Consider the following 72,089-nt stretch of genomic DNA (forward strand, 5'->3'; position numbering starts at 1 on the left):
GGGATGACCAGGGATGTTCTCTGTTTAGTGAGTCCTCCAGATCAGAGGCAGTAGGGATGACCAGGGATGTTCTCTGTTTAGTGAGTCCTCCAGATCAGAGGCAGTAGGGACGACCAGGGATGTTCTCTGTTTAGTGTGTGAATTTAACCATTTTCCTGTCAAAATGTAACGAGTATTTTTGGATGTCAGGGAAAATGTATAGAGTAAAAAGTACATTATTTTCTTTAGGAATGTAGTGAAGTAAAAGTTGTCAAAAATATAAATTGTGAAGTACAGATACCCCCACAAAACTACTTTAGTTGTATTTTTACACCACTGGATGTTGTACTTATGTAGCCAATGATTGTTTATGTTTTTGGTATTAAAGGTCCAATGCAGTTTTTTTTATCTCAATATAAAATAATTTCTAACAATTTAAGTACATTTAATGTGATTTGTTTTAAATTAAAATGGTCAGAAATAAATAAACAATACATTTTGCTATAGGACTGTCTGGGAATGGGGAGGGGGAAACTGAAAACTAGCTGTTATTGGAAGAGAGGTCTGGAACTCTCTTTCTTATTGGTCTAGTAACCAATTTACGGCATGGTGATGTCACCATGGAAAGGACAAAGCTCCATCCCACCAGAACAGGCTGAATTTTCAGGTAGCCTTTTCAAACCATTGGACCATCAGGACAGATATTATGTAAAGGTTGAAAAGGGACAGATGCTGAGTTCTGGTAAAGGGGCTTTCTCTCTCTGTTTCTCTGCCTGGTTTCTACAAACCTATAGAGTTCATCAGTCAGAAAATAAAACTTGGTCCCAAAACAACTCCTAGCCTTTTGGGGCCTGTTTCCCGGACACAGATTAGGTAAAACTAATCCTGACCTGGACTAAAACGCTCAATCAAAACATGCTGTTTAGTCCAGGTTCAGTTTTAATGTGTGTCCTGGAAACCAGCCCTTAGTATCTGCAGTTCTGAATGAACTAGGGGTGGTAACAACATAGTGGAAGCTCCATTAAAGCCTAGGGGTTGATTTCTGACAGGGTTGTAGTCTTAACTCTGTTCGCTAATGATCTGGACTAGGGGTTGATATAGTCTTAGCTCTGTTCGCTAATGATCTGGACTAGGGGTTGATTTCTGACAGGGTTGTAGTCTTAACTCTGTTCGCTAATGGTCTGGACTAGGGGTTGATTTCTGACAGGGTTGTAGTCTTAACTCTGTTCACTAATGGTCTGGACTAGGGGTTGATGTAGTCTTAACTCTGTTTGCTAATGGTCTGGACTAGGGGTTGATGTAGTCTTAACTCTGTTTGCTAATGGTCTGGACTAGGGGTTGATATAGTCTTAGCTCTGTTTGCTAATGGTCTGGACTAGGGGTTGATGTAGTCTTAACTCTGTTTGCTAATGGTCTGGACTAGGGGTTGATATAGTCTTAGCTCTGTTTGCTAATGGTCTGGACTAGGGGTTGATATAGTCTTAGCTCTGTTCGCTAATGATCTGGACTAGGGGTTGATTTCTGACAGGGTTGAAGTCTTAACTCTGTTCGCTAATGATCTGGACTAGGGATTGATTTCTGAACTGGTTGTTGTCTTAACTCTGTTCGCTAATGGTCTGGACTAGGGGTTGATGTAGTCTTAACTCTGTTCGCTAATGATCTGGACTAGGGGTTGATTTCTGACAGGGTTGTAGTCTTAACTCTGTTCACTAATGGTCTGGACTAGGGGTTGATGTAGTCTTAACTCTGTTTGCTAATGGTCTGGACTAGGGGTTGATGTTGTCTTAACTCTGTTTGCTAATGGTCTGGACTAGGGGTTGATGTAGTCTTAATTCTGTTTGCTAATGATTTGGACTAGGGGTTGATTTCTGACAGGGTTTAAGTCTTAACTCTGTTCACTAATGGTCTGGACTAGGGGTTGATTTCTGACAGGGTTTAAGTCTTAACTCTGTTCACTAATGGTCTGGACTAGGGGTTGATGTAGTCTTAACCCACCCGTTGTCCAGGCCGGGTCAGAGCGAGCCGCCGGCTCGGCCACGCGTTAGGAGCCGTTCCCCCGCGTCCAGGCCGGGTCAGAGCGACCCGCCGGCTCGGCCACGCGTTAGGAGCCGTTCCCCCGTTGTCCAGGCCGGGTCAGAGAGACCCCGGGGGAAGCGTCAGCAGCGCGTATGTTATATCCCCCTCTGCAGTTGTCCAGGCCCGGGTCAGAGAGACCCCCCGGCTCGGCCGTGCGTCAGCAACGCGTATGTTATATCCCCCTCTGCAGTTGTCTAGGCCCGGGTCAGAGAGACCCCCCCCGGCTCGGCCGCGCATCAGCAACGCGTATGTCGTAACCCCCCTCTGCAGTTGTCTAGGCCCGGGTCAGAGAGACCCCCCCCCGGCTCGGCCGCGCATCAGCAATGCGTCGGCGGCGCGTTAGGAGCCGTTCCACCCCCGAGTCCAGAGAGACCCCGGGGGAAGCGTCAACAACGCGTATGTTATATCCCCCTCTGCAGTAGTCCAGGCCGGGTCAGAGAGACCCCCCCGGCTCGGCTGTGCGTCAGCAACGCGTACGTCGTAACCCCCTCTGCAGTTGTCCAGGCCGGGTCAGAGAGACACCCCCCCCCCCCCCCCCCCCCCCCGGGCGCGTCAGCGTGCAGTCGGCCGGCCGTAGAGAGGCTACTAATATTGTCAGGAAGAAGAAGAAAAAGAAGAAGACGAGGACGACGATGGCGAGGTGTACGGCCCCGCCGAGCGCGAGGCCGCAGCCGGCGCCTCGGTCCCGATTTCAGTGCGGCTCAGGTCCTGGAACAGATAGCCTCCAGCGTCGACCGAGAAGACGAAGAAGACTTTTGCGATTCCGAAGAGGAGGACGTTTCGGAAGACGAAGACGGCGAGGAATACGACCCCGAACGTGATGCGGACGACTCGGCCTTGCGGTCGCGCTCCTCTTCTTCTTCTTGTTCTTCTTCGTCTTCGGAGGAAGAGGGAGAGGGAGACACGGCCGCCGCCCGAGAGCGAGACAGAGAGCCAGAGCGAGAGGACGCGGCGGCGGCCTCTGCCCAAAGGGCCCGAAGGGAGACGTTGCTGTCAAAAAATGGCAAAATCAAATGGTCCTCCGAGGCCTATCGCGGCCCGGACCCGCCCCGCGCCGTCCGCCACCCCGGCCCCGCGGTGACGCGCTCGACATCGAGTCCACCTTCCGGCTGTTTGTCACGCCGGCGATAGAAAGGATCGTCGTGGACATGACCAATCTGCAGGGGGTGAGAAAATACGGCGACGGCTGGCGACCCATGGACTCGGTCGACCTGCGCGCCTACCTAGGGCTGCTAATCCTAGCGGGCGTCTACAGGTCCCGGGGCGAGGCCGCGGCCAGCCTGTGGGACGCGGAGAGCGGCAGGACCGTGTTCCGAGCCACCATGCCGCTCAAGGTCTTTCACAAGTACTCGAGGCTGCTGCGATTTGACGACCGCCGGTCGAGACCCGCGAGACTCGCCGCCGACAGACTGGCGGCCATAAGAGAGGTCTGGGACCTGTGGGAGGAGCGGCTGCCGGCCCTCTACAACCCGGGGCCCGACTTGATGGTGGACGAACAACTGGTCCCGTTCAGAGGTACCGTGTGTGTGTCTGTGCGTCTGCTGTGAGTGTCTGTGCGTATCTGCTGTGAGTATCTGTGACTATCTGTGCGTGTACTATAGAGAGGTAGCGTCGGCGTGTAACATAAACGCCGTGCGCCCCCCCAATGATGAGCCAGCGGTAGTATAGAGGGGTAGCGGCACCGGCATCATCATCGGCATCATCGTCAGCAACAGCAGTATCGGCAGCGTCGGCGTGTAACATAAACGCCGTTCGCCCCCCAATGATGAGCCAGCGGTAGTATAGAGGGGTAGCGGCATCATCAGCAGTAGCATCATCATCGTCAGCAACATCAGCAGCAGCAGCAGTAGCATCAGCAGCACGACGCTGCTAATCTCCTTCCTCTCAACCCGGGGTCTGACTTGACGGTGGACCAACAACTGGTCCCGTTCAGAGGTACCGTCTGTGTATCTGTGTAGTATAGAGAGGTAGCGTCAGCGGTAGCATCGGCGGCGTGTAACAAACGCCCTTCGCCCCCCCAATGATGAGCCAGCGGTAGTATAGAGAGGTAGCATCAGTGACGCCGCCGCCGCCGCTAATCTCCTTCCTCTCCCGAAAGGGCGCTGTCCTTTCCGACAGTACATCCCCAGCAAGCCGGCCAAATACGGCATCAAGTCGTGGGTGGCCTGCGACGCAAAGTCCAGCTACGCTTGGAAGATGCAAGTCTACACCGGTAAGGCGGCCGGCGGAGCCCCCGAGAAGAACCAGGGCGCCCGCGTCGTCCTCGATCTCACGCAGGGGCTGCCCGCTGGTCACAACGTCACCTGCGACAATTTCTTCACCTCCTACGAACTCGGCCAGCGGCTCCTCAAGAGGAACCTCACCATGGTCGGCACGGTGCGAAAGAACAAGCCCGAGCCTCCCTCCCGCGCTGCTCAAGTGAAAGGGCAGACACGTCTCGTCCTCCAGGTTCGCCTTCACGCCCACCGCCACTCTGGTGTCCTACCTGGCAAAGAGAAATAAGAACGTGCTGCTCCTGAGCACGCTGCACACGGAGGCCGACGTCAGCGATCGCCGCGACCGGAAGCCGGCCCTCATCCTAGACTACAACCGCAACAAGGGCAGCATGGACAACCTAGACAAGGTGGTCGGCACCTACAGCTGCAGACGGATGACTGCCCGCTGGCCCCTGGTCATCTTCCACAACATCCTCGACGTGTCCTCCTACAACGCCTTTGTCATATGGCGAGAGATCAAGCCCGACTGGATGCCTCGGAAGCGGAACAAGAGGGTGTTCCTGGAGCAGCTGGGAAAGGCGCTTGTCAAGCCCTTGATACAAAGAAGGCAGCGTCTCCCCCGCACCGAAGCCGCGTCCGTGCTCGTCAAAGTCCTGCAGAGTGCCGACTGCGACGCCGCTCCTCCGCCGGCCCGGACGCCGCCCCGCTAGTGGCGAGTAAGAGGAAGAGGTGTCAGCTCTGCCCGCCCAAGAAGGACGCCAAGACACACACGGCGTGCTGCAGGTGTAAGAAATACATCTGCAAAGGCTGTTCGCACGCCTACTGTCACACTTGTGCCCTCTGGGCCTTTAGCCGAGACGGGACAGGGTGACCCGCCCGGGGACACGGGGAGTAGGCAGAATGGGAGGACAACGGGAGGGTTATCTGTTCACTAATGATCTGGACTAGGGGATGATTTCTTACAGGGTTGTAGTCTTAACTCTGTTCACTAATGGTCTGGACTAGGGGTTGATGTAGTCTTAACTCTGTTCACTAATGGTCTGGACTAGGGGTTGATTACTGACAGGGTTGTAGTCTTAACTCTGTTCACTAATGGTCTGGACTAGGGGTTGATGTAGTTGTTACGGATACAGGTATCCTGTGTATGTATCCGGTGTGTGTTTCTTGTCTCTCCTTCTCCCCTCACAGGTGACCATCATCACTCCCCAATCAGTCCCCAATCAGAAGACGCCTGTTCCTTTTCCCTCAACCTATCAAGAGGTGGCCAAGAGGTGGTGAGGGGAGGCTCAGTGTACCCATCACCGCTCAGGAAGCCACGGGCTGAAGTCGGTTTATTCGCAGCTGAACAATTTGTTTGTTTGTTAAACTCTGTCTGTAAACACGCTGGATGATTCAGAATCCATTGAAGAGCTTGAACGATTCATTGACGAGAGATACTTACGAACTCTTAGAAACATGTCGCTAGCTTCGGAGGACTCAAAGCATTGTTAAGGACAACCAACACAATCAACAAAACAAACCAAAATCAGGTTGGACAATTGGTATCAACGATGGAACCAAACCATCCCCTAGTAAGAGGGTGCGTGTGGCGAGTGGTTTACAGATATGGATGTTGACTTGTTAAAATCCATCAATGAAAGGCTTGCCAAACTTGATATCTTGGATATATTACGAGAGGACATCAATGCATTATGTGCTGGTCTAGAATTTAGCCAACGTCAGATTGATGATCTAAGGAAAGAGAACACGGAGCTGAAAGGTACTGTAGACTCTATTCATAGCAAGGTGGAGGTGGTACAAAGGGAGAACAAACAACTTAAAGAAACCTTGCTTGATGTACGGTGTCGATCAATGCGGGACAATCTAATATTTTCAGGGATACCGGAGAATGACAACAGCAGAGGCTGTGAGGACACAGTCCGAGATTTTATGTCAACTCAACTAAAACTGCCCACTGATTGTTGTGCGTGATGTCACTTTCTCCAGAGTCCATAGAGTAGGTAAGGCCTCTGGAAATAGGCCACGGGCTATTATTGCATGTTTTGACAAAATTTAAGCAAAAGGAAATGACGAAGAACATGGACAGAGAACTCAGAAACACTGATTTTAGAATGAATGATCACTTCCCCACTGAGATCAATGAAAGGAGAAAAAAACTATATCCCATCATGAAGGAAAAACGTTGCCTGAATCAACGAGTCTCCATGGTGATGGATAAACTTTATATCAACGGGCAATTGTATCGGGACTCTAGAGTAACTCCCTGGCTATTTTAATTTAATGTTCAAATTTGAGTTTGTATGTTGTAGTGTATCATGACAACTTCAACTATAACAGATACATGCTCTATTGATCTTCACTTGACAAGGAAAGGCTTGCATATAGCTCAGGTTAATGTATGTAGCCTTCCTAACAAAATACACGAGGTTATTAACTTGGTCAAGATAAATAATAATCATATTTTGGCTTTGACCGAAACGCATTTAAATGCATCTGTAAATGATGGGCAAATGAACATTCATGGATATAGTCTACTGAGAAGAGACTGGAATAGGAATGGTGGGGGTGTAGCACTGTACATTCAGAATCATATACCTTTTAAGAGGAGGGATGACCTTAATGTATGTCAAGTAGAAGCACTATGGGCTCAGGTACATCTGCCTCACCAGGCAGCCATATTGGTGGGATGTGTGTATAGACCTCCTAGCTCTAAGGTGTCCTATTTGGATGACTTATGTACTGGCTTTGACCAGGCCACAGATAGCAACAGAGATGTATTTATCTTGGGGGATTTTAATATAAATTGGAAGGATCACAATAATTTGAATAGAACAAAATTGATGAGATATGCGGAGAACTGTGGTTTGAAACAAATGGTTAATGATACTACTAGATCATCAATTAAGTTGGGTCATCGTTCAGACACATGCATTGATCTGATTTTCTGTAATATACCATCGCAATGCTTAAAAGCCAGATCAATGCCAGTGGGCTGGACAGACCATAATATTGTAACCATAACCATGAACACCAAGGTTCCAAAGAAACCCCCTAGGATTGTGGTCAAGAGAAATTTTAAAACATTTAATTATGAGCTATTTCTAAATGATTTGGCTGCTGTACCCTGGGAGCTGATTTATCTAGAGGATGATTTAAATCACGCTACAGAATGTTTTATGGCTTTGCTCATTGAGGTTATGGACCATCATGCCCCTATAAGAAAGAGTACAGTTGGTGCTCGTCCATCTCCATGGATTGATGATGAACTGGGTGAGGCTTTTTCTCAAAGAAATATGTTAAAAGTCTTAGCAGCCAAATCAAAATCAGAAATTGATGAACAGAATTATAGAACATTGCGTAATTATGCAGTTAAATTGAATCGAAGGGAAAAAAAGTTATTTTTCAACAATGCTTTTATTGATTGTAAAAATGATTCTAAAAAGGTATGGAATACAGTTAAGGGTTTACTTGGTACATCTATCTCATCATGCCCATCTAGTGTGGAGGTTGACGGGAGAATAATAACAAAACCAGTTGATATTGCCAATCATTTTGCAGATTTTTTCACAAAGAAAATTAATTTACTGAGCAACAATGTAAACATACATTCTTCCAAACAAGCTATTGTCCAATGGATTGATGATCATATTATGAGCAACAAGACCTGCTCTTGTAGTCTGCAAACGGTGTCAGTGGAGGAGGTGTTAAACCTTTTGAAGTCATTACCTGATGGGAAATCTACAGGTTATGATCTTATGGTAAATTTTTTGCTTCGCTGTGCTGCTCCCCAGATTGCAGTTCCACTGAGATACATATTTAATTGGTCACTGGAAAAGGGGATGTTTGCAAATGTATGGAAGCATGCTAAACTTTGTCCTATTCCAAAAGACTGCAAAGAACCCGCTACTCCTGCCAATAGTCGACCAATTAGTCTACTCCCTACACTCAGTAAGATATTGGAGGGTATTGTGAGTAGACAAATATGGGAGTACATGGAAAATAATGATTTGATTACAGCCAATCAGCATGCTTATCGCAAAAATCATTCCACTACCACTGCACTGGTTGACATGACTGACCAGTGGCTCAATGCTATGGATAATGGCAAGTTTGTGGGGGTACTATTTTTAGATTTCAGTGCAGCATTTGATTTAGTGGATCATGAGATAATTTTGACAAAATTAATGCATTATGGTTTTAAGGAGGTAGCATCGAATTGGGTACAGTCATATCTAACTGACAGGAAACAGTCCACCTATATCAATGGTTCATTTTCTTCCCCTCGTGCTTTAAACTGTGGAATACCGCAGGGCAGCTGCCTTGGGCCACTTCTTTATTTAATATATACCAACGACCTTTCCGATGCCTTAGCTGAAACTCAAGCTACTATATTTGCAGATGATACTACAATTTATGCAGCAGGACAATCGGTCCAACAGGTACAGCAAGCTTTACAAGGAGATTTGGAGAATATCAGGGAGTGGGTTTGCCAGAATAAACTTGTTTTAAACACCAAGAAAACCAAAGTTATGTTGGTCTGTTCCACTAGGAAAAGGCCAAAACAGCATGGGATTCAATTAAGTATGGGAGGAGTACAAATTGAAGAAGTGGCAGAAACCAAACTATTAGGAGTGCAGCTAGACAACTGCTTATCATGGTCATCTCAAATAACTAATCTATGTAAAAAAAATAATTAAAACAGCATGCATAATCAGAAGGATAGCTATATATTTACCAGGAAACATTCTTAAGCAAATAACACAAGCTTTAATTGAGAGTCAAGTGAACTACTGTTCAGTGGTCTGGGGAAATGCATCATCAAGTGAAGTTAGGAGGCTGCAGATTGAACAGAACAAAGCAGCAAGGATTGTTTTACGGTGGAGATATGGTTTTTTCTGTTGCAGTCATACGCAATGTTCTTGGTTGGTCATCAATCGACAAGATAATTGAAAAAAACATGCTTATTTTATTTCATAATATACATCATTTAAAACGGCCAAGTTCTATTCACAACGGTAATCAGTTGGTAAGAGACAGACGTTCCGTAAATACTAGGAATACATTGTCCACCATCTATGCGTTATCCAGACAGAAAAGAGAAATAGGCAAAAGAACATTTTGATTTAGCGCAATAAAGAAATGGAATAAATTAACTGAGCAAATCAGAAACCTTTCAATATATAAATTTAAACATTATTTTAAAACAATTTAAATATAATACACAGAAATGTTGTGGGATTACAGTACATGAAGAAGAATCCATATTTTTTTTTAGATTGATTACTTATTGGTTTATTACATTAGTTTATTATGTATGTTTGTAATAGTGTGTTATATGTGAAATTGTGTTCGTATATAAATTGTATTTTAATATTTAAGGACTCTTGGAAGATTAGTCCAAATGGGGACTAAAAGAGATCCTAATCAAATCAAAAATCACAGCCCCTTTCCCTTGGTTTAAAAACCCAGTCAGTTGTTTTCTCCCTAGATCGATCTTTGTGTTCATTCTCTCAATCGCTCTGTGTTCAATCTCTCGCTCTCTCTCTGTCCCTAGCTCTACATCTGTGTTGATCTCTTTTGTTTTGAAACTACATGTCACTTTGTCCATCCCACCTGTGAGTATTGTTTTTGTTAAAGTGTTGACTGTTTGTTTGTTTGGTGAGAAAAGGGGGTACCAAGACAAGTCGCCCATGGGCATACATTACCCGTAGGAATACTGTGTCTAAGTACCCTAGTTAGAACTGGGCGGACCACCCTCTGTATTTTTGGTTAGTTAGCTAGCTGTTGTGGAAATAGGCTAGTCTAGCTTAGGGGTGTTTTCGATTATTGTTTCTTTGCTTGGGTCCAGCTCAGCCCCTTTTCTCACACCCCTTTACCGTGTGTTTAAAATAAACCTTTTGAGTTTGACGGTAGATTTCAGTTGTCTGTGGTTTTTGGTTCTCACTGTTCTTTATCACTATTATAATTTGCATGATTTATGTTACGGGTCTCGTATCCATCCCCCCCTAGACTGCTGGGCCAAAGGGATTCGTAACAGTAGTCTTAACTCTGTTCGCTAATGGTCTGGACTAGGGGTTGATTACTGACAGGGTGGTGGTCTTAACTCTGTTCACTAATGGGCAGTGATTGGGGACACTGCCCTGTGTAGGGTGCCATCTTTTGGATGGGATCTTAAACGGGTGTCCTGACTCTCTGAGGTCATTAAAGATCCCATTGCGACCTCAGATCCCATTGCACTTATCGTTAGAGTAGGGGTGTTAAACCCCGGTGTCCTGGCTAAATTCCCAATCTGGCCCTCATACCATCATGGCCACCTAATCATCCCCAGCTTACAATTGGCCCTCCTCTCCCCTGTAACGATTCCCCAGGTTGTTGCTGTAAATGAGAATGTGTTCTCAGTCAACTTCCTGGTAAAATAACAGTTAAAAAAAAAGATGGTCTAGACTAGGGGTTGATGTAGTCTAAACTCTGTTCACTAATGATCTGGACTAGGGGTTGATTACTGAACTGGTTGTAGTCTTAACTCTGTTCGCTAATAGGCTGGACTAGGGGTTGATGTAGTCTTAACTCTGTTCGCTAATGGTCTGGACTAGGGGTTGATGTAGTCTTAACTCTGTTCGCTAATGGTCTGGACTAGGGGTTGATTTCTGAATCCAATTGGTTATTCAAATTGACTTTAACATGTTATCACCATTGTTTTACTAAGCTAGGTAAGGGGGTTTACTGCCATGTTTTACTACAGTGGAAGCCAGGCAAGGACGATTGACTAAGAGAAATGTGTAGCGTTTGGCTGGCGCAAGGAGTCTGGGTAGCCAGGTAACCAGCCTGTTCATAATATTTAATGGTGCTAAAACACTGCTAGTTCTTTTAATTAGCCTACAATTTCCACGCCCCCCGCAGAAATGTAATTAACATAATAAAACAAATCTGTTTAAGTTAAAGATATCTGTTTTTCTGCATGAGCTGCGTCTCAATCAAGTGGTCCCGTGTGGCTCAGTTGGTAGAGCATGGTGTTTGCAACGCCAGGGTTGTGGGTTCGATTCCCACGGGGGACCAGTAAGGAGAAAAAAAGAGAAAAAAATGTATGTATTCACTACTGTAAGTCGCTCTGGATAAGAGCGTCTGCTAAATGACTAAAATGTAAATGTCAATCCACCACATCCGCCAATATCGTCCTTCTGTTTGGTATTACAAGGGAGCAATCATCCCATTTTCTCAGACATATTTGATGGTATAGTTTAATGAGTATTTACTTAGCTAAACAGTGCTATAGTGTTAGTGTTTACACATAGGCTTTTTAGTTTTAGTGTTGTTTAGTTAAACCCTGCCTGGCCTCCACTCTAATTAAACCTTTATGAGGGGGAGACTAGAGGAATTTTGAACACTTACAGTTGAAGTCGGAAGTTTACATACACCTTAGCCAAATGCATTTAAACTCAGTTTTTCACAATTCCTGACATTTAATCCTAGTAAAAAATTCCCTGTTTTAGGTCAGTTAGGATCACCACTTTATTTTAAGAATGTGAAATGTCAGAATAATAGTAGAGAGAATGATTTATTTCAGCTTTTATTTCTTTCATCACATTCCCAGTGGGTCAGAAGTTTACATACACTCAATTAGTATTCGGTAGCATTGCCTTTAAATTGTTTAACTTGGGTCAAACGTTTCGGGTAGCCTTCCACAAGCTTCCCACAATAAGTTGGGTGAATTTTGGCCCATCCCTCCTGATAGAGCTGGTGTATCTGAGACAGGTTTGTAGGCCTCCTTGCTCGCACATGCTTTTTCAGTTCTGCCCACACATTTTCTATAGGATTGAGGTCAGGGCTTCACTCCAATACCTTGATTTTGTTGTCCTTAAGCCATTTTGCCACAACTTTGGAAGTATGCTTGGTGTCATTGTCCATTTGGAAGACCCATTTGCAACCAAGCTTTAACTTCCTGAATGATGTCTTGAGATGTTGCTTCAATATATCCACATAATTTTCCTACCTCATGATGCCATCTATTTTGTGAAGTGCCCCAGTCCCTCCTGCAGCAAAGCACCCCACAACATGATGCTGCCACCCCCATGCTTCACTGTTGGGATGGTGTTCTTCGGCTTGCAAGCCCCCGCTTTTTCCTCCAAACATAATTATGGTCAAACAGTTCTATTTTTGTTTCATCAGACCAGAAGACATTTCTCCAAAAAGTACGATCTTTGTCCCCATGTGCAGTTAAACTGTGGTCTGGCTTTTTTATGGCGGTTTTGGAGCAGTGGCTTCTTCCTTGCTGAGCGGCCTTTCAGGTTATGTCGATATAGGACTCGTTTTACTGTGGATATCGATACTTTTGTACCTGTTTCCTCCAGCAAGGTCCTTTGCTGTTGTTCTGGGATTGATTTGCACTTTTCGCACCAAAGTACGTTCATCTCTAGGAGACAGAACGCGTCTCCTTCCTGAGCGGTATGACGGCTGCGTGGTCCCATGGTGTTTATACTTGCGTACTATTGTTTGTACAGATGAACGTGGTACCTTCAGGCGTTTGGAAATTGCTCCCAAGGATGAACCAGACTTGTGGAGGTCTACAATTTTTTTCTGAGGTATTGTCTGATTTCTTTTGATTTTCCCATGATGTCAAGCAAAGAGGCACTGAGTTTGAAGGTAGACCTTGAAATACATCCACAGGTACACCTCCAATTGACTCAAATGATGTCAATTAGCCTATCAGAAGCTTCTAAAACCATGACATCATTTTCTGGAATTTTCCAAGCTGTTTAAAGGCACAGTCAACTTAGTGTATGTAAACTTCTGACCCACTGGAATTGTGATACAGTGAATTATAAGTGAAATAATCTGTGTCATGCACAAAGTAGATGTCCTAACTGACTTGCCAAAACTATAGTTTGTTAACAAGAAATTTGTGGAGTGGTTGAAAAACGAGTTTTAATGACTCCAACCTAAGTGTATGTAAACTTCTGACTTCAACTGTAAGTCTGATGCCCTGTTAATGTCTGAAAAGTGATCCCTCCCAACGATAGCTATCTATCGTTCTCCTCCGTTTTTGTAGTGATTGTTGTAAATGTGACTGAACACTGCTGTTCACTAGAATTATAACTTTAAATGTATTTTTTTTATATAGTTATTGTCCTTAACCCTCTAGAACAGGCTTGGGCAATTATTTTTTCATGGGGCGCCACATTCGAATATATTTTTGCCATCGCGGGATAGAATCATATTACAAGATTATACACCATGTGTATGACTGTGTTGACAGATATATCTACTGTAAATCACATTCAGATATGCTACTTATTTTACTGGTTTACAGTAAGCACAGAAATAAACCACATCCATGTTCTCCTTTTGGTAGGTATTTTCATTATTAAACATGCAATGAACTACACGGAGGGAAAAGTACACAGAGAGAGAGAGAAACTACTCAATCAGTGTGAGGAGTGAAGTCTCTGATGGGCATTGACTAGAGCAGTGAAGCCAGGTATAGTTTCTGACGTCGCTACGTGCAGGATTGCTGAGAGGTGAGAGATGATCTGTAAGAGATGATCTGTGCCTTGACTTGTTATATTTCATCACTGAAAATGTCTGTTCACATACATAGGTTGACCCAAACAGTACACACATCATCTGAATATGACTCCTAATCTTTGGAAAGTTGTGTTCATCGAGAGATGCATAGAACCTCGTCAGTGAACATTTGTTTTGAATAGTTCTCCAATCACTGCATCAGACTGAAGAGCGATAAGCTCAAGTTGCAGGTCAGTGGGAGCGTTATCCACATTGAAGGTGAAAGGAGAGGAAACCAACAGCATGTCATTTTACAACACTTTGAAATACTCAAAACGCCGAGAAAACTCTGCGTTCAAAGCTGCGATGCATACTTATTTCTTTACATGTATCCCCTTATTTTAGGCAATAAACTATCTCCACATCTATCTGGTTAAATAAAGGTGAAGAATTTTAATTTTTTTTGCCAAGGGCTAAAATAGAAGACAGTTCTATTTCTGACGCAGATCACGCTGCAAGTCCTGCCTCTCCCATTTCCTCATTGGTTATACCCACGTGGGTGACTGAAAGACAAAATAGGTCAGTTGCGGTAATGCACCTAATTTATGAAAGTTGCCAATCGCAATATAAAGTCAAGAGAAGAAAAAGCCTGGAAGGAGGAGAGATGACTAGAAAACGATTTGGTTGACCGTTTTGTGTGGATTAATTGTCGGAGTCGAGGACCTTGTGCGTTTCAGGTAAAATAACAACTCAACGTTTATATCTCAGGACAAATTAGCTAGCAACAGCAAGCTAGCTAAATAGTACAAATTAGCTAGCAACTGCAAGCTAGCTAGTTAAATTGCCATAAATGTTTAATGCTTTTCGATCTGTCCCCAAATGAATATAATTGGTTCAGAGTTTGCTTTGATATTTCAACCTACGTGTCTCGATCGCGTTTGGTGTGGGGGTACAAGATCAAATCACGATTGTGCACATGGTGTTATTGAGTTTCTATTTCCCAAATTAACTCAAAGAATATCAGAATGTCGAATTTTTTTTTTTTGTAATTTTTTTTTTACAACAGTCGCTAATTAATCAACTTCCTCTACAGTCTCATTTTGAACGTCGCATAATCCGGGAATCTGCACGGACCCGGGTCCCACCAATGAGTCTGTACCACACCAATCTAGTTGTCACGTCCTGACCAAAGAAAGCTTTTATTTTCTATGGTAGAGTAGGTCAGGGCGTGACTAGGAGGTTCATCTAGTTTATATTTTCTATGTGGGGTTCTAGTTTAGTTTTTATCTATGTTTGGGTGATTTGTATTATTCCCAATTAGAGGCAGCTGGATATCGTTGTCTCTAATTGGGGATCATACTTAAGTAGCATTTTTTTCCACCTGTGGGTAATGGGATATTGTTTATGTTTAGTTGCCTGTTAGCACTGCATTGTCGTCACGGTTTGGTTATTCTTTATTTGTTTTGTATTTGTTGAAGTTTTCACTTTATTAATTCAAATTATGTGGAACTCTGCGCCTTGGTCCGACCATTATTCCAACGAACGTGACACTAGTTGATGATTTATTTACTAGCAAGTTAAAATGATAATATAAGATACACAGTCTAGGCTATTGATTAAGACTTAGTATAACGGGCCAACACACTATGGCGCGTGTTACCCAAAATGGGGATTTAAAAGAGAGAGAGAAAGTACGTGAGAGAAATATACATTCGGGTGCATTTGTCAGCTATGCTTATTTTAACCCTAGCCTTGCCCCGAACTTCCGCTCTTATGGGTCAGAATATAATGATGTAATTACATTGTTGAAGGTCTCCGATGGGGGGGTCTCTGCGTGGGCCATTTCGGCTTCTCGGATGACGCACTTCTCCGGCGTAACTCTCTGGTTGTCCTTTGGCTTAGCGTTCTGTTTCCTCGTTCTGAAAGGGGTCTTCTGAGGACAGCCAGCCCTGTAGCTCAGGGCTCACAGCGTAGGAATGAAAGCAGTGTAGATACCACGATTCGATGGAGAGTGGAGGCCGGGTGGTCCTGCTTGAATTCAACCTCTTATACGCAGCTACTCATCTGTAGCATGGGTAGAAGAGGGTTCCTTTGTCTTCAACCTCGTGTTGCGTCTTGGGTTCGTTGACTACTCAGACCTGGGCTGCAGCTCGGGTCACTTAGTCTGACATGTTAATTCTTAACTCACATGTCTTATACCCTCGGGTCAGAAGTAGGCGTAACCGCCTTTAGGGCAATTCTCTGGGCGTACCAAGTTAAGGGGTCTGGAGGTCTGGATTTTACTAGTTACGAGGCTGGGAGGTCTGGATTTAACTAGTTACGAGGCTGGGAGGTCTGGATTTAACTAGTTACGAGGCTGGGAGGTCTGGATTTAACTAGTTACGAGGCCTGGAGGTCTGGATTTAACTAGTTAAGAGGCCGGGAGGTCTGGATTTAACTAGTTACGAGGCCTGGAGGTCTGGATTTAACTAGTTACAAGGCTGGGAGGTCTGGGTTTAACTAGTTAAGAGGCTGGAGGTCTGGATCTCTCATTCAATTCAAAGGACTCTCTCTCTCTCTCTCTCTCTCATTCAAGCTGCTTTATTGGCATGAAAAACATTGCGTGAATATTGCCTTAGCAACAGTGTTTTAATATAATAATTAGAAATAATAATATAAAACAGAAGTTAATAATAATAATACAATTAAATAATAGTAAACAACAACAACATAATGTTAACATTCAATAGTAGAAATAGAAAACTAGAATTTAATAACAGAGACAATGAAAGGCTGTCATGACTCAAAGGCGTCAGATCAGCTCGGCACAGGGCTGACAGATAGCCAGATCCCCCTCTCTCTGTCTCTCTCTCTCCATCTCTCTCTCCATCTCGCTCTCTCTCCATCTCTCTCTCTCCATCTCTCTCTCCCCCTCTCTCTCTCTCTCCATCTCTCTCTCGCTCTCTCTCCCACCAGAGTTTCATGACTTAACAACCCGGATCGTAAAATAAGAAATCATTCTGTGTGATTAGTTAGTTACACAAATTGACTTTGACTAAAATTATTTATTTACTATCGCTGAGTCATCATGTAGACTAGAGTGCGTGCAGATTTGATGTTGGTGTTGTACTGTATGACAATATTTTGTTACCCTGAATGATACATATCACTACGGCCCACAAATATTGATTAAATGTGATTCCTTCAGCAATAACAATAATGATCCTATGAACTATTATTTGTAGCAGCAATAGTATTTTTCTTTTCCTATTTTTAAGGTATAAAACTGTGTAAAAAAAAAAAAACAGGATAAGATTTTTAAAATGCGCAGGCTAGCTGAATTTAGATCTCTTTCATACTAGAGAGAGAAATTACCCATACACATAAAGAACATGGGTTTTACTATGCATCATGGTTTAACGGAAACATGAGGTACAATTTAATTCACATAGGATTAAATCAGCATTGAACATTTCAAACTAATCATTAATTAAAAAAAATAACATTCCATAAACATTGTGAAGAAAAAAAACTGTAGTTTTGCTTAAAATCATCACGAAACAGTGGATATCTTTCTCAATTAAATTACGTCACATCAGGAATTTGAAAGAAATTGCATAAAAAAATTATTCCACCAACATCAAAACATTTCTGTATTCTGAACATCAGAATATTAACCAAATTCATTGTCTGAACATCAAATGGAACTTATCAACGTTTTCAAACTGAACTCATCATTCAATAACATCTTTAAAACATGGATTTCTTTTTAGATTGCTTGTGTATGTCATTTTCTTGTGTAGTATTCTGTAGCCTAACTGGTGTGCAACTTGGAATTTGGACTAATAAAGCTCTGTAAACTTTTTTGAATTCCTTCGTTTTGTAGTAAACGGCTCTGGTTCGGAGATTACTGCTTGGACATCCGACTTGAAGTAGTATGTGATGTCCTTAACTTGGGGCCACGCAAGTTAATTATTTCTTTCTGCAGCTAGTTGCATGCAACTGATTTACATCTCCTCTCCCACAACCTTCAGAACTTGGCCGACAAATAGCTGGTAATCGTAAATTGACTATTGCAAACTTTCCTTTTAAGTCCTGTGGTTGGTTTTCACAGTCGTGGACAGGCTATCTTCTGTTTATACTTCTGCATTTTGGTTCTGAAAGTCCACCTCTGTTGGAGCATTACACTCACAGGAGATGCCTCCTCCACCTCCCGATGGTGGATCTTTTCCAGGTTCCTTTGCGATGATCTGGTGGATGTTTTTAAGGTTCCTTTGACAGCTGGTAACTCATTTGGAACTGCTTCATCAAATCGGTTAATCTCATCCAATCCAGAAGTACTTTACGCGTTTTCCTCCAGCGTGTGGAGCTCCTTTGGAGGTCACCGCCCTTTTTTGACAAACGCACAACGTTTCATGGAACCACCAACCCCATCGGGTTTTCCGTGGGACTTTTCTGGAAAAACTCCACATTACTTCTTTGAAACCTTTGAGAAATGGCACCATGCTCAGGAAGTAGATTTATTTTTTTTAAAATTCTATATTGCGTGACTGGGCCATCACTCATGCAGTTTTTCCTTCATATCATTGAAGACTGGCTTCAGATGAGCCCACACGGCACGCTCGTCATGCCGGAGGGACTCTGAAATGGAGGCATAGGATTGTTATTCCTGTGATGTGTACACAACACCTGTGTGTGTATAGTTGCCTGCTTACGGCCGACCCCCAAAATGAAAAGCATGAACCTCTGTATGCAGCTGACGCGCATCATTTTGAGAAAAGTCCATGTGGATTACAACCTCGTGTTCTTTAAGTGTGTCTTTTACATTTCGTCACTGCTCAACTTGGTGCAGCCAGTTAAACTGGGGCCTCGCAAGAGAATCAAGTTTCTCTTTTAAGTAGTTAACCAGATCGGGCCACGTGCCCGTCTGTTTTTTATTTATTTTTACTTTAACTACAGTGTAATAGTGAAATTTAATGTTGTGTTATCCACCCAACTTTATATACAATTATATCCTATTCTGTTGCTGACAGTAGCATGAAACCATGAAAACAATGCCTTGCTTTTCTTCTGGCTAGTCTTTCCTCCGTAGCAACTGGATCTGCGTTAATCTTTTGTCTGTGCCGTGCAGCCCACTCCTTATTAGACAAAGGCATCTACAGTATAAATATAATGTGCCTTGAAATACCTTAAAATGACATAAAATAGATGAAAATTATAATATTCAGTATTCATACAACAAGTAAATATGAATTGCATGATTAAATGTTGTAAACTAGTGAAAACATGGGAGATCAAAGCTACTATCATTCAGCATAACTGGTGACATTGTGGTATAACATGAAACTTTTGTTGTGCTGAAGGACAAAAGCGTGATACTGAAGGACGGATTTCATACATAAACATATTGTCACGGATTCCCCCCCGGTACTGCTGCTCATTCTGTTCACCAGTTCCGTAGGTCGACGTCACGGGCCTTCTAGTCTGCACTGAACTGTGTCATTACGCACACCTGGTTCCAATTCTTCTCTGATTTGTGTTTGTATAAATGTGCCCTTTGTTTCCCCCATTGGGCTGTCGGTTATTGTTCCCATGTCCGTTGGTGGTGTCTCAGCCCGTTGGTGCTTTGTCTCAGCCTGTGCTGATGTCTCACATGCTTTAAAATTGCTTTTTACCTTTGTTATACTGAATGACATTGATGAAGCGCAAAAGTCCGGACAAAAGTTATTCAAGTTAAATATGTTTTAGATACAGTATGTAACGCCCATTATTCTATATATTGTTGCAAACACTAACACAATTATGCCGTGGGTGTTCATTTCTATTTTTAGGATGAATTTCTACATTTTAAAAACACTTTTGTCATTAGAATTTTAACCCGGACAGTTACACTGAAGGACGTTTTGACACTTTACAGCTCAGCAACTCCCTTAATTTAATAGTTTGCAACACAAACATTTCTGGGTCAAAAGAAGGGTAAGAGTTGAGTGTTTTAATATTATATTTATCTTTTTATGTTAAATGAATGGCCTTCGGACACCAAATTTACACGTCTCGTCTTTGACCAATATTCTGATATTCTTGAGTTAGTTTGGGAAACGGTAACTCATAAAACAAACTTTTTCCGTGGTGCCCAAAGATTGCTAATGAGTTAATTGTTACATGATTCATTTAACCATCGTAATAATTAAACAGTTAATTGATAAAATAATCGTCATTGCATTAATGGTAGTCACGACAAGGCTAAACATGGAAAATGAACATGCTACTATTATTACTACTAAAATTAATGCTACCACCACTATTATTAACAATAATACTACATCTCTACTACCATTACCACTAGTAACATTTATACCTCTAATATCTCTACTACCATTACCACTAGTACTATTTATACCTCTAATATCTCTACTACCATTACCACTAGTAACATTTATACCTCTAGTATCTCTACTACCATTATCACTAGTAGTATTTATACCTCTAATATCTCTACTACCATTACCACTAGTAACATTTATACCTCTAGTATCTCTACTACCATTATCACTAGTAACATTTATATCTCTACTACCATTACCACTAGTAGTATTTATACCTCTAATATCTCTACTACCATTACCACTAGTAACATTTATACCTCTAGTATCTCTACTACCATTACCACTAGTAGTATTTATACCTCTAATATCTCTACTACCATTACCACTAGTAGTATTTATACCTCTAATATCTCTACTACCATTACCACTAGTAACATTTATATCTCTACTACCATTACCACTAGTAGTATTTATACCTCTAATATCTCTACTACCATTACCACTAGTAACATTTATACCTCTAGTATCTCTACTACCATTATCACTAGTAACATTTATATCTCTACTACCATTACCACTAGTAGTATTTATACCTCTAATATCTCTACTACCATTACCACTAGTAACATTTATACCTCTAGTATCTCTACTACCATTATCACTAGTAACATTTATACCTCTAATATCTCTACTACCTTTAGCACTAGTAGTATTTATACCTCTAGTATCTCTACTACCTATACCTCTAATATCTCTACTACCATTACCACTAGTAGTATTTATACCTCTAATATCTCTACTACCATTACCACTAGTATCATTTATACCTCTAATATCTCTACCACCATTACCACTAGTAGTATTAATACCTCTAATATCTCTACTACCATTACCACTAGTAGTATTTATACCTCTAATATCTCTACTACTACCATTACCACTAGTATCATTTATACCACTAATATCTCTACTACTACCATTACCACTAGTATCATTTATACCACTAATATCTCTACTACCATTACCACTAGTATCATTTATACCTCTAATATCTCTACCTACTGTAACGTAACGGTATTAGTTTGACCATCATCATTACTATCCCTACCATCATCATTACTACCACCACTCAAACTAATACTGTTACCATCACCCCTACTACCCATACCACTGCTATTTGGAATAATACCGTAAATTCCGGACTATAAGCCGCAACTTTTTTCCCAGGCTTTGAACCTCGTGGCTTAAACAATGACGCGGCTAATATATGGATTTTTCCCGCTTAAAATTTTTTTTTCTCTCCAAAAAAAAAACACATTCTGTGATGTGCTCAGTTTTTGGGCGGCATGAAGCTTTCATTAGACCAATGAAATTGCCGAACGGGTTTTAAGGTCAAACAACTTTTTTGTTTAGTGTTTAGATTAAATTGAGCGCTCTCAAACTTCCCATCATTCTGATTACGGTAGTCATTTTGTCACCCTCATCATGGCAAAGACATGGAGAAATGCATATGATGCAGCTTTCAAGTTGAAGGCGATTGATCTGGCTGTTGGAAAAGGAAATAGAGCTGCTGCACGGGAGCTTGGTCTTAATGAGTCGATGATAAGACGTTGGAAACAGCAGCGTGAGGAATTGACTCAGTGCAAAAAGACAACTAAAGCTTACTGCTAATTTTTTATTTTTTGTTACAAGCCGTGTTTCGTTAAAGCCTATTTATTTTTGTTACAAGCCGTGTTTCGTTAAAGCCTGTGTAAAGTTCATTTGTTTCAATGTACCGGTAGGCACCTGCGGCTTATAGACATGTGCGGCTTATTTATGTTCAAAAAAATATATAATAATAAATTCGGTGGGTGCGGCTTATATTCAGGTGCGCTTAATAGTCTGGAAATTACGGTAATTACAACACTACTACTACTAACAACAGTACTAATAATAAGTAAGTTACTTCTTACTATGCAGATGTTATTATTCGGTGTCTCTCAGGATATGGCAGGCAAATACATATTTGGCTTCAAGAGTAGCCGTTGCACCTTTGGCGGTATGAATATTTTGTTTTTCCTCTGGATTTAATAAGATAATATTTGAAGTAAAAGTAATAATTTTTTGCGAATAATGAAATATTTTTTGTGAGGAATATTGATCACAGTAAAGGAGAAAGTGCATCTCTGTATTTTTATGTCTTCTGGTTTCTATTTGCCAATTGGTGGTCACTCAGCCTGTACTTGGTAAGGATCTGTCTCTGCTTCATATCTCTGAACCAGAGTAGAGATAATCAGCCAAGTCATATTCTCTGTTTCGGGTCAGACAGCAATTTAGTCGGCGTTGAGATTTAGTTAGTTTTTCCAATGTTGTAAATATGAGCGCTTTGATTGGTTCGTCATTTTATTAAAATTTGAATTCTTTCTTTTGAAGCAGTGCTGGTTGTCAGCTTGGTTGGTGAGGTCCAACACCAGCTGACTGAGAGGGCTCGTTTCTGGGCTCAGCTCTTGGGGTTTGAAGTGCTTTAAATTGGAGACTTAAATTAGGACTTGAATTTTAGATGTAGCCAAAATGTTGATGATCGTTTCTGTATTTTCATTACCACTGGAAAGAGGCCTAATTTCTTTGGACTGGTAGAATTTTCTGACAATTCTGCATGTAGGGCTTCAATTGGATGTTTGTCCCACATTTTAAAGTCCAGCTTAATGAGTTGCCCCCAAACCTCACTTTATATATATATGGTCAGTAGTGTGATGGTTGGGGACAAAGCCAATTTGACATTTACTTATAAAAATGTACAAAATCTGGAAAGGGTTTGGATTCTTGAATTCAAAATGCTACAGAAAACCTTTCCCAAGTTGCTGTTTATGCAGATTCCTCTGTAAATATTGGAGTCTGATTTGTTTCCACTTTTGTGGATAAGAGAGATAGATGAGCCCCTGGTTCCAGACATCAGGAAAGCAGCCAGAAGTTGAACAATTTAATCACAAAAGGTGTTGCTGTTTTTCAGCATTTCATTTCTGATGTTATCTAGACCACAAGCCTTCTTTGGTTTTGTAGATTTGAGCTTTTCGTTTAGTTATTGTCGGGTTATTGGGTAATTCAATGGATTTTTTATTTTATTTTTATTAATGACTAATTCAAGGATGTTCCCTTTTATTTCTTGATTTTTTTTTTTTAATCGATTATCAAAATACGTTTTCAAAATTCCTTCATCTTGTATGGATAATTCTTGTGGCTTTGTCATGCTTAAATTATTCCACATGTCCCAGAACTGATTTTGGCCATTTGCGGTTTTCAATTTCATCAAGTGTCTTGTTGGTATAATTCAATTTCTTGCGTTTCAGTGTATGTTTATACTGTTTCAGAGTTTCAAAGTATTCATATCGTAGCTCTGGGTTGTTTTGCTGCTTATGTTTTTCGTTTGACATTTGTCTAAGGTGTTTCCTAATTGTTTTACATTCGTTATCAAACCGTTTTATTTTTTCTTCTCTGAAATATTTACATTTTTGTTTGTTGCATTTCTTTGGTTTTCTCAGATTTGCTTTTGATGCTGCTTTTTGGAATATGCAATTGGTGTTTCTAGGAGCTGAACTTGACACCACCTTTTATTGTTTTGGTATTGTGAGTTAGTGAAGAACTGTGTAGAGTTCATCATTTCATTTGATGTTTAATGTTTCAATGAATTTCTCTGCACAGTTTGGAGCCCATCTGTACGATTGGTTTATGTTGTAGAGTTTATTGGGCTGTTTTGTTGAACGAGTATTGCCGGTTAATTTCTTCAGAAACACGTTGATCTGACTGTGATCTGACAATAGTGTCTGTGGTCTGACACTGAATGCACTAATGGAGGAGGGGTCGATGTCAGTGATGGCATAATCGACTACACTTGTCCCAAGAGCTGAGCAGTAAGTAAACCGACCTAAAGAGTCCCCTCTGACTCTACCATTAAGCATGTACAGGCCTAAGGCTCGACAAGAGATGCACTAACTCCTTCCCATTTTCGTTCAGTATTTGGTCAGGACTGTTTCTATTATTTATAATAGGGCTACTGTACAAGGAGGGGTGTCCAAATATGTGGTGGTTACCTCCCCTCATCAGTGTAGTCAAGGCTCAGAACCTGTTCTTGCATTGAAATCTCCACAAAGAAGCACTTTATCCTCTGCCTGAAATGTAATGATTTCTTTAAGGAGATTGTCAATAAACTGATCATCATAATATGGTGAATCTGAAGGAGGAGCATAAGCTGCCCATATGTAGACGTCATTAACACAATAGATTGTACTTTTTTTGTTAAGTTTTAGCCAAAAGTGATTTAGTACGTTTGTTGTTGTTTAAGTTTAATTTCATCCAGTGATAAATGATTCCACTTGATTCACCGTTTTAACATTTTTATGTTTGATTGATGGTAGTAAACTTTCTCTATAGCCTGAGGGACACTGAGTATCTATGTCTCCGCGACGCCATGTTTCCAGTAGGATTATGATGTCCTGTCCCTTGATGTTTTTCATCCATTCTGGATTTGTTGTTTTTATAACCAAAACGTGAAGAGTTTAGGCCCTGGATATTCCAAGAGCTGATAGTTAATGATCTCATATATAATAAGTGATATTCACCGGTTTGATTGAGTAAAGTACATCAATAAAACAAGAAATAAAAAAAATACATAAAATAAAAAATATATAATATTATTATAATACCAGTTGCAATAAAATAAAGAATAGTTGTAAACACACAATAGGAATTGTTAAGATTGCACTTATAATAAAATAAGTACAGTGGAATCTGCAACCCTTTGTAGGAGAAGTATGTATGTGTTTATTTTGTAAGTTTGTGTGTGATTTAAAGGGTCTGTCTAGCTCAGTAGTCTGCATATTAGTTGGCACACCTCTCCTATCTCTGATTGTTCTAGGTGTCTTTTTGCCAGAGGTTACCTCAGCATATGTAGGCTGATGATCTGAATGATACATGGTGTGGACTGCATCATGTGGTGTACTTCTCTGAAGGACAGTGTTCTGGCTGTGTTGTGATGGGGCGGGTCTAGTAGAGCTGTGTTGTGATGGGACGGGTCTAGTAGAGCTGTGTTGTGATGGGGTCTAGTAGAGCTGTGTTGTGATGGGACGGGTCTAGTAGAGCTGTGTTGTGATGGGGTCTAGTAGAGCTGTGTTGTGATGGGGTCTAGTAGAGCTGTGTTGTGATGGGACGGGTCTAGTAGTGCTGTGTTGTGATGGGGTCTAGTAGAGCTGTGTTGTGATGGGGTCTAGTACAGCTGTGTTGTGATGGGACGGGTCTAGTCGTGCTGTCCTGAGGCGGGTCTGGTCTGGTAAATCTGTGATGGACCTGGTCTAGTAGAGCTGTGTTGTGATGGGGTCTAGTAGTGCTGTGTTGTGATGGGGTCCAGTAGAGCTGTGTTGTGATGGGTCTAGTAGAGCTGTGTTGTGATGGGGTCTAGTAGAGCTGTGTTGTGATGGGGTCTAGTAGAGCTGTGTTGTGATGGGGTCTAGTAGAGCTGTGTTGTGATGGGGTCTAGTAGAGCTGTGATGTGATGGGACGGGTCTAGTCGTGCTGTCCTGAGGCGGGTCTGGTCTGGTAAATCTGTGTTGTGATGGGCCTGGTCTAGTAGAGATGTGTTGTGATGGACCTGGTCTAGTAGAGCTGTGCTGTGATGGGCCTGGTCTAGTAGAGCTGTGTTGTGATGGACCTGGTCTAGTAGAGCTGTGCTGTGATGGGCCTGGTCTAGTAGAGATGTGTTGTGATGGACCTGGTCTAGTAGAGATGTGTTGTGATGGACCTGGTCTAGTAGAGCTGTGCTGTGATGGACCTGGTCTAGTAGAGCTGTGTTGTGTTGGGCCTGGTCTAGTAGAGCTGTGTTGTGATGGGCCTGGTCTAGTAGAGCTGTGTTGTGTTTGGCCTGGTCTAGTAGAGCTGTGTTGTGTTGGGGTCTAGTAGAGCTGTGTTGTGTTGGGCCTGGTCTAGTAGAGATGTGTTGTGATGGACCTGGTCTAGTAGAGCTGTGCTGTGATGGACCTGGTCTAGTAGAGCTGTGTTGTGTTGGGCCTGGTCTAGTAGAGCTGTGCTGTGATGGACCTGGTCTAGTAGAGCTGTGTTGTGTTGGGCCTGGTCTAGTAGAGCTGTGTTGTGATGGGACGGGTATAGTCGTGCTGTCCTGAGGCGGGTCTGGTCTGGTAAATCTGTGTTGTGATGGGCCTGGTCTAGTAGAGCTGTGCTGTAATAAGCCGTGTCTGGCTCTTCTCTCCTGGGGATGGTGGAGGTACTGTTGTTTCAGAAGGTGGGGCGGGGGACCTCTGTTGCTGGGGTGATGGGTGTGTGGGTCCCTGTCAAGTGTTGCATCTTTTAGGTCCTTGGCAAATGTTCTGATCCTGTCCTGATCCAGATGTTCATTATGGTATAAGTGTTGACATGTCAGAGTGGGGTGGTGAGCCTTTCTGACGTTGAGCAGTGAGGCTCAGTCCACAGTGATCTGTTGGATTTATATTGTCCATCAACTGTCCTGGGAAGTCTTTTCTCTATTGGTTGTTGGGAACATAGCCTTTTCCCGTTCTGCCACTCTTCTCACTGCCTTTAGATACATTTTCACCTTTGGCATGAAGGTGGTTTGTTCCAGTGTGGATGATGATGTTGTCGGGGGGTATCAATCCTGGTCTGACTGAGTAGCTGCATTACACTGTCAGTTGTTGGACACCAGAACTTATACACCTGGTATCTAGGGAATCATCTTTCATGGACTAAGAACTTCCCATTTGAATCAATAAGGATTGCAGTTGTGGGTGGTTGTCTGGGTGGAGCAGACTGGGAGGCTGGTAGGTTGACCTGGGCTGGAGGAGACTGAGAGGCTGGTAGGCTGACCTGGGCTGGAGGAGACTGAGAGGCTGGTAGGCTGACCTGGGCTGGAGCAGACTGGGAGGCGGACGTGGGCTGGAGGAGGCTGGTAGGCTGACCTGGGCTGGAGCAGACTGGGAGGCGGACGTGGGCTGGAGGAGGCTGGTATTCTGACCTGGGCTGGAGCAGACTGGGAGGTTGACCTGGGCTGGAGCAGACTGGGAGGCTGACCTGGGCTGGAGCAGACTGGGAGGCTGGTATTCTGACCTGGGCTGGAGCAGACTGGGAGATTGACCTGGGCTGGAGCAGACTGGGAGGCTGACCTGGGCTGGAGCAGACTGGGAGGCTGGTAGGTTGACCTGGGCTGGAGCAGACTGGGAGGCTGGTAGGCTGACCTGGGCTGGAGCAGACTGGGAGGCTGGTATTCTGACCTGGGCTGGAGCAGACTGGGAGGCTGGTAGGTTGACCTGGGCTGGAGCAGACTGAGAGGCTGACCTGGGCTGGAGCAGACTGGGAGGCTGGAGCAGACTGGGAGACTGGTATTCTGACCTGGGCTGGAGCAGACTGGGAGACTGGTATTCTGACCTGGGCTGGAGCAGACTGGGAGGCTGGAGCAGACTGGGAGACTGGTATTCTGACCTGGGCTGGAGCAGACTGGGAGGCTGGTATTCTGACCTGGAGCAGACTGGGAGGCTGGTAGGTTAACCTGGGCTGGAGCAGACTGGGAGGCTGGTGCAGTGTCATCAGGCTGTGTGGTGGAGGCTTCTGCCTGTGTTGTACCAAGCTGGTGGACATGTTCTCTAGATGCAGAGGACATAATGACTAGCTGCTGGTTGAGGGGGTCAATGTACCTCTCTCTCTCTGCTCAGGCTCCTCTCTCCTTGTGCTCAGAAGGTCTCTGAGGTCGTCATTTGTCTGACTCAGTTTGTCCGTTCTGCTTTGTAATTTAGCAATAGATGCTCTGCTCTCCTCCCTGAACTGTTTCATCTCTTCTATTAGTTTTTGGGCAGTGTCCTCCTCTTGAAGCTTGTTGTCTCTGAGTTCTATGACCTCTGCTTCGACTAGAGAGAGGGTGTTGTGGAAACGTTGCATAGCAGGTGTTCTTGGTGTTGTAGGCCTGTTCTTGGCTCTGTCTGCTGCAGGTGAGGTAGGTAGAGGGACACTGGGGGGCTTCTTGCAGGGTCACAGAGACCGTTGGGGCCTGCTTTTCACCGTCATCTCCCTCTACTTTCTCCTTCAGTTTCTGAGATGAGTTCAGCTTCTGCTTTTAGGGTAGCAAACATATTCCCTAAAGCCTGGAGGCTTGAATCATTGCCTTGTATCAATACAGTTCCATTATTATATAAGTTCACTGTTTGATACGTTTTGCTCTGGTCAGCTTCTTCAAAAATGCTGATCTGACAGACTTGGCTAATGCCTCTCTTTTTTTTTGAGAGAAAGGGAAATGGTTGCAAATAATCCTTTTCCATGTATGCCCTCATGTGCAATTAAATATGACATTTGCTCTTGTTTTGATGTACAAACAGGCATTCGTGGTTCTGTCCCATCAACAAACCTTTGACAGCTTTCTCCCTTTGGATGTCTGAGTGGGTAAACAATTTCCCATAGCAACGCTGGTGATGTTGGCTACAAAGTCCTACCTTTTCCAAAACATGGTTGGAGAACTGTTTTACTTTCATGTCCTTTATCTTCTGTCCTTATTTTGTCTTTTCTATTTGTGTTAAATAGCTATCTTTTACTTAGCTAGCTACACTAGATGACCTAAAGTATGTGGACACTTGCTCGCTTAACATGTCATTCCAAAATCATGGGTATTAATATGGAGTTGGTCCCCCCCTTTGCTGCTATAACAGCCTCCACTCTTCTGGGAAGGCTTTCCACTAGATGTTGGAACATTGCTGCTATAACAGCCTCCTCTCTTCTGGGAAGGCTTTCCACTAGATGTTGGAACATTGCTGCTATAACAGCCTCCACTCTTCTGGGAAGGCTTTCCACTAGATGTTGGAACATTGCTGCTATAACAGCCTCCACTCTTCTGGGAAGGCTTTCCACTAGATGTTGGAACATTGCTGCTATAACAGCCTCCACTCTTCTGGGAAGGCTTTCCACTAGATGTTGGAACATTGCTGCAGTGACTTGCTTCCATTCAGCCACAACAGCATTAGTGAGGTTGAGCACTGATGTTGGGCTATTAGGCCTGGCTCACAGTCGGTATTCCAATTCATCCCAAAGGTGATTGATGGGGTTGAGGTCAGGGCTCTGTGCAGGCCAGTCAAGTTCTTCCACACTGATCTCGACAAACCATTTCTGTATGGACCTCGCTTTGTGCACGGGGGCATTGTCATGCTGAAACAGGAAAGGGCCTTCCCCAAACTTGCCACAAAGATGGAAGCACAGAATAGTCTAGATCGTCATTGTGTGCTGTAGCATTAAGATTTCCCTTCACTGGAACAAAGGGGCCTGAACCATGAATAACAGCCCAGGACCATTATTCCCCCTCCACCAAACTTTACAGTTGGCATTATGCATTGGGGCAGGTAGCGTTCTCCTGGCATCCGTCAAACCCAGATTCATCCGTCGGACTGCTAGATGGTGAAGCGTGATTCATCACTCCAGAGAACGCGTTTCCACTGCTCCAGAGTCCAATGGCGGCGAGCTTTACACCACTCCAGCCGACGCTTGGCATTGCACATGGTGATCTTAGGCGTGTGTGCGGCTGCTCGACCATGGAAACCCATTTCATAAAACTCCCGACCAACACTTCTTGCGCTGACGTTGCTTCCAGAGGCAGTTTGGAACTCGGTAGTGAGTGTTGCAACTGAGGACAGACGGTTTTTACACGCTACGGGCTTCAGAACTCAGCGGTTCTCGTTCTGTCAGTTTGTGTGACCTAGCAGTGAGCCGTTGTTGCTCCTAGATGTTTCCACTTCACAATAAGAGCTCTTACAGTTGACCGAGGGCATCTCTAGCAGGGCAGAAATTTGACGAACTGACTTTTTTGGAAAGGTGGCATCCTATGACGGTGCCACTTTGAAAGTCACTGAGCTCTTCAGTAAGGCCATTCTACTGCCAATGTTTGTTTATGGAGATTGCATGGCGGTGTGCTCGATTTTTATACACCTGTGGCTGAAATAGCCGAATCCACTAATTTGAAGGGGTGTCCACATACTTTTGTATATATAGTGTAGCTTTTAGGAACTTAGTTTAGCTTTTTTTTTTGCAACTGGTAAACAATCCAGCTAGCTATTGTAACAGTGTAGGTTCCGTCCCTCTCCTCGCCCCAACCTGGGCTCGAACCAGGGACCCTCTGCACACATCAACAACTGACACCCCACGAAGCATCGTTACCCATCGCGCCACAAAAGCCGCGGCCCTTTCAACGCAAGGGGAAACCCTACTTCAAGTCTCAGAGCGAGTGACGTCACTGATTGAAATGCTATTAGCGCGCACCACTAACTAGCCATTTCACATCGGTTACACTAAGGCTAGGGTAAGGGTTAGAATAGGCTTGTGAAAAGTATCTATCTTCATTTGTTGCTTGTTTTGTCTCCCATTCAGTCTTGCATGTATTTTTTATTTTTTTAAATGTATTTCACTCAACAACAAAAAAAACATTTACATTTTAATATTTGTACGACCTAATTTCTTTTAGCAGCTGCTGCTCAATTTGGAACTCAACCCCCCCCCGTGAGGGTATGAGGGCAACACACCGGCTTTTGACAGGTAATTAGTCTGTTCCCTATGTAAACCTACAGTAGTGTGACGAAACGAGACATTCCTGTGGATGATGAGCTCATACTGAAACGGTTAGTTACAAGGAAATGAATGGGTCACCAGAATACGCTGGAGAATGCAGAGACTTGTTACGTCCCAAATGGAAATCTACACCTGGATTTCAACTGAGCCTCGTCTGGCAGCGAAACAGTTCATTAATCCTCATTTACTGCCTTTTATAAAACATAACTGTCATGGATGACTTGCTTAAATACATTTTAAATAATTCCTACTGACTCCTTGTGGATTTGTGTAACTCGATAAGAACAGCATTCTTCAAAAAAGAACGAATGCTGAATTTAGACTTTTGAACCTTACACACATGATTACATTTATGTTCAGAAAAATCATGTTTGTTCTTATATCATTAAGTGCAAACAAGCTGTGACGAGGTAGGACTTCTTCCTTCAGCACTTCCAAAATGGACACCAAGAGAAATTCAGATGTTTGTTCAGATGCATTTCATCAAGATGTTGGAGGCCTTAACTCTTCTTTCAGCACACAGAGAGAAGCGGTTACCATTTTAAGTATTTTCATTAACCTATGTGGTCGTAAAAGTACAAAATGCAATGACGAGGATCCACTTTTATAGACAATATAGCGATGCACAGACAGCACATTGCGCAAACAAAACAACCCTCGCAATATCAACTGTAATTACATGGTGGGTCTGTTCATGAACTTGGTGTTGACGTTTTATTTATTTTAATGGGAAGAGACTGTCACAAGGGAAACGTGGTCACAGAACCAACAACATATAGTATCCACTCCCTGTGGAGAAAAGCACATGAGTTAATTATAATACTCAAAAGAAAGAAAAACAAAGAAATACATAATTCCAACAATGCCTAAAATGATAAATAATATACTAATGAGATATACCTCGATAAGTAATATAAGAATTGAGACGTACAAACTCTGGCATAAGGGAACGATGAGCGGGTTAAGAGACAAGCCGTAATTTTGATGAAGACGATTCATCTGCCCGAGTTCAAAAACAACTGTGAACTTGGAGAGAAAAAAACCGTGTTGGACTGGGAAAATACATTTTCAACGGGTCATATACCCCCTGTGTATATAACGTCATTATTGTAACATTTTGTTTTTGCTTTAGTTTATTTGTAATATATTTTCTTAACTCTATTTTCTTTAAAAAATTGCATTGTTGTTTAATAAGGGCTTGTAAGTAAACATTTCACGGTAAGGTTATAATATGTTATATTCGGGGCATGTGAACTGCCGTTAAAACCTCATCGAAGAAGAACTGTATCCCATCTAGTCAATAAAAAAACCTTGACAGGAAGTCATGAAACTTCCGCTTTGGCGGGCCGTATGACGTATTTCCTGCGACTGTTTTGTTACCAACCCGCCCAAGTTCGAAAAAAGAAAAACAACATGTCGGGGAAAAGAGCATTTCTTAAAGATTCAAACGTAACATTTGAGGTCACCGTCAACGATGGAGCTTATTCCGACTCAACCATGATGAAGGACAACTTTAGACCAGGGATGACATTAGTAGTAGAAGATGAGGAAGAGGATGGTGGCGACCCACCGGTCGTCTTTCTCTGCGGGAGTTGTAAGTTGCCTGTCGGTGACTCGTTGTCTTGGGCTGGGAGTGAGGACGAACAAAATCAAATACTGCTGAAACGTAAGTTGTTTAGTTAATAAACTCTGTCCTAACTATATAACGCTAACTACATTTTAGATAAAAAAAAATTATGGATAGTGAGATATAACTTTGGTTGTGTCAGTATGTAAATGCAATACTTCAAGGTATATTTGTCCTCTGCGCTGAATACAACAGGTGTAGACTTTACCGTGAAATACTGAATTACAGTGGGAGTCCTTTTACCAACAATGGAGAATTAAAGCTGCAAAATGCAGATATCGCTCCGTCCGACATGAAATTATAATAGTCATTTCCTGGTTACTCAAATTTAAAATAGTTTTCCTAATTTCAGTTTGTAACAAAACGACCGAGGATAGTGTGTAGAGAATCATTTGTACCTTCTTAACCACTGTTTTATATATATATATATATATTTATTTATTTATTTATATCTTTCTTTCTTTCTTTAATCCAAAATTAATGTATTTTCATCTGTTTTGATACTGGTGTACACAAAACCAAAAAGTAAAAGATGCAAAAACGAAAGCTAATCACGGGAAGCATAGAAATAGTCTGCACAGAAAAATATCTACCGCTTCTTAGACTTGCATTCAATAACACATCTCTGTAACTCACACTTCTTCTTTTTTATGTGAATTTGTTCTGGTCTCCTTAAAGAAAAGTGACTTTGCGGATAGAAATACCATGAATAGAACTAACCTAATTTGTTAGAATCAGAGAGGTATGTTTGTTCTACATAACATATATTTTTGGACCCCAAGAATGATGCCGGGCTGCGTTCAGCAGGAGGAAGGACAACAACAACAAAAAAGTGTCCAACTTCCAGATAGAAATGTATTTATTAAGAATCCTCGTTAGCTTCTGACGCAGGAGGAACATTGTCCAGTGTTGAGATGTGTCTGTTACTTGAACTCTGTGAATCATTTATTTGGGCTGCAATTTCTGAGGCTTGTAACTCTAATGAACTTATCCTCTGCAGCAGAGGTAACTCTGGGTCTTCCTTTCCTGTGGCGGTCCTTATGAGAGCCAGTTTCATCATAGCGCTTGATGGTTTTTGTGACTGCACTTGTAGAAACTTTTCAAAGTGTTTTTACATTTTCAGGATTGACTGACCATGTCACATTTTTTTGTCCTTCCTCCTGCTGAACGCAGCCCGACATCATCGTTCCCTACCCATGTGAAGGTAGCCACAACAGTGGAATTTGCGGTTTCCTTCCAAATAAAAGTCCCTCCTCAACTTTGATTTGTCACGTGTGCAGAATACCACAAGTGTGGACTTAAGCATCAAGGATGCAATGTTAAAGAGAAATATTAACACACAGAATACACAAGAATGGAGCTATATACAGGGAGTACCAAATGAACTAGTGGAATTATTTATATTTCTTTATTTGGACTAAGTACTGCTAAACAAGGTTGGAATGTTACATAATTTAAAATTACAATCATTCGTTACCGTACACCACACCATACACCCCATCTCAGCTAACATCAAGGCGGTGACCCGATCCTGTAGGTTCATGCTCTACAACATTCGCAGAGTACGACCCTGCCTTACACAGGAAGCGGCGCAGGTCCTAATCCAGGCACTTGTCATCTCCCGTCTGGATTACTGCAACTCGTTGTTGGCTGGGCTCCCTGCCTGTGCCATTAAACCCCTACAACTCATCCAGAACGCCGCAGCCCGTCTGGTGTTCAACCTTCCCAAGTTCTCTCACGTCACCCCGCTCCTCCGCTCTCTCCACTGGCTTCCAGTTGAAGCTCGCATCTGCTACAAGACCATGGTGCTTGCCTACGGAGCTGTGAGGGGAACGGCACCTCCATACCTTCAGGCTCTGATCAGTCCCTACACACAAACAAGGGCACTGCGTTCATCCACCTCTGGCCTGCTGGCCCCCCTACCTCTGAGGAAGCACAGTTCCCGCTCAGCCCAGTCAAATCTGTTCGCTGCTCTGGCACCCCAATGGTGGAACAAGCTCCCTCACGACGCCAGGACAGCGGAGTCAATCACCACCTTCCGGAGACACCTGAAACCCCACCTCTTTAAGGAATACCTGGGATAGGATAAAGTAATCCTTCTGACCCCTTGACTTTTTCCACATTTTGTTACTTTACAGCCTTAATTTTAAAATAGATTCAATAAAAAATACTCTGCAATCTACACACAATACCCCATAAGGACAAAGCGAAAACAAGTTTTTTTTAAATGTTTCCGACTTTATTACAAATAAACAACAGATACCTTATTTACATAAGTATTAGACTCAATTGAGCTCAGGTGCTTCCTGTTTCCATTGATCATCCTTGAGATGTTTCTACAACTTGATTGGAGTCCACCTGTGGTAAATTCAATTGATTGGACATTATTTGGAAAGGCACACACCTGCCTATATAAGGTCCCACAGCTGACAGTGCATGTCAGAGCAAAAACCAAACCATGAGGTTGAAGAAATTGTCTGTAGAGCTCCGAGACAGAATTTGTGTCGATGCACAGACCTGGGGAATGGTACCAAAACATTTCTGCAGCATTGAAGGTCCCCAAGAACACAGTGGCCTCCATCTTTCTTAAATGGAATAAGTATGGAACCCCCAAGACTTTTCCTAGAGCTGGCTACCCGGCCAAACTGAGCAATCGGGGGAGAAGAGCCTTGGTCAGGGAGGTGACCAAGAACCCGATGGTCATTCTGACAGAGCTCCAGAGTTCCTCTGTGGAGATGGGAGAACCTTCCAGAAGGACAACTATCTCTGCAGCACTCCATCAATCAGGCCTTTATGGTAGAGTGGCCAGACGGAAGCCACTCCTCAGTAAAAGGCACATGACAAGGCACTTGGAGTTTGCCAAAAGCTACCTACTCTTTGGCCTGAATGCCAAGTGCCACGTCTGGAGGAAACCTGGTTCCATCCCTACGGTGAAGCATGGTGGTGGCAGCAGCATGTTGTGGGGATGTTTTTCAGCGGCAGGGACTGGGAGACTAGGAGACATTTTGGCTGTAACCTAACAAAAATGTGGAAAAAGTCGGTCTGAATACTTTCCGGTTTATGAACCGTACAGCCTTAACCCATTTCATGTGTAAAATCCATAGGGCTTAATCATTTATAAAAAGTATTTACTGTGATATACGTTTTATCTGTTCCATGTGTCACAGCCGAGGGGTACTTGATGTAATTGGAAAGAGCACAAACACATCTTGGATCAGGCTTATGTCTAAGTACAAGACCGATTTGATTTCCAAGCACTTAGCTACCTAATTAGATAATGTTCCCCAATTTCAGAGACTGAATAATTCCCTCTTTTCTTTTATTGCAGGTGTCAGTGACAATGTTTTGGTTGGCAAAGAAACTCACTTCTCAGGTACCTGTAAGAAGGATCTAGGCTGGTAAGTCAGAGCGAGCGCGTCTGTCTGTGTCTGTCTAGCTGCTAAATACTCTCTGCCAAAATTCCTCAATGTTTACCTTCATCGTCATAGACAGAATGTTCTTATTAAATCATATCTATATTAACCTCTCTGGGCTAGGCGGGACGAATTCGTCCCACCTACGCAACAGCCAGTTGAATCCCGTGGCGCGATTTTCAAATACCTTAGAAATGCTATTACTTCAATTTCTCAAACATATGACTATTTTACAGCATTTTAAAGACAAGACTCTCGTTAAATCTAACCACACTGTCCGATTTCAAAAAGGCTTTACAACGAAAGCAGAACATTAGATTATGTCAGCAGAGTACCCAGCCAGAAATAATCAGACACCCATTTTTCAAGCTAGCATATAATGTCACAAAAACCCAGAAGACAGCTAAATGCAGCACTAACCTTTGATCTTCATCAGATGACAACCCTAGGACATTATGTTATACAATACATGCATGTTTTGTTCAATCAAGTTCATATTTATATCAAAAACCAGCTTTTTACATTAGCATGTGACGTTCAGAACTAGCATACCCCCCGCAAACTTCCGGGGAATTTACTAACAATTTACTAAATTACTCACGATAAACGTTCACAAAAAACATAATTATTTTAAGAATTATAGATACAGAACTCCTTTGTGCAATCGCGGTGTCCAATTTTTAAAATAGCTTTTCGGTGAAAGCACATTTTGCAATATTCTCAGTAGATAGCCCAGCCATCACGGGCTAGCTATTTAGACACCCACCAAGTTTAGCCCTGACCAAACTCCGATTTACTATTACAAAAGTTTGATTACCTTTGTTGTCTTCGTCAGAATGCACTCCCAGGACTGCTACTTCAATAACAAATGTTGGTTTGGTCCAAAATAATCCATCGTTATATCCAAATAGCTGCGTTTTGTTCGTGCGTTCCAGACACTATCCGAAATAGTAAATCAGCGTCGCGCGCATGGCGCAATTTGTGACAAAAAATTACCGTACTTCGAAGCATGTCAACCGCTGTTTAAAATCTTTATGCCATTTTTCTCGTAAAAAAGCGATAATATTCCGACCGGGAATCTCCGTTTAGGTAAACAGAGGAAAGAAAACAAAGCATTCGGTCGACGCGGGCACGCGCCTGAGTCTCACAGTACTGTAACCAGCCACTATCCAAACACGCTACTTTTTTTCAGCCAGAGCCTGCAAAGCCACGATTCAGCTTTTTGCCGCCTTCTGAGAGCCCATGGCAGCCGTAGGAAGTGTCACGTAACAGCAGAGATCCTTTGTAATGGATAGAGATGGCAAAGAAGGCCAAGAAATGGTCAGACAGGGTACTTCCTGTACAGAATCTTCTCAGGTTTTGACCTGCCATTTGAGTTCTGTTATACTCACAGACACCATTCAAACAGTTTTAGAAACTTTGGAGTGTTTTCTATCCAAAGCCAATAATTATATGCATATTCTAGTTACTGGGCAGGAGTAGTAACAAGATTAAATCGGGTACGTTTTTTATCCAGCCGTGTCAATACTGCCCCCTAGCCCTAACAGGTTAATTGCCTATAAGTTCCACCTGTTGTCTATTCCAGAAGTAAAATCTTGCGTAATTGGTCAGCTGTGTGATTAACATCTGTGTTCATACGTGTTAGAAATGGCGTCTCCACCCTCGCAAAAGGAAACTCTCAGTCAAAGCCCCTCGCCCTTCCAATCCACGTGGGCGCACGCCAAGCACTCGAGGAAAATCACTTGGCGCACCACCTTTGCCCCAATCCTGACACGTCCATATAACCAGTGCTTTTAAAAATAATAAAAAACGTAACTAATGCTGCACGTTATCTCCCATTCAGTCCCTGCAGATTCTTCGGTCGACATGCATATTCTGCCCACATGAGATTTACAATTCATCCAATGATGTCATGTGATGCATAGGTGTATGCAAAAGCATGCAGAGAAAGGAATACAAAAATCTACCCCTTAACTTTGTGTCAACAAGTCAAAATACGTTTCTATTTACTCTCAGATACCCTACAATGTAATCAAACTATAATATTTCTTACGCAAAGAAGTATGTTCAATAGGAAACCGATTTTAGCAGGAGCGTAATGTCTTCATGGTGCGAGCAAACACAAATTTCCAAGACTGTCTTTCTACTAAAAGTGATATTTCTTATTCGTTTTGGAAGTTACAAACCTGAAACCTTGAACATAGACTGCTGACACCCTGTGGAAGCCATAGGAATTGCGTCCTGGGAGCTAGTTTCCATTATGCCCTTATACTTGCCATTGTAAGAGCATGGTCTCTCTCAACAAAGAGCTTACCTGTAATGTTGAACAACGATTTAAGTCAAGTCATCGTTTTAGTCAAAGTATGACGTATTTCGGTGATGCCACAGTGAAATTTGAGGCATTATCAAGCGCTTGTCAAATTGTGAATGAGAGAGTGATGAAGTGTGTACAGCCTGCGCAAAAAACAAAGCACAGCTCATGCCTTTTTTTTTAAGCTATTTTTTTCAAATCATCATTAGTCTCATCATGCAGCCTTACAATGTATTACTCATCGAAACATAACCCAACATTTGTAGAACAACTGAAGTTACATTAACTCTAAGCATATGAGTAACTATTTCTTTGTTAACCGCTCAACACATTTCTGTTCAATTGTATTCTTCATACTATAAAATAATGCCATGGGATTCTAAGTAAATCTTGTCTGCTAAATTAACTAGTGTAGCCCACAGCCACATCAGGGCCTGCTAAATGAACTAGTGTAGCCCCACAGCCACATCAGGACCTGCTAAATGAACTAGTGTCGCCCCACAGCCACATCAGGGCCTGCTAAATGAACTAGTGTCGCCCCACAGCCACATCAGGACCTGCTAAATGAACTAGTCGCCCACAGCCACATCAGGACCTGCTAAATGAACTAGTGTCGCCCACAGCCACATCAGGACCTGCTAAATGAACTAGTGTAGCCCACAGCGACATCAGGACCTGCTAAATGAACTAGTGTCGCCCACAGCCACATCAGGACCTGCTAAATGAACTAGTGTAGCCCCACAGCCACATCAGGGCCTGCTAAATGAACTAGTGTAGCCCACAGCCACATCAGGACCTGCTAAATGAACTAGTGTCGCCCCACAGCCACATCAGGACCTGCTAAATGAACTAGTGTCGCCCACAGCCACATCAGGACCTGCTAAATGAACTAGTGTAGCCCCACAGCCACATCAGGACCTGCTAAATGAACTAGTGTAGTCCCACAGCCACATCAGGACCTGCTAAATGAACTAGTGTCGCCCCACAGCCACATCAGGACCTGCTAAATGAACTAGTGTAGCCCACAGCCACATCAGGACCTGCTAAATGAACTAGTGTCGCCCCACAGCCATATGGCACAGCCACATCAGGACAACTCAGAGTATGCTATTCTGTTCTTCTGAAATACACTACATTTTCTTCATATCATGTTTCTTTAGACCTGTCTAATAATAAATAATGGATTTATTGTGATGGTGTAGGCTATATTACATGGATTTATTGTGATGGTGTAGGTAGACTATATTACATGGATTTATAGTGATGGTGTAGGTAGACTATTACATGGATTTATTGTGATGGTGTAGGTAGACTATATTACATGGATTTATTGTGATGGTGTAGGTAGACTATATTACATGGATTTATTGTGATGGTGTAGGTAGACTATATTACATGGATTTATTGTGATGGTGTAGGTAGACTATATTACATGGATTTATTGTGATGGTGTAGGTAGACTATATTACATGGATTTATTGTGATGGTGTAGGTAGACTATAGTACATGGATTTATTGTGATGGTGTAGGTAGACTATATTACATGGATTTATTGTGATGGTGTAGGTAGACTATATTACATGGATTTATAGTGATGGTGTAGGTAGACTATTACATGGATTTATTGTGATGGTGTAGGTAGACTATTACATGGATTTATTGTGATGGTGTAGGTAGACTATATTACATGGATTTATTGTGATGGTGTAGGTAGACTATATTACATGGATTTATTGTGATGGTGTAGGTAGACTATATTACATGGATTTATTGTGATGGTGTAGGTAGACTATATTACATGGATTTATTGTGATGGTGTAGGTAGACTATAGTACATGGATTTATTGTGATGGTGTAGGTAGACTATATTACATGGATTTATTGTGATGGTGTAGGTAGACTATATTACATGGATTTATTGTGATGGTGTAGGTAGACTATATTACATGGATTTATTGTGATGGTGTAGGTAGACTATATTACATTACATTTACATTTAAGTCATTTAGCAGACGCTCTTATCCAGAGCGACTTACAAATTGGATGGATTTATTGTGATGGTGTAGGTAGACTATATTACATGGATTTATTGTGATGGTGTAGACTATATTACATGGATTTATTGTGATGGTGTAGGTAGACTATATAACATGGATTTATTGTGATGGTGTAGGTAGACTATATTACATGGATTTATTGTGATGGTGTAGGTAGACTATATTACATGGATTTATTGTGATGGTGTAGGTAGACTATATTACATGGATTTATTGTGATGGTGTAGGTAGACTATATAACATGGATTTATTGTGATGGTGTAGACTATATTACATGGATTTATTGTGATGGTGTAGGTAGACCATATTACATGGATTTATTGTGAGGGTGTAGGTAGACTATATTACATGGATTTATTGTGATGGTGTAGGTAGACTATATTACATGGATTTATTGTGATGGTGTAGGTAGACTATATTACATGGATTTATTAGACGTTTTAAAATGGTAGTCCTACCTGACCTGTTACAGCCTGGTAGTTCTGACCTGTTGTGTGATTTTTTTTTTTTCCCCCCTGTTACAGCCTGGTAGTCCACCTGACCTGCTGTGGCTGCAGCTCTCTGCTAGGCATGGTCTACATCTCTACACCCAGGAAACTGGACTACATCAGATCCCTGTTCTGCCTCGATGTGGCTGCCATAGAGAGGTGAGCCATGTAGCGATATGGGGTGGGGGGGGCAGTCTGAGGAGGACTTGAACCAGTGACTGAAATAGTTGTAGTATTTATAGTGGGGGAATTTTTAAAATGAACAGTTGAATATTGGTGGTTTTTAACAACGTTTATGCAGCACTGGTTACCCTGTTTTCATGACAACGGGCCGCAGATCTCGCTGCTGTGATCGAACGCTGGTATTTTACGTAACAGAAATGGGAGTTAATCATGTTTTTTAATTTGTTTTCAAATTCTTTGTAGGTCTGTGTGGAAATATGAATCTTGTGTTGTCTCTCTCTCTCACACACCATCACAAAGCATTTTTCTTTGACACTCAAAATGCCAAATCATGTTGCTAGTAGTAACAGCCCTGCTAAAATATTTTAGCTGGATTACGAGACAATAGTTTGTCTATTCTGAACGGCTTTAAAAAATAATAATAATAATTTGGATTGATCTATAAAAATAAAAAAAAACTAATTCTGTGGTCCATGCAGCTATGTCCTGGGGTCTTCCAGTCAGCAGGTGGCAGCAGTGAGTACCAAACAGCAGCCGGTCACTCTGGAGTACAGACAGCATGTAGAGCGACAACTGGATGAGGTAACCCTAACACTCCTTTAACTATGGCACCCTATTCCCTATATATAGTGCACTACTTTAGATCAGAGCCCTATGGCACCCTATTCCCTATATAGTGGACTACTTTAGACCAGAGCCCTATGGCACCCTATTCCCTATATAGTACACTACTTTAGACCAGAGTCCTATGGCACCCTATTCCCTATATAGTGCACTACTTTAGACCAGAGACCTATGGAACCCTATTCCCTATATAGTACACTACTTTAGACCAGGGCCCTATGGAACCCTATTCCCTATATAGTGCACTACTTTAGACCAGATCCCTATGGCACCCTATTCCCTATATAGTACACTACTTTAGACCAGAGTCCTATGGCACCCTATTCCCTATATAGTGCACTACTTTAGACCAGAGACCTATGGCACCCTATTCCCTATATAGTACACTCTTTTAGACCAGGGCCCTATCGTGTCTGTTTGATAAAGGTATTACTTGCAACGATCTCATGGGAGTCGATTGTTTAAGACACACCCACGTCAAGCCACGCCTCTCAAAACGCCCGCCCACGTCAAGCCACGCCTCTCAAAACGCCCGCCCACGTCAAGCCACGCCTCTCAAAACGCCCACCCACGTCAAGCCACGCCTCTTTAGTAAAGGCCTAGCGTTAGCCAATAGAGAGAGACCGGGACATAGAGTAACCTGTTAAACTGGGTCTTCGTTAGCCAATAGAGAGAGACCGGGACATAGAGTAACCTGTTAAACTGGGTCTTCGTTAGCCAATAGAGAGAGACCGGGACATAGGCATTCTGGTTAATCTACGAACCAATCATCTCCCACAGCAACCTCCTCCTAACCTTCCCCCGTGCCTCGCAGTCGTGTGATTCGCTAAAATGAAATGGGACCAAAATACTTTACCTCAGTCCAATAGAATTCTACGGTCACTGTGGAGATCCCGAGCTCATAGGCTGGAGACGAGGTTATCCACAAGCCAATCATTGACACGGGGTTGATAGAGGAGGAGTTGGCATGATGGCACACAGGGACTCAGGCTTGTTCTTTGTCTGCTTTGGTACCTGTGTTTTGGTACCTGTGTTTTGGCTGCTTTGGTACCTGTGTTTGTCTTGAGTAAAACCCACACTAGATGGCAGTGTTGCTCAGTAATGTCAGTCAGACACTCCTCTGTACTGGACCAGCAGGAACAATGGAATGTCCTTCTCCGTTTATTTCTCTCTCTCTCTGTCTCTGTGTCTCTCTGTGTGTCTCTGTCTCTCTCTCTCTCTCTCTCTCTCGGTCTCTGTGTCTCTCTGTGTGTCTCTCTCTCTCTCTGTGTGTCTCTCTCTCTCTCTCTCTCTGTCTCTAGGGTTGCGGACTCTCTCTCTCTCTCTCTCTCTCTCTCTGTGTCTCTCTCTCTCTCTGTGTCTCTCTCTGTCTCTGTCTCTCTCTCTCTGTGTCTCTCTCTCTCTCTGTGTCTCTCTCTCTCTCTCTGTCTCTGTGTGTCTCTCTCTCTCTCTCTCTGTCTCTGTGTCTCTCTCTCTCTCTCTCTGTCTCTAGGGTTGCGGACTCTCTCTCTCTGTGTCTCTCTCTCTGTGTCTCTCTCTCTGTGTCTCTCTCTCTGTGTCTCTCTCTCTCTCTGTCTCTGTGTCTCTCTCTCTGTCTCTAGGGTTGCGGACTCTCTCTCTCTCTCTCTGTCTCTCTCTGTGTCTCTCTCTCTGTGTCTCTCTCTGTCTCTGTGTCTCTCTCTCTCTGTCTCTCTCTCTCTCTGTGTCTCTCTCTCTCTCTCTGTCTCTGTGTGTCTCTCTCTCTGTCTCTCTGTGTCTCTCTCTCTGTGTCTCTCTGTCTCTGTCTCTCTCTGTCTCTCGTTGGGGCTGTGTTTTGGACTCTGGCTGGGGTTTTGTCTGCTGTTCCGGCACACTTTTTTTTATTTTTCTGGGGGGGCAAACTGAAGGTCGGAAGCCGACGCCCCTTCGTCAGTGATTGGTCAACAGTGGTGATTCTTCAATCAAGTCTTTGCATGAAAACAAGTTTTCTCGTTGAACTCCTTGATAGAAAAATACTTCACCGGTCATCTTAGTTCGATGTTAAATTGTGTGACCTAAGATCTCTTCAGCAAAAATGTGAATTAATGACCGATTTCTCGAGTTACAGTATCTTGGATTAATTCTAATTTGAGGAAGTGTATACCAGCTACGGCGTCTCAAAATGGACAAACGGTATTATTGCCGCTTTTTTTCAAGCGAAGGTGTTTTAATGCGAACACACTCGTTAGACTCGACGCTGAACTGAAACATGCTGATTCCTTTACTCAGACACTTGTTTTCTTAATGTATTCTGTCTGAGAGGCAGAGAGACCATGTTTGGGTTTTCCACCTTGTAAATTTAACGACTTCTCATCGTCTCCATCCTTCTCTCTCTCCCTCTTCTCTATCCCCATCTCTCTCCTCTCCTCCTCCTCTGTCCCCCTCCTCCCTCCCTTCTCTTCCATCCTTCCCTCTCTCCCTCCTTCTCTCTCTCCTCTCCTCCTCCTCTATCCCCATCTCTCTATCCTCTCCTCCTCCTCTGTCCCCCTCCTCCCTCCCTTCTCCTCCATCCCTTCCTCCCTCCGTTCTCTATCCCCATTCCTCTCCTCCTCCTCTGCTCCCCCTCCTCACTTCCCTTCTCTCCTCTCTTCCTACCTCCCTTCTGTCCTCACTCCCCTTCTGTCCTCTTCCCTCCCTCCTCTGCTCCCCCTCCTCTCTCCCCTTCCTCCCTTCTCTCTTCCTCCCTCCTCTCACCCGCCTCCCTCTCTCCCTCCCCTCTGTCCCCTTCTCTAGATTAAGGCGGTGACTCTGTCTATGGGGAAGAGGTTGTTGGTGCTGGAAGGTGACCAGCAGAGTAAAAGTCAGATGTGATGCTGCACCTTGACGGTGATGGACCACACTACGTCATGGGGGGGGGGGGGGGCCCCGGTGAGGTCTCATATACACACAGGACTAAGGACCTCAACCCCCCCATTTCTACCAAAATCCCACTTTGGCCCCCCGACGCTTCACCCTCTCATCTGTTATTCATCTCCCCCCTTTGTTAGTTCTGATGGGGGAACAAACAGCCACAACCTGTTCCACAACGATTAAACACTTCTAGCACATTAAATGGCACCCTATTCCCTATATAGTGCACTACTTTAGACCAGAGCCCTATTGGGTTAATTAATTTGAATAGGGTGCCATTTGTGATGAAGTCATTGTTCCCTCCAAGTGGTTTATGGTTTATGTCACCTTGAGACTGTTGTGTGTCTGAACTCATAGTTTGGATACTGTTAACTGTTGTGTATCAGAACTCATAGTTTGGATACTGTTAACTGTTGTGTATCAGAACTCATAGTTTGGATACTGTTAACTGTTGTGTATCAGAACTCATAGTTTGGATACTGTTAACTGTTCTCATAGATCATGTGACTCTAAACAAAACGTTCGTAAGTCGTAACATATCCTGTTGTATTAAAGAGATGGTTCGATTCTCTGTGTTTATGATGGAATTATATTCAACATGGCACTTTCCAGGACACAGATTTTTAACCGAGTCCTGGAATAAAAAGCAGTTTCTCTCTGTTACTTTTTTTTTAGTCCTGGACTAGGTTTAGTCTGGGTTTTGAGAAACTGCCCCAAAATGTTGAACCTAATTCCATCATAAATAGCTGGCTAACTCCTTGATCCTGCTTTGTGTTATCTCCTCCCCCCCGCTGGACTACGCTTGTTCCCTGGGAAACTAGGCCTTCAATTCAGACATCATTCAAGCTATTATTTTCTACTTTTATCAGTTCTTTGTTGTTCAAATTGATTTATATAAATAAAGTTACATAACATGATTCCTTTTTGTTTTTGGTATTTTTTTAAAATGTATAGTTGACATTAGAAAGCAGTTTCTCAGGGACAGAAGCACGCGGGGGAAGGGTGGGTTCGTCTGGTGGTGTTTGCATGTTTGCTGTTTTATTTACCAACAACAGTCTAATGTGCCTCCCTACACCACAGCCCTCGGAGCTACCCCCGCCCCTCGTTCCCTCCTCCCACCACGCGGTTTTCAGTGTGCTGCCATAACAACCGCTAGATTGTAGAGGATGACGTGGTGTATTCGCCCGTATCCAGGGGGGGTTGCCATGGTAAAAGAGGAGCGCGTGCTGTGTGTTTTGCTGAGCGCCTGTTACCGTTTCGCCAGCGATTCCCAAGGTGAAAAAAAAAAAAAGAGCCAGCCAGCTTGCTGGCCTTGTAAGACGAAGCTAGTGCTCTGCACACTCGGAGGGTGTAGTGGAGGAGTCTGGTCTGTCTCACCGAGCCTGACGGGTCTAATCCCTGTGGGTGTGTGAGAGAGATGGTGTTTTTAACCCCTCCCTTAGTCCCCTCTCTGTTCCTCAAGCTCTCATCACTCTATCGCCGGGTAAAAACACAACAACAACGTTATCTGTCCGGCCCCGTGGGCTTTGTTCCCAGCGGGAGGTCTATTTTTTTTTTTTTTTTTTTTTTTTTTTCTGCTCCCACCGTAGAGGCTGAGCGGTCTGGGTACAGGCCAGCTGGGGAGAGGGGGTCTGGGTACAGGCCAGCTGGGGAGAGTGCAGAGGGGAGCTTGGTACAGGCCAGCTGGGGAGAGGGATATGGACCCTCCACCCCCACCTGGGATATGGATGCCTGATGAAGACTTAAGGCTGGAAACGTTGTTGATAAATATCACCTGGGAGCATGAACAGCAGTGTGGCGTTTTCCAGTTTTGTTTGTCATGATTTGAGGGCCCATTATCTGTGTGTGTGTGTGTGTGTGTGTGTGTGTGTGTGTGTGTGTGTGTGTGTGTGTGTGTGAGAAACACGTCAACAGCATTTTCATTAACAGCAGACTCGTACATTTCCTCAGTGAAAACAATGTACTGAGAAAACGTCAAATTTTAGATTTTTACCAAACTACTGTACGACCGACCCATGTATTCACCCTGCGCACCCTAACTGACAAACAAACCAAAACGAAGACAAAGTCTTCTCATGCTTGACTTTTAAAAAAACTACTTTTCACTCAATTTGGAATGAGGGTCTGCTATACAAATGGATGGAATGTGGTGTTGTGGAGGAAAAACATGACATAAAATCCATGTACACAAACAAGTGTGCGGTTAAAATTGTCAAACACTTGTTTCCACGGGGCCGTGGGGTGAGACAGGGATGCAGCTTGAGCCCCACCCTCTTCAACGTTTATATCAGTGAATTGGCGCGGGCACTAGAACAGTCTGCAGCACCCGGCCCTCACCCTACTAGAATCTGAAATCAAATGTCTACCTTTTTTTGCTGATGATCTGGTGTTTGTCACCAACCAAGGAGGGCCTACAGCAGCACCTAGTTCAACAACGGCTCAGCCGTGAAGTGGCAGGCCACAAGCTCACAGAACGGGACTGCGGATGAAGTATGTAAAGTAAATCCTCCTCGGGTTGCAACACTCACTACTGAGATCCAAACTGCCTCTGGAAGCAACGTCAGCACAAGAACTGTTCGTCAGGAGCTTCATGAAATGGGTTTCCATGGCCAGGCAGCCGCACACAAGCCTCAGATCACCATGTGCAATGCCAAGCGTTGGCTGGAGTGGTGTAAAGCTAACCGCCATTGGACTCTGGAGCAGTGGAAACGCGTTCTCTGGAGTGATGAATCACGCTTCACCATCTGGCAGTCCGACGGATGAATCTGGGTTTGGCGGATGTCAGGAGAACGCTGCCTGCCCCCGATGCATAATGCCAACTGTAAAGTTTGGTGGAGGAATAATGGTCTGGGGCTGTTTTTCATGGTTCGGGCCCCTTAGTTCCAGTGAAGGGAAATCTTAACGCTACAGCATATGATGACATTCTAGACGATTCTGTGCTTCCAACTTTGTGGCAACAGTTTGGAGAAGACTCTTTCCTGTTTCAGCATGACAATGGCCCCGTGCCCAAAGCGAGGTCCATACAGAAATGGTTTGTTGAGATCGTTGTGGAAGAACTTGACTGGTCTGCACAGAGCCCTGACCTCAACCCCATCGAACACCTTTGGGTTGAATTGAAACCCTGACTGTGAGCCAGTCCTAATCGCCCAACATCACTGCCCGACTTCACTAATGCTCTTATGGCTGAATGGAAGCAAGTCCCCACAGCAATGTTCCAACATCTAGTGGAAAGCCTTCCCAGAAGAGTGGAGGCTGTTATAGCAGCAAATGGGGGACCAACTCCATATTAATGCTCATGATTTTGGAATGAGATGTTCGACGAGCAGGTGTCCACATACTTTTGGTAATGTGGTGTATTTCCCTCAGATTACACAGACTCACCAAGAATTTGAAACCACACAATTTTAATAAACTCCCATTATCCTTTGGGTGAAATTTACATTTAAGTCATTTAGCAGACGCTCTTATCCAGAGCGACTTACAAATTGGTGCATTCACCTTATAATATCCAGTGGAACAACCACTTTACAATAGTGCATCTAAATCTTTTAAGGGGGGGGGGGGGGTTAGAAGGATTACTTTATCCTATCCCAGGTATTCCTTAAAGAGGTGGGGTTTCAGGTGTCTCCGGAAGGTGGTGATTGACTCCGCTGTCCTGGCGTCGTGAGGGAGCTTGTTCCACCATTGGGGTGCCAGAGCAGCGAACAGTTTTGACTGGGCTGAGCGGGAACTGTCCTTCCTCAGAGGTAGGGAGGCGAGCAGGCCGGAGGTGGATGAACGCAGTGCCCTTGTTTGGGTGTAGGGCCTGATCAGAGCCTGAAGGTACGGAGGTGCCGTTCCCCTCACAGCTCCGTAGGCAAGCACCATGGTCTTGTAGCAGATGCTACTGGGTGAAATACCACAGTGCTCCATCACAGCAGCAAGATTTGTGACCTGTTGCCACAAGAAAAGGGCAACCAGTGAAGAACAAACACAATTGTAAATACAACCCATATTTATGCTTATTTATTTTTATTTATTTTCCCTTTTGTACTTTAACTATTTGCACATTGCATTGTTACAACACTATGTAGACATATGTTTTTTGAAATCTCTTACATCGTTACAACACTGTACAAAGAAATAATATGACATTTGAAATGTCTTTATTCTTTTGGAACTTCTGAGTGTAATGTTTACTGTTCATTTTTATTTATTTCACTTTTATTTTTTCCATCTACCTGACTTGCTTTGGCGATGTTTAACATATGTTTCCCATGCCAATAAAGCACTTTTGAATTAGGAATGAAGAGGAAAGAGCTGTTTGGCTGGTTGAATTGCACTGTGAGATGCAATTATTGCTGTTCCCTCGCCCCAGCCTGCCAGTCAACACACTGTCTCTCTCTCTCTCTCTCTCTCTCTCTCTCTCTCTCTCTCTCGAAGTTCCTCAGGGACTCAGGATGAATAATGCAGAGGTGGTATCTGAGTGAAAACGAGCAGCCTCTCCATCCCTCCATCCATTCACCTTCTGAAGCTATGTTGCCATGGAGCTTCTGAAGCAACAGCTCCCAGGCAGCCAATCACAGCCTTTCCTGCCTCTAACACCTGGCCAATCACAGCCAGGCCCAATGCTACCGTTACCACAGACGCTGAGCAGCCATTGGCTGAGAGAGAGAGCTGGGCCTTCTGATTGGCTTTCCCTACTGACTTAGTACTTAACCTTACCTACACTATAGTGTATTTTGACTTTGGTGTTATTGAAGGAAGGAATAATACTTTTTTTAATTATTGTTTTATTTCACTGTTAAAAACAATCCGTGTTGTTTATGAGAACAAGTCATGTTTATTGTATGTAATAAACCTTATTATCATGTTATATCATAGTGGTTTTGGTTGTGAAAATATTGAGTTTGTTCGTCTAAGCTTTGTGGCTGGAGCCAGACACTAATAAATAGCAGGTTGGGGTGTGTTAGAGAGAGAGACACAAGTCAAGGTTGAGGAGAGATGCACACACTCTGAAGGTGCGGTTAATGAAGTGACCAACAGCAGACAGAATTGAGTGGGTTTGTCCCATAACGGTGCTGATAGACACGAGCAGCAGTGGTGAGTCGTCGTTCAGGGCAGGTGGGGCAGAGCTTTTTGGGCATTAATACTTGTCACACATCAGTTTGTGAACAATGTAAAAAAAAAATATATATATATATATACTTGAGTTAATATAACCACATTCAAACATGGTCTCTTTTTGTGTTTTCTTGAGTAAAGCAGCTCCAAAATGCAGGTGTTTCAGCCCAGCTCAGTGCTTTCTATGGTGGAGGGGCAGCCAGAGGAATATACAGGTGTTTCAGCCCAGCTCAGTGCTTTCTATGGTGGAGGGGCAGCCAGAGGAATATACAGGTGTTTCAGCCCAGCTCAGTGCTTTCTGTGGTGGAGGGGCAGCCAGAGGAATATACAGGTGTTTCAGCCTAGCTCAGTGCTTTCTGTGGTGGTGGGGCAGCCAGAGGAATATACAGGTGTTTCAGCCTAGCTCAGTGCTTTCTGTGGTGGTGGGGCCAGCCAGAGGAATATACAGGTGTTTCAGCCCAGCTCAATGCTTTCTGTGGTGGTGGGGCAGCCAGAGGAATATACAGGTGTTTCAGCCTAGCTCAGTGCTTTCTGTGGTGGAGGGGCAGCCAGAGGAATATACAGGTGTTTCATCCCAGCTCAGTGCTTTCTGTGGTGGAGGGGCAGCCAGAGGAATATACAGGTGTTTCAGCCTACCTCAGTGCTTTCTGTGGTGGAGGGCCAGCCAGAGGAATATACAGGTGTTTCATCCCAGCTCAGTGCTTTCTGTGGTGGTGGGGCAGCCAGAGGAATATACAGGTGTTTCAGCCCAGCTCAGTGCTTTCTATGGTGGTGGGGCAGCCAGAGGAATATACAGGTGTTTCAGCCCAGCTCAGTGCTTTCTGTGGTGGAGGGGCAGCCAGAGGAATATACAGGTGTTTCAGCCCAGCTCAGTGCTTTCTGTGTTGGTGGGGCAAGCCAGAGGAATATACAGGTGTTTCAGCCCAGCTCAGTGCTTTCTGTGGTGGTGGGGCAAGCCAGAGGAATATACAGGTGTTTCAGCCCAGCTCAGTGCTTTCTGTGGTGGTGGGGCAGCCAGAGGAATATACAGGTGTTTCAGCCCAGCTCAGTGCTTTCTGTGGTGGTGGGGCAAGCCAGCGGAAAATACGGAGCGTTGCGCCGTGATTGTCTCAGTGTTTTGTCACTCATGGGGACACTACGTCACTTCTAAATCTACGGGTAGAGCTTGAAAATTCTAGCCCCTTGGATGCTTCCATAGAGTTACATTAGAAGTGCTCATCCAAGAAGGCTCAAGGTCATTGGCCACAGATAAAACGACGTAAAATCACGTTATATGTACAGTAGCTTTGATTGGACTGATCATGTCAACATCATACTTTCAAAGTCTTAGCTAGCAGTCGTCATTATGAATCAAGTCGACAATCTACTGGCAAATCCTTTTTAATCCTTGTCATATGAAGAGAAAGTATCGATGCTCATCGGCCATTGGACATAAACGTTACACAACAAGTTGGATATCGCAAATTCAACAATGAGTGGTGTGGAAGGAATCAGTGGCTAACTGCAAACATAGCTAAGTAATCATTAGCCTGCTATTCAGTGGAGTGGCTGTGTGGTCCCAAGTCTAAAATGAAGGGTCTCTTTTCCTAGTTTAATAAAATTATAAACATTCAACATTGGCCCATGCTGTCAATGAAACATGATTTGTGCCGCGCACAAAACAACTTAACTCAGAACTGCGAGAACTTGACTTCAGTGAGTTCAAGACAGCTGGGAAGTCGGGAATAAACGAGCTCCGACTGGGAAAATACGTTTTGAATGGTCATCCAACTCGGAATTGTAAATCCGGCCTCTTTCTAGAGCTACGACCTGAAGATCAATGATGTCATCAATAGTCGACCTTGTTTTTTTTTCCCAAGTTCCCAGTTGTTTTGAAAGCACCATAAATCCAGAGAATGACAAGACTTTGATGACAACATTTGCGTCACAAAGGACCGCGGCGCCACCTTCCTGTTCAAGTGAGTCCAAAAATGTTTTGTATGCTGCTTTATAAATTATGTAATATTCCAGGGAGATATGTATACTGTAGCTAAGAAAGTAATACTAAGTGTATGTAGCCCTTGTGTCTTACCCTAATAATTTGGTCTATTTTCACCTCTTAATTTCATCTACTGTTCTGACTTGGTGGTGCACATGTAGCCTGTTTTAGAGAAATGTAATCATTGAATATTGTAAGAGCTTTCATTGTCTGCTTATATGCCCCCTTTATTTATCCTACCGTAGGCCGTCATTGTAAATACGAATTTGTTCTTAACTGACTTGCCTTAGTTAAATAAAGGTTAAATAAAAGAAATGTATTTATCCTACAGTTCTGACTTGGTGTACAGGGAGAACATTGTAAGAACGGCCCGTGTTCTGAATTCTGTCGCTGTACATTTCAAAGGTGCTAAACAAATTATATTGACTATATATTGTTATATTGAGTACGTCCGTCCTAGCTCGCTCATTAATGTCTTAAATGAAATTACGGATCGCCTCTTATCCGCTTGTCGTCCCCTTATGCCATAGTTTGTACATCTCAATTGTCAGTAGAAACCATATTTGTTTAAGCAAGTCAGCCATATCAGCTATGCTTTTTTTAAAGGCAGTAAATGAGGCTGAATGAACTGTTTCGCTGCCAGACAAGGCTGTAACAGTGGTAAGGTGTTGGGACTCTGCTGTTAGGACTCTGCTGTTGGGACAGCTTTAAGTAGGCCCTAACAGTTTGTGGGCACCGTTTGTCACTGTTATAGTGCAAATAATGTATTGTTTATTGTTTTGTAGTGGCTTTGCTGACATGCATCCCACTTTTATTTATTTTTTCCCCACGAAGATATATATTCTAAAATCGCCACTGGACACAAGACTGTAATAAATCAATCAGTGAATCATATAATTATTATGATTATATCACGGTTGGTTTTGGTTATAATTAAATACATGGATCAACTGTTTGTCTGGAACTATAGGCATCATTAGTCACATTGGTGTCTGTAGGATTCTGGGTTTGTAGGATTATGTGTCTGTGATTTCATGTCTGTAGGATTCTGTGTCTGTGGGACTCTGAGATTCTGTGTCTGTGGGACTCTGGAATTCTGTGTCTGTGGGACTTTGGAATTCTGTGTCTGTGGGATTCTGGGATTCTGTGTCTGTGGGACTCTGGGATTCTGTGTCTGTGGCACTCTGGGATTCTGTGTCTGTGTGACTCTGAGATTCAGTAGGATTCTGTGTCTGTGGGATTCTGTGTCTGTGGGACTTTGGAATTCTGTGTCTGTGGGACTTTGGAATTCTGTGTCTGTGGGATTCTGGGATTCTGTGTCTGTGGGATTCTGGGATTCTGTGTTTGTGGGACTCTGGGATTCTGTGTCTGTAGGATTCTGTGTCTGTTGACTCTGGAATTCTGTGTCTTTGGGACTCTGTGATTCTGTGTCTGAGTTTTTCTTCCTCTAAAACTAAGGGGCCCACATGGCCTCCTGTGTAGAGAAACCATTCTTGTGTATTTGATTGTATTCCTTGTGTTACTATTTTATTTGGAAACTCTGCATCGTTGGGAAAGGGATTGTAAGCAAGCATTTCATGGTAAAGTCTACACCAGTTGTACAGTTGAAGTCAGAAGTTTACATACACCTTAGTCAAAGACATTTAAACTCAGTTTTTCACAATTCTTGACATTTAATCCTAGTAAAAATTCCCTGTCTTAGGTCAGTTAGGATCACCACTTTATTTTAAGAATGTGAAATGTCAGAATAATAGTAGAGAGAATGATTTATTTCAGCTTTTATTTCATTCATCACATTCCCAGTGGGTCAGAAGTTCACATACACTCAATTAGTATTTGGTAGCATTGCCTTTAAATTGTTTAACTTGGGTCAAACGTTTCGGGTAGCCTTCCACAAGCTTCTCGCAATAAGTTGGGTGAATTTTGGCCCATTCCTCCTGACAGAGCTGGTGTAACTGAGTCAGGTTTGTAGGCCTCCTTGCTCGCATATGCTTTTTCAGTTCTGCCCACAAATTCTCTATAGGATTGAGGTCAGGGCTTTGTGATGGCCACTCCAATACCATGACTTTGTTGTCCTTAAGCCATTTTGCCAGAACTTTGGAAGTATGCTTGGGGTCATTGTCCATTTGGAAGACCAATTTGCGACCAAGCTTTAACTTCCTGACTGATGTCTTGAGATGTTGCTTCAATATATCCACATAATTTTCCTTTCTCATGAAGCCATCTATTTTGTGAAGTGCACCAGTCCCTCCTGCAGCAAAGCACCCCCACAACATGATGCTGCCACCCCCGTGCTTCACGGTTGGGATGGTGTTCTTTGGCTTGCAAGCCTCCCCCTTTTTCCTCCAAACATAACGATGGTCATTATGGCCAAACAGTTGTATTTTTGACCAGACCAGAAGACATTTCTCCAAAAAGTACGATCTTTGTCCCCATGAGCAGTTGCAAACCGTAGTCTGGCTTTTTTTATGGCGGTTTTGGAGCAGCGGCTTCTTCCTTGCTGAGCGGCCTTTCAGGTTATGTCGATATGGGACTCGTTTTAATGTGGATATAGATACTTTTGTACCTGTTTCCTCCAGCATCTTCACAAGGTTCTTTGCTGTTGATCTGGGATTGATTTTCATTCATTCATCTCTAGGAGACAGAACACGTCTCCTTCCTGAGCGGTATGATGGCTGCGTGGTCCCATGGTGTTTATACTTGCGTACTATTGTTTGTACAGATGAACGTGGTACCTTCAGGCATTTGGAAATTGCTCCCAAGGATGAACCAGACTTGTGGAGGTCTACAATTTGTTGTAGACTTGTGACTTGTGGAGGTCTTGGCTGATTTCTTTTGATTTTCCCATGATGTCAAGCAAAGAGGCACTGAGTTTGAAGGTAGACCTTGAAATACATCCACAGGTACACCTCCAATTCACTCAAATAATGTCAAGTAGCCAATCAGAAGCTTCTAAAGCCATGACATAATTTTCTGGAATTTTCCAAGGTGTTTAAAGGCACAGTCAACTTAGTGTATGTAAACTTCTGACCCACTGGAATTGTGATACAGTGAAATAATCTGTCTGTAAACAATTGCTGGAAAAATGACTTGTGTCATGCACAAAGTAGATGTCCTAACCGACTTGGCAAAACTACAGTTTGTTTACAAGAAATTTGTGGAGTGGTTGAAAAACGAGTTTTAATGACTCCAACCTAAGTGTATGTAAACTTCTGACTTCATCTGTATTCTGCGCATGTGACAACATTTGATATTCGATTTAAACCTGTTCTGGTTAATGCGTCGTACCATTTGAATAATGTCCAATCGACATAATAATTATTATAATAATGATGATGATGATGATGATGATGATAATAATAAATTGCATTTAAAAACCCAAGGACTACATGGAACTCTGTTACACATCTGGTAACTGATGCAAGTAGTAGAATTAGATTTAAAATACACCATATGGAACAACGGGACTGTGAAGAGACACTACTGCTGTACATATCATTATAGTATATCTACTGCTGTACATATCATTATAGTATATCTACTGCTGTACATATCATTATAGTATATCTACTGCTGTACATATCATTATAGTATATCTACTGCTGTACATATCATTATAGTATATCTACTGCTGTACATATCATTATAGTATATCTACTGCTGTACATATCATTATAGTATATCTACTGCTGTACATCTCATTATAGTATATCTACTGCTGTACATCTCATTATAGTATATCTACTGCTGTACATATCATTATATATCTACTGCTGTACATATCATTATAGTATATCTACTGCTGTACATCTCATTATAGTATATCTACTGCTGTACATATCATTATATATCTACTGCTGTACATATCATTATAGTATATCTACTGCTGTACATATCATTATAGTATATCTACTGCTGTACATATCATTATAGTATATCTACTGCTGTACATATCATTATAGTATATCTACTGCTGTACATATCATTATAGTATATCTACTGCTGTACATATCATTATATATCTACTGCTGTACATATCATTATAGTACATCTACTGCTGTACATATCATTATAGTATATCTACTGCTGTACATATCATTATATATCTACTGCTGTACATATCATTATATATCTACTGCTGTACATATCATTGTAGTATATCTACTGCTGTACATATCATTATAGTATATCTACTGCTGTACATATCATTATAGTATATCTACTGCTGTACATATCATTATAGTATATCTACTGCTGTACATATCATTATAGTATATCTACTGCTGTACATATCATTATAGTATATCTACTGCTGTACATATCATTATAGTATATCTACTGCTGTACATATCATTATAGTATATCTACTGCTGTACATATCATTATATATCTACTGCTGTACATATCATTATAGTACATCTACTGCTGTACATATCATTATAGTACATCTACTGCTGTACATATCATTATAGTACATCTACTGCTGTACATATCATTATAGTACATCTACTGCTGTACATATAATTTTTAGTACATCTACTGCTGTACATATCATGTTTAGTATTCCTAGTGTTTCGTTGCTTATAGATTGCATCTGTATTTACTGTTACAGTGCTATTTAAATTGTTTATTGTTATAATTATTTGTGTACATGTTTGACATTTTACTGGATTGTTACAGCTAGTAACAAACATTTTGCTGCGTTTTGTGTACGCTAACCTTTGATCGTATCTTGATTGAATGACTAGTTAACTTGGAGTGTCTGCCCCTGTCCTCGCTCTGTGTTTGCGAGAGTGTGTCAGCGTACAATAGGTTGATCGTCTGTTTTTCTCAGACACAAAGGCAGTTCCAGCCGCTCTGCCACCACACCTGCGTAGCTGTGTGTGTGTGTGTGTGTGTGTGTGTGTGTGTGTGTGTGTGTGTGTGTGTGTGTGTGTGTGTGTGTGTGTGTGTGTGTGTGTGTGTGTGTGTGTGTGTGTGTGTGTGTGTGTGTGTGTGTGTGTGAGAGAGAGAGAGCGAGACAAAAGGAGAGAGGGGCAGAGAGAGAGAGACGGACAGAGAGAGAGAGCAAGAGGCAGGCGGAAAAATAGGGAGTGAAAGAGAAAGAGAGCGAGAAGGTTTGAAAGACAGAGCCAGGGAGGGGTAGAGGGAGAAAGAGACAGCCAGGGAGGGGTAGAGGGAGAAAGAGACAGCCAGGGAGGGGTAGAGGGAGAAAGAGACAGCCAGGGAGGGGTAGAGGGAGAAAGAGACAGCCAGGGAGGGGTAGAGGGAGAAAGAGACAGCCAGGGAGGGGTAGAGGGAGAAAGAGACAGCCAGGGAGGGGTAGAGGGAGAAAGAGACAGCCAGGGAGGGGTAGAGGGAGAAAGAGACAGCCAGGGAGGGGTAGAGGGAGAAAGAGACAGCCAGGGAGGGGTAGAGGGAGAAAGAGACAGCCAGGGAGGGGTAGAGGGAGAAAGAGACAGCCAGGGAGGGGTAGAGGGAGAAAGAGACAGCCAGGGAGGGGTAGAGGGAGAAAGAGAGGCAGAGAGCAATAGCGAGAGAAAGAGAGACCGACAAAGGGAGAGACGGAGAGAGTGACAGAAATAGACCAAGAGAGAGATGGAGGGAGAGACAGACAGACATAGAGATGGAGAGATGACTGAAAACAGGATTAGTGTAGTTGGGTTTTAAGGCAGAAAATGTTGACAGATGAGAAGCCGGTTCTGATCTGCTACACAGTAAGTTTTAAGGCAGAACATGTGGACAGATGAGAAGCCGGGTCTGGTCTGCTACACAGTACGTGGTTAGTGACCAGTGTTTAACACTAATGATGACCTAAGGATATGCTCTGTCCTTAGGAGGAGGCTTGAAGCGCTGGGCACCTTGCTATGACATCATTATCTGAGTTATACCTACGGAGGAGCGGCTTCTATGAAGGAACTTGGATGTCCTTTGAGCTAGCTAGCTAACAAGCTTGTGTGTGCAGAGCGATACCAGATTTAAAAACACGTCTTACCTTTTTTGCAGTTAGTAAACTTGAAACGTGGTAAATAGGCCTGCAGTATCCTTAACGAGCATTGAAAAAGTTCATCTATTCTTCTCTAGCTAATTAAAAATATCTCTTCTGAATCACACATGCAACATCAGTACAGTAACCTATGGCAACGTCAGTACAGTAACCTATGGTAACGTCAGGTCAGTACAGTAACCTATGGTAACGTCAGTACAGTAACCTATGGTAACGTCAGGTCAGTAACCTATGGTAACGTCAGGTCAGTACAGTAACCTATGGTAACGTCAGGTCAGTACAGTAACCTATGGTAACGTCAGTACAGTAACCTATGGTAACATCAGGTCAGTAACCTATGGTAACGTCAGGTCAGTAAAGTAACCTATGGTAACGTCAGGTCAGTACAGTAACCTATGGTAACGTCAGTACAGTAACCTATGGTAACGTCAGGTCAGTACAGTAGCCTATGGTAACGTCAGGTCAGTAACCTATGGTAACGTCAGGTCAGTAGCCTATGGTAATGTCAGGTCAGTACAGTAACCTATGGTAACATCAGGTCAGTACAGTAACCTATGGTAACGTCAGTACAGTAACCTATGGTAACGTCAGGTCAGTACAGTAACCTATGGTAATGTCAGGTCAGTACAGTAACCTATGGTAACGTCAGGTCAGTACAGTAACCTATGGTAATGTCAGGTCAGTACAGTAACCTATGGTAACGTCAGGTCAGTAGCCTATGGTAACGTCAGTACAGTAACCTATGGTAACATCAGGTCAGTAACCTATGGCAACGTCAGTACAGTAGCCTATGGTAACGTCAGGTCAGTACAGTAACCTATGGTAACGTCAGGTCAGTACAGTAACCTATGGTAACGTCAGGTCAGTAGCCTATGGTAACGTCAATACAGTAACCTATGGTAACGTCAATACAGTAACCTATGGTAACGTCAGTACAGTAACCTATGGTAACGTCAGGTCAGTAACCTATGGTAACGTCAGGTCAGTACAGTAACCTATGGTAACATCAGGTCAGTAACCTATGGTAACATCAGGTCAGTACAGTAACCTATGGTAACGTCAGTACAGTACAGTAACCTATGGTAACGTCAGGTCAGTAACCTATGGTAACATCAGGTCAGTACAGTAACCTATGGTAACGTCAGGTCAGTAACCTATGGTAATGTCAGTACAGTAACCTATGGTAACGTCAGGTCAGTACAGTAGCCGATGGTAACGTCAATACAGTAACCTATGGTAACGTCAGGTCAGTACAGTAACCTATGGTAACGTCAGGTCAATAGCCTATGGTAACGTCAATACAGTAACCTATGGTAACGTCAATACAGTAACCTATGGTAACGTCAGGTCAGTAACCTATGGTAACGTCCGGTCAGTACAGTAACCTATGGTAACGTCAGGTCAGTACAGTAGCCTATGGTAACATCAGGTCAGTACAGTAACCTATGGTAACATCAGGTCAGTAACCTATGGTAACGTCAGGTCAGTAACCTATGGTAACGTCAGGTCAGTAACCTATGGTAACATCAGGTCAGTAACCTATGGTAACGTCAGGTCAGTACAGTAACCTATGGTAACGTCAGGTCAGTACAGTAACCTATGGTAACGTCAGTACAGTAACCTATGGTAACGTCAGTACAGTAACCTATGGTAACGTCAGGTCAGTACAGTAGCCTATGGTAACGTCAGGTCAGTAGCCTATGGTAACGTCAGGTCAGTACAGTAACCTATGGTAACATCAGGTCAGTACGGTAACCTATGGTAACGTCAGTACAGTAACCTATGGTAACGTCAAGTCAGTACAGTAACCTATGGTAACGTCAGGTCAGTACAGTAACCTATGGTAACGTCAGTACAGTAACCTATGGTAACGTCAGGTCAGTACAGTAACCTATGGTAATGTCAGGTCAGTACAGTAACCTATGGTAACGTCAGGTCAGTAACCTATGGTAACGTCAATACAGTAACCTATGGTAACGTCAGTACAGTAACCTATGGTAACATCAGGTCAGTAACCTATGGCAACGTCAGTACAGTAGCCTATGGTAACGTCAGGTCAGTAACCTATGGTAACGTCAGGTCAGTACAGTAACCTATGGTAACATCAGGTCAGTAACCTATGGTAACATCAGGTCAGTACAGTAACCTATGGTAACGTCAGTACAGTACAGTAACCTATGGTAACGTCAGGTCAGTAACCTATGGTAACATCAGGTCAGTACAGTAACCTATGGTAACGTCAGGTCAGTAACCTATGGTAACGTCAGTACAGTAACCTATGGTAACGTCAGGTCAGTACAGTAACCTATGGTAACGTCAGGTCAGTACAGTAACCTATGGTAACGTCAGTACAGTAGCCTATGGTAACGTCAATACAGTAACCTATGGTAACGTCAGGTCAGTACAGTAACCTATGGTAACGTCAGGTCAGTAGCCTATGGTAACGTCAATACAGTAACCTATGGTAACGTCAATGCAGTAACCTATGGTAACGTCAGGTCAGTAACCTATGGTAACGTCCGGTCAGTACAGTAACCTATGGTAACGTCAGGTCAGTACAGTAGCCTATGGTAACATCAGGTCAGTACAGTAACCTATGGTAACATCAGGTCAGTAACCTATGGTAACGTCAGGTCAGTAACCTATGGTAACGTCAGGTCAGTAACCTATGGTAACATCAGGTCAGTACAGTAACCTATGGTAACGTCAGGTCAGTAGCCTATGGTAACATCAGGTCAGTACAGTAACCTATGGTAACGTCAATACAGTAACCTATGGTAACGTCAGTACAGTAACCTATGGTAACATCAGGTCAGTACAGTAACCTATGGTAACGTCAGGTCAGTAGCCTATGGTAACGTCAATACAGTAACCTATGGTAACGTCAGTACAGTAACCTATGGTAACGTCAGTACAGTAACCTATGGTAACGTCAGTACAGTAACCTATGGTAACGTCAGGTCAGTACAGTAACCTATGGTAACGTCAGTACAGTAACCTATGGTAACGTCAGTACAGTAACCTATGGTAACGTCAGGTCAGTAACCTATGGTAACGTCAGGTCAGTAACCTATGGTAACGTCAGGTCAGTACAGTAACCTATGGTAACGTCAGTACAGTAACCTATGGTAACGTCAGGTCAGTACAGTAACCTATGGTAACATCAGTACAGTAACCTATGGTAACGTCAGGTCAGTACAGTAACCTATGGTAACGTCAGTACAGTAACCTATGGTAACGTCAGGTCAGTACAGTAACCTATGGTAACATCAGTACAGTAACCTATGGTAACGTCAGGTCAGTACAGTAACCTATGGTAACGTCAGGTCAGTACAGTAGCCTATGGTAACGTCAGGTCAGTAACCTATGGTAACGTCAGTACAGTAACCTATGGTAACGTCAGGTCAGTACAGTAACCTATGGTAACGTCAGTACAGTAACCTATGGTAACGTCAGGTCAGTAACCTATGGTAACGTCAGGTCAGTAACCTATGGTAACGTCAGGTCAGTACAGTAACCTATGGTAACGTCAGTACAGTAACCTATGGTAACGTCAGGTCAGTACAATAACCTATGGTAACATCAGTACAGTAACCTATGGTAACGTCAGGTCAGTACAGTAACCTATGGTAACGTCAGGTCAGTACAGTAACCTATGGTAACGTCAGGTCAGTACAGTAGCCTATGGTAACGTCAGGTCAGTAACCTATGGTAACGTCAGTACAGTAACCTATGGTAACGTCAGGTCAGTACAGTAACCTATGGTAACGTCAGGTCAGTACAGTAACCTATGGTAACGTCAGGTCAGTACAGTAACCTATGGTAACATCAGGTCAGTACAGTAACCTATGGTAACGTCAGGTCAGTACAGTAACCTATGGTAACGTCAGGTCAGTACAGTAACCTATGGTAACGTCAGGTCAGTAACCTATGGTAACGTCAGGTCAGTACAGTAGCCTATGGTAACGTCAGGTCAGTAACCTATGGTAACGTCAGTACAGTAACCTATGGTAACGTCAGGTCAGTACAGTAACCTATGGTAACGTCAGGTCAGTACAGTAACCTATGGTAACGTCAGGTCAGTAACCTATGGTAACGTCAGTACAGTAACCTATGGTAACATCAGGTCAGTACAGTAACCTATGTTAACATCAGGTCAGTACAGTAACCTATGGTAACGTCAGGTCAGTACAGTAACCTATGGTAACATCAGGTCAGTACAGTAACCTATGGTAACATCAGGTCAGTACAGTAACCTATGGTAACGTCAGGTCAGTACAGTAACCTATGGTAACGTCAGGTCAGTACAGTAACCTATGGTAACATCAGGTCAGTACAGTAACCTATGGTAACGTCAGGTCAGTACAGTAACCTATGGTTCAGAAGGGGGAGGGTTATGTATCCTATCTGTAGGTGATGGCTTTGATATGGAAGGTTTGGGAATCGCTTCCTTTTAGGTGGTTGTAGAATTTTCTGTTTTTTGATAATTAGCTGGTATCGGTCTAATTCTTCTCTGCATGCATTATTTGGTGTTTTACGTTGTACACAGGGGATTTTTTTTGCAGATTTCTGCATGCAGAGTCTCAATTTGGTGTTTTGTCCAATTTGTGACCATAAAGGGCAATGGGTTCTATAAATGATTCAAGTATTTTTAGCCAGATTGTAATTGGTATGTCGAATTTGATGTTCCTTTTGATGGCATGGAAGTTAACCCTGATTGTTTTCAGGTTTGTAGACTAGTTAACCCTGATTGTTTTCAGGTTTGTAGACTAGTTAACCCAGATTGTTTTCTGGTTTGTAGACTAGTTAACCCAGATTGTTTTCAGGTTTGTAGACTAGTTAACCCAGATTGTTTTCAGGTTTGTAGACTAGTTAACCCAGATTGTTTTCTGGTTTGTAGACTAGTTAACCCAGATTGTTTTCTGGTTTGTAGACTAGTTAACCCAGATTGTTTTCTGGTTTATAGACTAGTTAACCCAGATTGTTTTCAGGTTTGTAGACTAGTTAACCCAGATTGTTTTCAGGTTTGTAGACTAGTTAACCCAGATTGTTTTCAGGTTTGTAGACTAGTTAACCCAGATTGTTTTCAGGTTTGTAGACTAGTTAACCCAGATTGTTTTCAGGTTTGTAGACTAGTTAACCCAGATTGTTTTCAGGCTTGTAGACTAGTTAACCCTGATTGTTTTCAGGTTTGTAGACTAGTTAACCCAGATTGTTTTCAGGTTTGTAGACTAGTTAACCCAGATTGTTTTCTGGTTTGTAGACTAGTTAACCCAGATTGTTTTCAGGTTTGTAGACTAGTTAACCCAGATTGTTTTCAGGTTTGTAGTGTGTATCACCCTTTCTGTCCGGTCCTGTTTCTGCTGTGTGCATGTCTCACAGAGCTTTCGGGACCCCACCTCCCTTTCTTTGTCTGGTCGTGACAGAGTGTGACAGAGAACGGTTTATGGACTGGGGCGCCGTACTTGAGTGGATTAACATGGAGGGGGGTCAGTACCAAGGGGTCGTTCAGCTACGGTGTTGGTTTCATGACCACCACAGATGTCTTGTGGGAAATGGATACACCGTGTGTAGGGAGAAGCCACAGAGGGCCGTGTCTGTTTCCTCATCACCCTACTGGGAAGGAGATAATTCACCTTCTTGTTTACCAAGTCTGCCTTTCCCGGGGTGAGACACGAGTTGTTTCTATGATTTAATCCAAATAAAATGTAACATTTGATTTGATCAATGTTTTTTTTTTTTTTTTGTGACATAAACATTGGATTATTTGGTTTCTATTCATAAATCTGGATTATATTGGCAAATGTATAGTATGAATAGCATTTCAGGAATGTTCATGAAAAGGTTGAGTATACACACACACACACACACACACACACACACACACACACACACACACACACACACACACACAATGTGTCTACTGACAAGCCCCCAGACAAGGAGCAATATGTGGCGTAGAAGAACCAGACAGAGATATCATGGATTTAGTATAAATATTTAAAATATTTGTCAACACACAAAATAAAAATAAAAAATACAAATTCTTACTAAAGAACGTGACTCAAATCAGTCCAAATCAATATCAATATTGACCCCCCAAAAAAAGATTTACAAAGACATTCGTTGTTTAAAAAAAAAAAAAAGTTCAACGTTTTTTCACATTTACATATTAAAACAGTTTTGCATGCAGATTTGGTCAGGTATGAAAGACCCATCTCAACAGCGAACAGCCTTGTTTATGAAAGACCCATCTCAACAGCGAGCAGCCTTGTTTATGAAAGACCCATCTCAACAGCGAGCAGCCTTGTCTACAGTAAATGGAAGCATTAGTTAGTCCAATACGGTGAATATATGAAGATCTTAGTGAACGTTACACTAGAGTCCATAACTGGAACATGGAGTCTTCACTACCACCGGTCCCATTTGTTCAGAACACCTTGGAAATACCGACATGGCGGCCGGCAGAACACACATAGAGTACTATTATAGCACAGACTACAGTCAAGTGTTACTTAAGATGACATGAATCACTCAGCTCTCTCTCTCTCTCTCTCTCGTGTGTGTGTGTGTGTGTGTGTGTGTGTGTGTGTGTGTGTGTGTGTGTGTGTGTGTGTGTGTGTGTGTGTGTGTGTGTGTGTGTCACTCAGCTCTATCTCTCTCTGTGTGTGTGTCACTCAGCTCTCTCTCTCTGTGTGTGTGTGTGTGTGTGTGTGTGTGTGTGTGTGTGTGTGTGTGTGTCACTCAGCTCTATCTCTCTCTGTGTGTGTGTGACTCAGCTCTCTCTCTGTGTGTGTGTGTGTGTGTGTGTGTGTGTGTGTGTGTGTGTGTGTGTGTGTGTGTGTGTGTGTGTGCGTGTGTGTGTGTGACTCAGCTCTCTCTCACAACACAATATACAACAATGACAGGTAACACCGTGGAGCTTGGTCACGTGTTCCAGTCACCGCTGTCACAACAAAAGGCCTTTCGTCAGCCGAAACACTCGTTGACAAAGTGGCATTTTATCCACCTCAATCTTTCTCTATGTCTTTAATGTTTACCGCATTAATTACTATTATTACAATAGTTTCTCTAACACCAAGAGGGTCTCTGGAATCCTGGTGTTGTCATGGCGACTGCCTCGGGCAGGAGGACGAGTTCCAAGGCTGTTCAGGTGTGAGGTCCAAACTCTCAAAACGACCGCACCTTTTTCCCTCGTTTCATACTTTGGACCAGAGCCACATCCTCCAGATGGTCTTCCGTCATCTTTGTACCGTTACCCATAATGCTTCAGCAGAGGGTCTTGAGCGCCCCGGAGGCGCAGAGCAGCGTCTGCATGTGGTAAGGGGGCGGAGACACCAGATCCTCCTCCACCGCTTGCTCCGCCCTGAAACTGAACGGCTGGAAGGGAACCTTCTTCCTCAGGATTTGACCGATGCCCATAGAGGGGAACTTACTGTGCTGGGGGCTGTCTGGCTCAACGCTGCCCCTGATGGACGGAGGACTGAACGCAGATGACGGGTTGAGGGGACTGAAGGCTGATTTGGGCGGGGAGAAGGCTGAGCCTCCAGGTGGGCTACCGAAGATACTAGGGGGGTTGTCACCCAGGTTAGAGGAGGACTTTTTCGGCTGGGGGTCGACGATGAGGACGGGCGGGCTGGGGATAGTCGCCTTTTTTAAGTAGGACGAATCAGGGTGGAAGGCCGAGACGTGTCGCGGAGGAGAGAAGGTCCCATTGGTCAGTTTGTACCAGGGTGTGGCCGAGGCGGGGACCACGACGTCGTCGATTGGCTCGGCTTTGGAGAGGGAGTCATAGGAGTGCATGCCGATTGGAGAAGGAGCCGGAGGGGCGGGGATGTGGTCTGGGCTGGTATTGGCTGCCTGGAGGGTTTCTAGGTGCCTGGTTGGCTGTGACGGGAAGAGGGGGTGGATCTCTAGGTATTCCATGGACGACGAGGCAACGGTGCCGGACGGGGCGAGAGGAGAGGCACGGTGGAAGTTACCCGTTACCGCTCGCAGCAGACCTGAGAAAGATGAGGAGAGAGAGGAAGAGGAGAGAGAGGAAGAGGAGAGAGAGAGAGAGAGAGAGAGAGAGAGAGAGAGAGAGAGAGAGAGGTCTTACCTTCTGGGGCTGACATGTATCCACACAATGGTGGTCTTTTTACCCTAACATAAAACCAATCAGTCCATGGGACTGGACCACTCAGGAACACTCAACACCTCTTGGAAAGCCATTCTGGTGTGTCTTTGGCATGAAAATGTGTGTAAAATGTCTCACTGAATAATACAACTAAATCTCAGGGTTAGATTTTCAGAAGACTGAGGCGGGTTTTCCTCTAACTTTTTACCCAGACTTCCCTGCTTTAATATTTATTTTGATCCTGACAAACTCCCCGGTTCCTGCCGGTGACAAGCATACCCATAACATGATGCTGCCACCACAATACACACCCATAACATGATGCTGTCACTACAATACATACCCATAACATGATGCTGCCACATCAATACTTGAGCAATTTTGAGAAAAACAAATGAAATGTATTTATATAGCCCTTCTTACATCAGCTGATATCTCAAAGTGCTGTACAGAAACCCAGCCTAAAACCCCAAACAGCAAGCATGGGGGTTTGGGGTGGAGGGATGGGGTGGAGGTTTGGGATGGAGGGATGGGGGTTTGGGGTGGAGGGATGGGGTGGAGGTTTGGGATGGAGGGATGGGGGTTTGGGATGGAGGTTTGGGGTGGAGGGATGGGGGTTTGGGGTGGAGGGATGGAGGGATGGGGTGGAGGGATGGGGGTTTGGGGTGGAGAGGGTGGGGTGGAGGGATGGGGATTTGGGATGGAGGGATGGGGTGGAGGGATGGGGGTTTGGGATGGAGGGATGGGGTGGAGGGATGTGGGTTTGGGATGGGGGTTTGGGGTGGAGTGATGGGGGTTTGGGGTGGAGGGATGGGGGTTTGGGGTGGAGGGATGGGGTGGAGGTTTGGGATGGAGGGATGGGGGTGGAGGGATGGGGGTTTGGGGTGGAGGGATGGGGTGGAGGTTTGGGATGGAGGGATGGGGGTTTGGGATGGAGGTTTGGGGTGGAGGGATGGGGGTTTGGGGTGGAGGGATGGGGGTTTGGGATGGAGGTTTGGGATGGAGGGATGGGGGTTTGGGGTGGAGGGATGGAGGAAAGGAGGGATGGGGTGGAGGGATGGGCGTTTGGGGTGGAGGGGTGGGGTGGAGGGATGGGGATTTGGGATGGAGGGATGGGGTGGAGGGATGGGGGTTTGGGATGGAGGGATGGGGTTTGGGATGGAGGGATGGGGGTTTGGGATGGAGGGATGGAGGGATGGGGTGGAGGGATGGGGGTTTGGGATGAAGGGATGGGGTTTGGGATGGAGGGATGGGGTGGAGGGATGGGGGTTTGGGGTGGAGGGATGGGGGTTTGGGATGGAGGGATGGGGGTTTGGGGTGGAGGGGTGGAGGGGTGGGGGTTTGGGGTAGAGGGGTGGGGGTTTGGGGTGGAGGGATGGGGGTTTGGGGTGGAGGGATGGGGTGGAGGGATGGGGTTTGAGGTGGAGGGATGGGATGGAGGGATGGGGTGGAGGGATGGGGGTTTAGGGTGGAGGGATGGGATGGAGGGATGGGGTGGAGGGATGGGGGTTTGGGGTGGAGGGATGGGATGGAGGGATGGGGTGGAGCGATGGGGGTTTGGGGTGGAGGGATGGGGGTTTGGGGTGGAGGGATGGGGGTTTGGGGTGGAGGGATGGGATGGGATGGAGGGATGGGGTGGGGTGGAGGGATGGGGGTTTGGGATGGAGGGGTGGAGGGGTGGGATGGAGGGATGGGGGTTTGGGGTGGAGGGATGGGGTGGGGTGGGGTGGAGGGATGGGGTGGGATGGGGGTGTGGGATGGAGGGATGGGGTGGAGGTTTGGGATGGAGGGGTGGAGGGGTGGGATGGAGGGATGGTTTGGGGTGGAGGGATGGGGGTTTGGGGTGGAGGGATGGGGTGGGGTGGGGTGGAGGGATGGGGTGGGATGGGGGTGTGGGATGGAGGGATGGGGTGGAGGTTTGGGATGGAGGGATGGGATGGGGTGGAGGGATGGGGGTTTGGGATGGAGGGATGGGGTGGAGGTTTGGGATGGAGGGATGGGGTGGAGGGATGGGGGTTTGGGGAGGAGGGATGGGGGTTTGGGGTGGAGGGATGGGATGGAGGGATGGGGTGGGGTGGAGGGATGGGGGTTTGGGGTGGAGGGATGGGGGTTTGGGGTGGAGGGATGGGGTGGGGTGGAGGGATGGGGGTTTGGGATGGAGGGATGGGGGTTTGGGGTGGAGGGATGGGATGGAGGGATGGGGGTTTGGGATGGAGGGATGGGGGTTTGGGATGGAGGGATGGGGGTTGGGTGGAGGGATGGGGGTTTGGGATGGAGGGGTGGAGGGGTGGGATGGAGGGATGGTTTGGGGTGGAGGGATGGGGGTTTGGGGTGGAGGGATGGGGTGGGGTGGGGTGGAGGGATGGGGTGGGATGGGGGTGTGGGATGGAGGGATGGGGTGGAGGTTTGGGATGGAGGGATGGGATGGGGTGGAGGGATGGGGGTTTGGGATGGAGGGATGGGGTGGAGGTTTGGGATGGAGGGATGGGATGGGGTGGAGGGATGGGGGTTTGGGGAGGAGGGATGGGGGTTTGGGGTGGAGGGATGGGATGGAGGGATGGGGTGGGGTGGAGGGATGGGGGTTTGGGGTGGAGGGATGGGGGTTTGGGATGGAGGGATGGGGGTTTGGGGTGGAGGGGTGGGGGTTTGGGGTAGAGGGGTGGGGGTTTGGGGTGGAGGGATGGGGGTTTGGGGTGGAGGGATGGGGTGGAGGGATGGGGTTTGGGGTGGAGAGATGGGATGGAGGGATGGGGTGGAGGGATGGGGGTTTAGGGTGGAGGGATGGGATGGAGGGATGGGGTGGAGGGATGGGGGTTTGGGGTGGAGGGATGGGATGGAGGGATGGGGTGGAGCGATGGGGGTTTGGGGTGGAGGGATGGGGGTTTGGGGTGGAGGGATGGGGGTTTGGGCTGGAGGGATGGGATGGGATGGAGGGATGGGGTGGGGTGGAGGGATGGGGGTTTGGGATGGAGGGGTGGAGGGGTGGGATGGAGGGATGGTTTGGGGTGGAGGGATGGGGGTTTGGGGTGGAGGGATGGGGTGGGGTGGGGTGGAGGGATGGGGTGGGATGGGGGTGTGGGATGGAGGGATGGGGTGGAGGTTTGGGATGGAGGGATGGGATGGGGTGGAGGGATGGGGGTTTGGGATGGAGGGATGGGGTGGAGATTTGGGATGGAGGGATGGGATGGGGTGGAGGGATGGGGGTTTGGGGAGGAGGGATGGGGGTTTGGGGTGGAGGGATGGGATTGAGGGATGGGGTGGGGTGGAGGGATGGGGGTTTGGGGTGGAGGGATGGGGGTTTGGGGTGGAGGGATGGGATGGAGGGATGGGGTGGGGTGGAGGGATGGGGGTTTGGGATGGAGGGATGGGGGTTTGGGGTGGAGGGATGGGATGGAGGGATGGGGGTTTGGGATGGAGGGATGGGGGTTTGGGATGGAGGGATGGGGTTGGGTGGAGGGATGGGGGTTTGGGATGGAGGGGTGGAGGGGTGGGATGGAGGGATGGTTTGGGGTGGAGGGATGGGGGTTTGGGGTGGAGGGATGGGGTGGGGTGGGGTGGAGGGATGGGGTGGGATGGGGGTGTGGGATGGAGGGATGGGGTGGAGGTTTGGGATGGAGGGATGGGATGGGGTGGAGGGATGGGGGTTTGGGATGGAGGGATGGGGTGGAGGTTTGGGATGGAGGGATGGGATGGGGTGGAGGGATGGGGGTTTGGGGTGGAGGGATGGGGGTTTGGGGTGGAGGGATGGGGGTTTGGGGTGGAGGGATGGGGGTTTGGGGTGGAGGGATGGGATGGGATGGAGGGATGGGGTGGGGTGGAGGGATGGGGGTTTGGGATGGGGGTTTGGGGTGGAGGGATGGGATGGAGGGATGGGGGTTTGGGATGGAGGGATGGGGGTTTGGGATGGAGGGATGGGGTTGGGTGGAGGGATGGGGGTTTGGGATGGAGGGATGGGGTGGAGGTTTGGGATGGAGGGATGGGGGTTTGGGATGGAGGGATGGGGTGGAGGTTTGGGATGGAGGGATGGGATGGGGTGGAGGGATGTAGGGATGGAAGGATGGGGTGGAGGGGTGGGATGGGGGTTTGGGGTGGAGGGATGGGGTGGGGTGGAGGGATGGAGGGATGGGGTGGAGGGGTGGGATGGATGGATGGTTTGGGGTGGAGGGATGGGGGTTTGGGATGGAGGGATGGGGTGGAGGGGTGGGATGGAGGGATGGGGTGGAGGTTTGGGATGGAGGGATGGGGTGGAGGGATGGGGGTTTGGGATGGAGGGATGGAGGGATGGGGTGGAGGGATGGGGGTTTGGGATGGAGGGATGGGGTGGGGGTTTGGGATGGAGCAATGGGGTGGAGGGGTGGGATGGAGGGATGGTTTGGGGTGGAGGGATGGGGTGGGGTGGAGGGATGGGGTGGGATGGGGGTTTGGGATGGAGGGATGGGATGGGGTGGAGGGATGGGGGTTTGGGATGGAGGGATGGGGTGGAGGGATGGGATGGGGTGGAGGGATGGGGGTTTGGGATGGAGGGATGGGGTGGAGGTTTGGGATGGAGGGATGGGATGGGGTGGAGGGATGGGGGTTTGGGATGGAGGGATGGGATGGGGTGGACGGATGGGGTGGAGGGATGGGGGTTTGGGGTGGAGGGATGGGGTGGGGTGGAGGGATGGGGGTTTGGGATGGAGGGATGGGGGTTTGGGATGGAGGGATGGGGGTTTGGGGTGGGGGTTTGGGATGGAGGGATGGGGGTTTGGGATGGAGGGATGGGGGTTTGGGATGGAGGGATGGGGGTTTGGGGTGGAGGGATGGGGTGGGGGTTTGGGGTGGGGTTTGGGGTGGAGGGATGGGGGTTTGGGATGGAGGGATGGCATCAGCCATTGTTGTTGAGAGCAGTCAGTGCTCCAGCCTGTATGTGTCTCTCTCTCTCTCTGTGTGTGTGTGTGTGTGTGTGTGTGTGTGTGTGTGTGTGTGTGTGTGTGTGTGTTGTGTGTGTGTGTGTGTGTGTGTGTGTGTGTGTGTGTGTGTGTGTGTGTGTGTGTGTCTCTCTCTCTCTCTCTCTCTGGTCTCACCATTCCTGTGCTTCTTCTCCTTGCTAGGGCCCTTGCTGACGGCCAGATAGACAGGAGTCTGTTTAGGAGGGATGGTGACCTTCTCTACGTGTTTCCTCCACTGGGTCTGGAAGTACTCGTTCTTCTCTGTCTTCTTCTCTTTCTCCTGGTACACCTTTTCCTGGAGGACAGAGACGTTATACCAACGTTATTATAATGTTTATACAACTTGGTGCACCTTTTCCTGGAGGACAGAGACGTTATTATAATGTTTATACAACTTGGTACACCTTTTCCTGGAGGACATCAAACCTCCTCACGCTACAGAAACAGGAGATCTGCTCCTGCCCTATGAGCCATTCTGTACTCCAGGTGTTGTTTACCCTAACCTACCCTGTGTTGTTGTTTACCCTAACCTACCCTGTGTTGTTGTTTACCCTAACCTACCCTGTGTTGTTGTTTACCCTAACCTACCCTGTGTTGTTGTTTACCCTAACCTACCCTGTACTCCTGGTGTTGTTTACCCTAACCTAGCCTGTGTTGTTGTTTACCCTAACCTAGCCTGTGTTGTTGTTTACCCTAACCTAGCCTGTGTTGTTGTTTACCCTAACCTACCCTGTGTTGTTGTTTACCCTAACCTACCCTGTGGTGTTGTTTACCCTAACCTACCCTGTACTCCTGGTGTTGTTTACCCTAACCTAGCCTGTGTTGTTGTTTACCCCAACCTACCCTGTGTTGTTGTTTACCCCAACCTACCCTGTTTTGTTGTTTACCCCAACCTACCCTGTACTCCTTGGAGAGCCTCTTCATCTTGTTGTTGAGCAGGAAGTAGACAGCCAGGGTGTGACAGGCTCTATTGGTGAGCACGGCGCTCAGCACCTCGCTGTGTTTATAACCCATCCTCTCTGTCATGTGCAGTAGAACCATGTGGTTGATCTCCTCGATGTGGATCCTAGAGAGACAGAGAGACAGAGAGAGGTTAGCCATCAGACCTGTGTGTTTACCTGTTGAGGTAGAGTGCTCCAGTGTTAGCGTTAGCCATCAGTCCTGTGTGTTTACCTGTTGAGGTAGGGTGCTCCAGTGTTAGCGTTAGCCATCAGACCTGTGTGTTTACCTGTTGAGGTAGAGTGCTCCAGTGTTAGCGTTAGCCAGGTGACCTGTGTGTTTACCTGTTGAGGTAGGGTGCTCCAGTGTTAGCGTTAGCCATCAGACCTGTGTGTTTACCTGTTGAGGTAGGGTGCTCCAGTGTTAGCGTTAGCCATCAGACCTGTGTGTTTACCTGTTGAGGTAGGGTGCTCCAGTGTTAGCGTTAGCCATCAGTCCTGTGTGTTTACCTGTTGAGGTAGGGTGCTCCAGTGTTAGCGTTAGCCATCAGTCCTGTGTGTTTACCTGTTGAGGTAGGGTGCTCCAGTGTTAGCGTTAGCCATCAGTCCTGTGTGTTTACCTGTTGAGGTAGGGTGCTCCAGTGTTAGCGTTAGCCATCAGTCCTGTGTGTTTACCTGTTGAGGTAGGGTGCTCCAGTGTTAGCGTTAGCCATCAGTCCTGTGTGTTTACCTGTTGAGGTAGGGTGCTCCAGTGTTAGCGTTAGCCATCAGTCCTGTGTGTTTACCTGTTGAG

General features: G+C 44.7%; 2 protein-coding genes and 1 non-coding gene across 3 annotated transcripts in view; 2 read left to right on the top strand and 1 right to left on the bottom strand.

The window, feature by feature from the left end:
• Nucleotides 1-11,251: 11,251 nt before the first annotated feature.
• Nucleotides 11,252-11,327, top strand: trnaa-ugc (transfer RNA alanine (anticodon UGC)). The gene has a single exon. It is a non-coding gene; the product is annotated as a tRNA-Ala (tRNA).
• Nucleotides 11,328-31,965: 20,638 nt separating this feature from the next.
• mis18a (MIS18 kinetochore protein A) lies at nucleotides 31,966-44,425 on the top strand. The gene is made up of 5 exons (XM_014198385.3): nucleotides 31,966-32,318; nucleotides 35,608-35,677; nucleotides 40,585-40,707; nucleotides 41,211-41,313; nucleotides 44,107-44,425. The coding sequence occupies exons 1-5, from the start codon at nucleotides 32,003-32,005 to the stop codon at nucleotides 44,182-44,184; spliced, it is 690 nt and encodes a 229-aa protein (XP_014053860.1). The 5' UTR covers nucleotides 31,966-32,002; the 3' UTR covers nucleotides 44,185-44,425.
• Nucleotides 44,426-64,049: 19,624 nt separating this feature from the next.
• Nucleotides 64,050-72,089, bottom strand: part of LOC106604043 (hormonally up-regulated neu tumor-associated kinase homolog A) — a 43,504-nt gene continuing 35,464 nt past the window's right edge. Inside the window, exons 8-10 of the mRNA XM_045717474.2 lie at nucleotides 71,256-71,424; nucleotides 70,494-70,653; nucleotides 64,050-65,314 (exon numbers count right to left, since the gene is read on the bottom strand). Of these exons, the coding sequence (XP_045573430.1) occupies nucleotides 64,581-65,314; nucleotides 70,494-70,653; nucleotides 71,256-71,424 (1,063 nt within the window). The 3' untranslated portion in view covers nucleotides 64,050-64,580. The remainder of the gene's footprint in view (nucleotides 65,315-70,493; nucleotides 70,654-71,255; nucleotides 71,425-72,089) is intronic.

Source organism: Salmo salar, chromosome 04, assembly GCF_965601325.2.
Source record: "Salmo salar chromosome 04, fSalSal1, whole genome shotgun sequence".
In the NCBI taxonomy this organism is placed as follows: domain Eukaryota; kingdom Metazoa; phylum Chordata; class Actinopteri; order Salmoniformes; family Salmonidae; genus Salmo; species Salmo salar.

What these genes read in the sequence shown, in the direction of transcription:
- mis18a (XM_014198385.3), top strand. Translation starts at nt 32,003, where the DNA reads ATGACGTATTTCCTGCGACTGTTTTGTTACCAACCCGCCCAAGTTCGA. An exon ending in TGTAAGAAGGATCTAGGCTG is followed by an intron (nt 35,678 to 40,584) that starts GTAAGTCAGAGC and finishes CCCCTGTTACAG; the next exon opens with CCTGGTAGTCCACCTGACCT. An exon ending in GATGTGGCTGCCATAGAGAG is followed by an intron (nt 40,708 to 41,210) that starts GTGAGCCATGTA and finishes TGGTCCATGCAG; the next exon opens with CTATGTCCTGGGGTCTTCCA.